At 33.8% G+C, this 72089-nt stretch overlaps 4 protein-coding genes across 4 annotated transcripts; 3 read left to right on the top strand and 1 right to left on the bottom strand.

Moving 5' to 3' along the window:
* Positions 1 to 4642: 4642 nt before the first annotated feature.
* On the bottom strand, positions 4643 to 5581 carry LOC143390458 (olfactory receptor 5AS1-like). Its single transcript, XM_076842842.2, has one exon. The coding sequence runs from the start codon at positions 5579 to 5581 to the stop codon at positions 4643 to 4645; it is 939 nt and encodes a 312-aa protein (XP_076698957.2).
* A 28243-nt stretch (positions 5582 to 33824) lies between these two features.
* Positions 33825 to 34781, top strand: LOC143391759 (olfactory receptor 10AG1-like). The gene has a single exon (XM_076844509.1). The coding sequence runs from the start codon at positions 33825 to 33827 to the stop codon at positions 34779 to 34781; it is 957 nt and encodes a 318-aa protein (XP_076700624.1).
* A 15643-nt stretch (positions 34782 to 50424) lies between these two features.
* On the top strand, positions 50425 to 51402 carry LOC143391758 (olfactory receptor 10AG1-like). The gene has a single exon (XM_076844508.1). It carries the CDS (start codon positions 50425 to 50427, stop codon positions 51400 to 51402), a length of 978 nt encoding a protein of 325 aa, XP_076700623.1.
* Positions 51403 to 63497: 12095 nt separating this feature from the next.
* On the top strand, positions 63498 to 65810 carry LOC143391757 (olfactory receptor 10AG1-like). The gene is made up of 2 exons (XM_076844507.2): positions 63498 to 63513; positions 64861 to 65810. Exons 1-2 carry the CDS (start codon positions 63498 to 63500, stop codon positions 65808 to 65810), a joined length of 966 nt encoding a protein of 321 aa, XP_076700622.2.
* Positions 65811 to 72089: the final 6279 nt, after the last annotated feature.

The raw sequence follows: 72089 nt of genomic DNA, 5'->3' as shown, positions 1-72089 counted from the left end.
TATACCTGGCTTGATATATGGAGATACCTGAATGGCTGTCCACCAGAGAGGAGAATTTCTTTGGGCCACCTGCAGGGGCTGTTGTTGCTTTCAGCCTGTAGCCAAGCTCAATGACGGAGTACTAAAAATCACAAATTCTGTTCCAACTACTTTACACTCATACATTGCTGGTGGGGCTGAGAATTGATGTACCCATTCTGGAAAGCAGTATGGAGAGTCCTCAGAAAACTTGGAATGGAAACATCATTTGACCCAGTCATCCCACTCCTCGTTTTATACCCGAAAGATTTAAAATCAGCATGCTACAATGACACAGCCACATCAATGTTTATAGCGGTGCAATTCACAATATCTAAACTATGGAACCAACCTAGATGCTCTTCAAAAGATGAATGGATAAAGAAAGTGTGGTATATACACAATGGAATATTACTCTGCCTAAAGAATAATGAAATTCTGGCATTTGCCAGTAAGTGGATGAAGCTGGAGAATATCATGTTAAGTGAAATAACCCAATCCCCCCAAACCAGAAGCCAAATGTTTTCTCTGATATGCAGTTGCCAATCCATAATGGGGGTGGTGCTAGGGTGGAATGGAGGAACATTGGATAGGGAAGATGTGAGTTAGCAGAGGGGAGGGGGTTTGAGTTGGGAAGAATGCTGGAATGAGTCAGACATTGATAACCTATTTACATGTATGAGTTCACAACTGGTATAATTCTGCATGGTGCAACAGTCAGAGAAATGAGAAGCTGTGCTCCATTTGTGTACAATATGTCAAAATGCATTCTGCTGGCATGTATAAGTAATTAGAACAAATTTTTAAAAAGAAAGAAAAATATTCCAAAAATTTGAAGAGGGTAAGGAGAGAATTCTTCCAAATTCATTCCACAAGACCCTTATAACAAAACCAAAATTACAAAAAAAAAAAAAAAAAAAAACATACAAACACACAAACAATAAACATTCCAACTGATAAAAAGAGAAAAGAAAATACTGGCAAACATCCCTGATAAACATAGATACAATAATACTCAACAATGAATACTAACCCATTATGTTTTACATACCAGGTGTCCCCCAAAAGCTCATGTGTGAAGGTTTTGAAGGTTTACAAGTGAAATGATTGAGTTATGAGAGCCTTAAACTAATCAAACCCTCTGATAGGGATTGACTGAGTGGTGACCATAGGCAGGTAGGGTGTGGCTGATGGAGGTGGGTCTTTGGGGGCATACCTGTGGTTTAAATAATTTTTGAGCTGAGCTTAATCTCTCTCTGCTTCCTGATCATGTCCTGAGCCATTCCCTCTACTACACACTCCTGCCATAATGTGCTACCTCACCTACCTTGAGCCCTGAGGAATGGAGTTGGCCATCTATGAACTGGGACCTCTGAAACTGTGAGCTCCCAAATAAATTTTTCCTTCTTAAAATTGCTTTTCTCAGGTTTTTTTTTTTTTTTGTCACGGCAGGAAAAAAAAAAAAAAAAAGCTAAAACACCAACAAAACTTATTAGTACATTGAAAAGACCAAGCACTATTGCACTATGATGAAATGGGATTCATCTCAAGGATTCAAGATGGCGCTCTCTCTCTCTCTCTCTCTCTCTCTCTCTCTTTCTCTCTCTCTCTCTCTCTCTCTCTCTCTCTCTCTCTCTCTCTCTCTCTATATATATATATATATATATATATATATATATATAAACATGATACAACACAGAATAAGAGTCCAAAGTCATAGGACTCTTTTAATAAATTAATAAAAGATGTTTGACATAATTCAACATCCCTTCATGATACATACACAACAAATTAATTATATAAGTAATGTACTGCAGCTTCCACATAGGGAGGAGGCTGAGGTGTATGTAGATTGAGGAAGGCCCCAGGTAAGGAAGCCTGGCTCCCTCTTTTAGCATGGGTATGGATTTGGGAAGAAAAGGCAGTTGGGCTTCTGTGTTATGGGGAGCCTTGTGATCAGAAGAGATAATCCTTCTCTGCTGCCTAGATAAACCAGAGTTTTGGCCAGACAATTGAGCACATACCAAAATAATGAGGAGGCAGACAAAGAGCATAGACTACGGCTCTGAAAAAAGAGTGATATGGAATTAAATTATTTGGCCCATTGACCCTCCACCCATATTCTGTAAGTCCAGCTGGGAATGATTAGTTTCATTGGCAGCCCACAAATATAATACCATGATTTCAAGCCAACACCAAGGCATTGCATGATTTTTGACACCTTCAAACCACCTAAGGTTGTATTTACAATAGGAATTTATCATCGAAGTATTTACAATAATTGTAGCATTTGTCTTGATATTCTAAGAGCACAGTTGTCATCCACTTTATTTCTGAAGTTGTCTTATGTACCTGTTCTTCATTATGTGATCCATACCCAGATGACCTCCCAGAGACTGAAAAAACACTGTGAAACAGTGTTAGAAAATGCACAACAGGATATCTCAGGATTGGACTTGGAGAAGATTCCATGCAATGTTATCTTCAAGTCAAAATAAACTGCATTATAGCTTGAATAAATTTGAAATTACTGTGACTTTTTAATTTTCTTACTTGATCACTCCACTATCTGACTTTACCCTTTTAAATTTTACTTTTTATTTTTTTTCCCTCTGTTCATTTACATGTCCGTTTGAGAAGACAGGTACTTCCAGCTGCAGATATTAACTGCTTTCAGAAACAGCACAGTAGTTAAAGGAGAAGAGTTGCCTAAGATTCAGAATTATTTTTTAAAATATTGCTTGTGTATTTTGTGGCAAATATCTTCAATATGAGACTAAAACCATTTCTCAGTGCTCCAACATGGTGGAGAAATCATCTGAGCAGGAGGGAGATGGATGCTCATTTGCCTCTTCAAAGGAAACAACATTTTTCTAGCAGTAGCTAGTTTTGTTTAAGCCTTCCTTTGTTACACATTTGAGGTTACCCAGTATAATTCATTATCATAATTATGTGACTGAAAATTAATGTTGAATTTATAGCATCAGTCAAACAGAAAATGTGAGGTATTTTATGCATATCAGTAAAAGAATAATATGTTATACTATAGAGAAGGTAAATTGGAAGTCAGTAGTTTACAATTTTCATTTAGATTGTTGGAGGTACCAGTAATATGTTTTTCAATATCCTCTTTAATATACCAACAAATAAGTGATGAAATTTGTCAAGGATGAGTGATTAGTTCATAATTATGCTATTAATTGATTTATTTTTCTTCAATACAATTGCATAAATCAGTGAGTTAGCAGCATAAGCTAAGGGAAAACAATCATTTGCAAAGCAGAGTTTTTTTTTTTTAATATACTTTTAGGATTTGCTTCACTGTTTGACATTGAATAATGATATAAAGTACATAAAAGTGAATATCTTGTATGTTTAGATTAAGAACTTTGTCTATTCTCTGACACATTGCTTGATCTCATTTGTGAATAGTTACCAAGCTACTTGAGTAGCATAGCTTTAATACTTTGCACATGATAGTGGGCACCCTGGAGCTCACTAATGGACTTGGGACCCAGAAGTGCTACAATGTGTACATGGAGTTTAGGAAATTTATTTTCCAAGTGAGTACCTCCCCTTGAGTCTAAGTAAAGTTTCTTTTCATCTCTTATACTTAAAAGCTGATAAAAACATAACATAGGAGTAATAATGGGTCAAAATTTACAAAATAAATCACTTGTTTTATTGTAGGAATTATTATGAGGCTGTATTAAATTATATGGGATATTGAATATCTACTGAAATTGATTTATTCATACATTAATACTATTGAATATTTAAATTCAGCACACATCTTTTCAGGGGAATTAGCATGAATAAATAAAAATGCTACTGGCTTAAAAAATATACTCCAACACAATACCAGCCATATATAATATAAGGCTAATATCCTAATGACTGGGAGAAGTTCAAACCCTTATCTATGAGATATGGAACAAGACTAAGATGACAACTATTTCATCTCTGTTCAATAAAGTCCTGGAAGTCCTAGCACAGCAATTATGCAAAGGAAAGAAAGACAAGGCATCTAGTTCAGAATGGCAAAATTTAAATTGTCCCTGATTGCAGATGATATGGTCTTATAACAAAAAAAGCATAAATCACACTGAAAACTTAAAAAAAAAAACTTCTAACAAACAAACAAACAAACAAACAACAACAACAACAACAACTGTTAGAATTTGTAAATGAAGCAAGTTGCAAAGTTGCCAGACACAAAGTCAGCATGGGTAAATCAGAAGCATTTTCTTATGCTACCAGTTAAGCTATTTAAACAAAATCAAGAAAAATGTCATTTATACTAGCTGCAGGAAAAAAAAAAAAATACTTAAGAGTAAATCAAACCAAACAGGTGAAAGATCTTAAAATTAAAAATCATGAAATACTGATGAAATAAAATGAAAAACATCACTAAAGGGAAAAATATTCAATTCTTATTTGTTGGAAAAAATAACACTGTTAAAATTTCTGTTCTTCCCAAGGAGACCTGAAGTGGTAAATTTATGATAATTTACCCATAATGTGTTTGTGGCATAATTTCTGATGATCTCGAACAGGAGAAGAAAGAACATGGAAGGACAGGCTCAGCCTCGCCTCAAATATTAGTAAATGATTCAAATTCCTACTAATTTGAAAATACACGTTTTCCACCCAGCTTTTTGAGAGCACTTTTCACGTCCTTATTTCTGAAACTATAGATTATTGGGTTAAACATGGGAAAGACCACAGTATAAAACACTGCAACCACCTTGTCACTTTCCGGGGAATAGCTGGTGGTGGGACGTAAGTACATAAACAGGAGTGTCCCGTAAAACAACGTGACAGCTACGAGATGGGAAGCACAGGTAGAAAAGGCTTTGCTCCTGCCTTCTGACGATTTCACGCTCAGAACAGTCAGGAGGATGCAGAAGTAAGAGATAAATATGACTACAAAAGTGCTGGTCTGGATGCCACCACACAAGATAAAGAGCAGAAGCTCATTGATGTGGGTATCTGCGCAAGACAAAGCCAGAAGAGGTGGGATGTCACAGAAAAAGTGGTTGATGACATTGGAGCCACAGAATGGCAGCTTAACTGTGAGGCACACATGCACCAGTGAAGTCATACTTCCACTGACGTAAGCCAGCACAACTAGGCTGGTACAGAGTGTTTGAGACATCAGGGTAGGATAGAGCAATGGGTGGCAAATTGCTGTATAGCGGTCATAGGCCATGGCCGCCAGGACCAGGCACTCTGCATCCGCAAAACAAGCAAAGAAAAACATCTGCAGTGCACAGCCATAGAAAGAGATACTCTTCCTAGAAGCTAAGAAATTAACCAGCATTTTTGGAGCAATTGTTGTAGAATAGCTGATGTCTAAGAAAGACAAGTTGCTAATAAAATAATACATGGGGGTTTGCAGTCTTGAGTCAACCTTAGCTAGGACTATTAAACCCACATTTCCTACCACAGTTAAGGCATACACAATGAAAAACACAAAGAACAATATGAATCTGAAGGGGAGATAGTCTGTGAATCCAACAAGTAGGAACTCAGTCGGCCTGGTCTGATTACTCCCCAACATCCTCTTTGTTTTCTTGTTTTTTCTCATTGGAGATGATCGGTATCAGATGATATGAATTGGCTTTGATTGTGGATGAGTCAACATCTTTATTCTCCCTTCCAAGGAAACAAATAGAAGGTTAATGAGAGCACATATATGCCATTTTTTTGTGACATTGTTTTGTTGTTTTGGCTTATGTCATTTGTTTAAAGAAAGCAATTGGTTATCATTTTTGATTCTGGAAAATATTGGTTAGAATATGTTTTTCATGATACAGTAACTCTTTAAAAGTTATGCATTTTGGCTAATATTAGGTGTTAATCGTGGCTCACATAAATGAGATCCAGTACAACAATGAGAGTTAACTAAATCTTTGGGAGTAAAGCTCTACTTTTACAATATTGAAACACATTCTCCCATGTAGAGGAGATTTGAGACAATTGTTGGAAAATACACTCACAATTTAACTACATTATTTACTAAATATCTGTGATCTTGGGTTGGGTGATAATATAACAGTTAAGAGCATAATAACAATTCAAGTGATGTCTGGGTTTAAAGCATAGCTTTAGCCAGTCATAATGGTATATATCTACAATCCTGGTGACTCAGGAGCCTGAGGTATAGAGTTAAAAGTCCAAGGCCAGACTCAGTAATCTAGCAACACCCTGTCTGAAATTAAAAAAGAAAAAAGTGTTAGAGCACCCTGATTCAATACCAAGTACTCAATCAATCAATAAATCTTAAGTTTGCTATCTTACTGTTTCTGTGATCTGAGTAAAGATATTTGATCACTCTGTTGTAGAATAATAAATGATTAGGTAACAGTAAATGATTCATTCATGTGACTGCTCATAAAAGATACAATATGAGCATTTATTAAATCAAATTTATGAAAAATAAATAGATCCTTTTTTATTTGACTCAATAGCTTGAAGTATGCAGATAGTTTCTAAGATTCATCCTGTCTTTGGCTTCCTGGATATATGAGCTTTGGTCTCATGTAAGAATATTTCTGAGTTGTATATAAAAGGGTGTGCAGGTGTATGGACATGTGTTTATCAGAATGCATTATTTACAATGTTTAATCTTTTACATATGATCTGTATTTATTATTTTTCATCCCCCAAGATTTATTTATTTTTCTTTTCTTTCAGGCAGACCTATAGTTGGTGTGATATGCAGAAAAATAAGTGTTTAAAGGACAGCTGTTAGGTCTGTAACTAAGAGCTTGACAGAGAAAGAAGGCCAGGTGGACCTCTGAAACTGTAGTGAAGGAATCTCAACTCTTCAATACCAGGGGAAATGTGCAAGTGTCATTTTGAAACTTTATAAAACATTTTAGTTCTCAGTCCTGATAATTCCTTCCTTCCTTCCTTCCATCCTTCTTTCCTTTCTTACTTCCTCTTTATCATTCTTTATTTCTCTCTCTCTCTTCCTCTTTCTATATTTCTTTTTCCTTTCTTTTTTCTCCTGACAAAATGGTGGTGAGTTCTGTGCTTTAAAAAAATCAATTGAGGAACAAATTAAATGTTAGAAAAACAGGAGATGTCGAATGATCTTGAATGGAAGATGGTAACAAACAGAACTATAATAAAGGCAAAAACTCTCATATAATTATCTAATAAATGGATTTGTGAAAAACATTAAAATGTTTTTATATCAAGTATGTTAAAAAAAAGATTAGTAATTTCAACATTCTACCCTAGGTGATAAATCAGAGATGTGTAGGTTTTGTAGCTTTAATATAATATCTCTTTAACAAAGCTTTAATATAATATGTCTTTAACAATCAATGAAAGTACACCCCCTTAAAGAAGCAATGACTAACCTGGAAAGGGATGATAGCAAAACAAACAAAATGGATATCAAAACAAAACACCCTAAAAAATTTAGTACCACGTAGCTAATCTATCTCTCTCTCTCTCTCTCTCTCTCTCGTGAGAGAGAGAAAGAGAGATCTTCTTTCAAGTGGAGGAAGACTCTACCTTGAGACCCCAGGCTTATCATATTTGTCTGTTCCTTTATCTTGATTTTTATGGGTGGCATAAAAGAGGTCACAATATGGAAGAATAAGAAGGTAATTAAATATTTACAGTGCTTGGCACTAATTCAGGTTGTATATTAAAAGTAATTTCATCTCTATGTCATCATTTCCTCATCTGTAAAATTATTCCAAATCTATTTATTAAAGCATACCCACTCCATTATTCAGAGTTGTAATGTAAGGCAAACATAAGAGCTCTAAAGCTGCTTAGCAAACATTTATGTTTGTTAAGAGATTATGATTTGAAATTGCTAAAATTAGTCGTGCATATCCACACATTTTCTGTACTCACTGGCAACAAAGAGGCAGGTGAATAGAAAAATAAAAATTAACAATTCCAGAAACCATCACCAAAGTATTTCCATTATACTCCTACCATCATAACACCTTAACCACTAAGGCAAAGTAAACTTTCCTTTCCTTGAATAGATCTCATTTGCATTTTCTATGAACTAGAGCTCTGAGGTTCCTCATGTATCACCTGGTAATGTGCATTAACTCAGGATGATGATGGAGACGAAAACTATCAATGATTGATAAAAGTTATGGAGACTGGCCAAGATATTTTCTGAGCACTTGACAAGAAACATTTTTGTTTTTATGATTATCCTGTGGAATGGATATAATTTCTTTTTATAGCAAATACAACTAAAGAATATAGATATAGCTTGCCTTACAGTCAGATTTCAGTTTTCTCTTTTTACTCAAGATGCTGTTATCTTGTGTGCTTTTGACACATGTTCACCTGTTGTTGGAATTTTAAGCTAGGTTATGTGATTATACAGTGTTCTTACTGGGAAGAGGCTGACAAGCGGTCCAATGCACATTCTTATTTTTCAGATGGGATATCTACATCATATTCAAACATCATTCATCAAGTAATGTGTGCATAAAGGTTATAATGGAACTATTACCTCATTGAAATTTAATGAGTATATTCACTCAAATTCATAAATAGTTTATAAGATCCATGTCAAAAATTTTTCCTTGAGTCCCATAATAACTAGTTAACTGTTCAGAGGTTCTATCCATGCCACTACAGAAGAAAAGAATAAGTATCCTATAATCATTGCACTTCTTTTTTTAGGGCTTAGCTCACTCTAGTCCGATTTGAGATCAAAAAATATAAGCTGAGCCAGCTTGCACCTGTTTTCAAAGAAATTATATTGACACACCTATTTTCAAAAGGTGTCCATAAATAATTTTTTATTTGATACTCTGAAGGAGAAAGGTTACAGAGATGCTCTAGCTAATCAAATTTAATTCAGTCTCTCTTCTTTAAGGATGATGAGCTGTAGGCAATAAGCAAGTAGAATTTGGTGTTAAGCAGATTTGCATTTAACTTCAAGTTTGACAGCTAATCTAGTAGTCATTGAACTTCTATCTGAATTTCTGTGTTTAATGAATACAATAAAATACCATGAGGATAAAATGAAGACTAAACTAGATAATTTATTACAGCACATTTCACAGGGATTTTTTACATCATAGATCCATGGAAATTTATTAACTTCTTCTTCTTATATCTATATATTAACTACTTATTATTATTAGTATTAAAATAATTCAATATCTGACTTTGAAATGTTAAATTTTCGTAGTTTTTTTTTTAAAAGGTCAAACACAAAACAAATTAATCATTCTGTGGATGAATGTGTGTCATTTGCTCATAGAATTTAAGGCTGAACTTCCAAATGTATAAAATTATTGTGGTTTTCACAAAATTCTAAAATGCACAAAGTCAACTCTCTTCTCATCATAATAATCAGGTGGTAGATGTGATTTTTGTAATCACCTGGGTAAGGTAAGCTTAGGTCTATACCCCATCAACTTCAGCCTGCTTTCTCAGATCATACACTCCCACAAACTGATAAAAACCCACTTGGAGTTTGTAAAAAAGCATTTCATCTCCAATGAGTCCATTATCTTTTTGACACTTGAAACAGGTATTTAGTTGCTGCTTTGTGGAATAAATCACTTACCTTCACACACCATCTAATAAGTTGGATTATGTAATTTATTTTGTACAGGAGGTGAAAGTATTTTTCTCTTGGTTTTATCAGTAAGTCTTATAAGAGATGTGTATTTATCTTCTAGTCTGTGTCAGGTGGGACATTATCCCAAGAGAATCCTTGACCCCATCAGAACATCATATTGGCAATTACTCTCTTCTCAGTGCTGTGGCTTACATGATACACTTTTAATTAAAAAAGAAGAAGAAGAAGAAGAAAGAAAGAAAAAAGGAAAGAGAAAGAATGGCCACACAATTTGACTAGGGGTAGACAGTTTACAAGCAAATGACCCCATCACCACAAGATTTGTATTAAACTCCATCAACAACAAAAATCTTTAATTCTAGCCATCATTAAAAAAAAAAAAAATTCCTAGAAACCCATGCTTTCTTTCAATTCCCACTATGAATTCAAACACTTAGAGAGACTTTGAAGTATGTGGTTACATGAAAAATTCTAAAGTACAAGCTCAATACTATTGAGAAGGGTCTCTGACACCCAATTATCTGAAAGAATGGAATATATCTTAAATGCTAAACTGCAGATGTAAGAGCTGATGACTTGGGCAACCAAGTTATGAATGCCTGACAATTTCACAGCTTGGAAGGCCTTGAAATGCTTTTTTTAAATATAAATTTTATAAAATTTTAAAATTATTACTAACAATTTCTTACCTTAGCAGATTCTTTAAAGAATTGAGATAATACATGTAAGGGCTTAGAATCTTGGTAATTGCTTCATGATTGTTAACTTTGTTTAGCAAATGTGAAAGTATTTGCAACAGTATTTTTTCAATAGTTTAAACTAAAGATCTAGATATTTTTATCCTGTAAGTATCAACAATAACATAGTCTGTACCTTGCTATGCTTATGGTACACAGATTGAAGAATGGATGAACAGGATTCTTACTCATTATAATCAATTGACCCCTTTATAATGCCTGGCAGAAAAATCAAAATCAGCTTCTTGCTACTAGAAATGCTTCTTATTTAAGAGATGCATTATCAATAGAGGAAAAAAACGTCCTTATTCCTCAACCAGAAGAACAGCTATATAAATGAGGAATTCAGAGCTGGAAACAATTTTAGAGTAAGAGAAGCTACTCATATTATTTTATTTCTTTTTATTCAATAAAAGAAATCATTTCCAGAAGCATTTCACTTTTATTGGCAGGAAAAGCAAAGAATGTTTAGTATCTTATGTCTAGACTTAAAAATATCAGACTTTGGAAAAAAAAATTAGTTGACCTTGCTGGATCCCATGAAATAATACAGTTCTTTGTATTATTAAAGAGAGAACATGATCTGAAAATATCTTCAGTGTATGTGATTTATTTATGTGGGTCCAGTTGCCTGGGTGTGTATGTCAGTGGTGGTGGAGGCATGTTGAGATGTCCCTAACACAGAAACACAGACTTTGTCTAGTATGGGAGACAGATGTTTAATCTTCAACACATCTGGGATAATTTTGGCTGTATTGTATCAGGAAGATTTTTTTTTTCTTTTCTAATGTTGACAGCACATCTTCCCCATATCTATTTTTATACATTCTCCATTTATCTTCAATGATATCTATGATATCTTAAAATTTCATTTATGTGAGTAATGACCAATGCCAACAAATAGCAGTTTAGTAGTATTCACTTTAAAATTATGAAAAAATAATACGTATGTTACCCAATGTCACCAGTTCTTGGAAATAAGTCTACAATTCATTTCAAGCTGCATGAGCAGAGAAAACACACAAGTAAAATGTAAGAATTTATAAGAAATACACTTATTCAAACTGTCCACATGGCAGTTGATGGAAATTAATAGAATATTTAAAAGTTGATGGAAATTAATGAAATATTTAATATTTTGGTGACATAGGGATCTGTTGCTTGGCTTCATATTATGGTCATCAGTCAGTGATAAACTGTCATTGGTGAGTCTTAATTCCAGTATGTAATTCATAGATGCTTTTTCTAAGCTTCTTCAGCTCAGGTTTGACTTTTTCTATTAGGTGTTATTCCTGAAAAACCTTACAATCAGCTTGTCACTTATATTCAAAATATTATGAAATTTTGCTTTGAATTCTCCAGGTATATACAGAACTTGCAAAACTCATATCATTAATATGAGTCATTCTAAAACATGATGTCACTGTTTATGTATATTAAGATATTTTAGTGGTTTTTTTTACACTTTTATCTATAAAACTTAGAGTATCTCTTATTACATGCACTTTCTTAAAGAACTTACAATAGATTTTTTTTTTTTGAAAAATTTGTAAGTGCTTTCTGTAACAGTGACAAATACAACTCAGTTTTTAATAATTGTCATAAATTGTGATTTTATCCTTTTTACATAAGTCAGTTTCTTACATGTTTTAAAAATTTTGTTTTTAATGTATGTATTTGTATATTTGCCACTTAAATCCTCAAGTAAATTGTTACCATGTTTCTGAAATTGGTGAGCAACATTATCTTTTATATAACTTTAAAGTGGCTATTGCTCTTTATCAGCCTGGATCAGAAGTTATAAATTCACTTGAAGTTCTAACTAAAATTGTGACTGAGTCTCTTAATGCATTTTATCTAGATTGTACTGATTCATTACTTATAATAAATGTATATAAAATATATCAGTAATCTTTTGGAACTAAAGTTCAAGCAACTAAAATCATAAGACTTTTATCATGAAATTGCACAGGAAGCATTAAAAATGATTGTCCACTGTTTATGAAATCATTGTTATTTCAATTTTCAATGTACAATTTCAAGTGCAAATGCCAACACCTTTTGAGACTGATTAAAAGCATACAAAAGTAAATGCCCAGTGAGTCTCATTAACAATAATAATCAGTGCATTTTTTAGTTTGAGCTCAAAGAATATAGACAGCAATTATTACTGTAAGGATGAGTATAATAAGCAAGGGTTGTCCTGAAAGGGAATTAATGAGCATATGGGAACGGAATTAGGACACCTCCAAAGCTTTTTGCACTTGACTGTAATGAATCCCTTTGAAAATTATGAATTATTCCTTTTGCATTGGGAAAAATGCAGGGTACAGTATCAGACTGTTTCTAATTATTTTATTTCTTATTTAATCTCAAGGGAAATGATAGCCATTACAGATTTTAATGAATCAAAATATTTTTCATTCTTTTACAGCAAAAGCAACCCATGCAAGTATTTCAACAACAGAAATGACTACAAAAGGACCAATATTTTATATTCTTAATTTGTAACTGATAAAATGTATTTGCCTTACATATTTCTTAACACAAAGAATATTATTAAAGGGAAATATCTGTGTCCTGAAGTTAATCATTACATAAATGAAGTTCACAAAAATGTTTGTAATCTAAGATGAGATATAAATCTAATCATTTATAAACCTAACAGTTATTTGCAAATATATTTTAAAACAGTAAAACCTTTTCATTCATTATTCATGTTTCTATTCCTAAATATTTAATGAATGCCTATACTTTGATAAAAAATTTTACATTGAACTAGTCAATAATTAAGTTTTGAGCTCTAAGGTAGTTTATTTAAAAAATGAAAAATATATAAACAAGTAATTGAAGATTATAAATTCTACTTGGGTAATGCTGTAAATACAATTAAGTAAGTTTTTATTATTAAGGACTTCAATGTATCTTTGATTAAATTTTCATTTTTAACCATTGAAACCATCTTGTGCAATGAAATTAAGATATGTGGAAATCTTCAACAAGAGCATGAATACATGTTTACCATGTTACTTGATGGTTTATAAAGGTATTTAATTATTTAAGAAGTGCTCATTCAAACTTTTTTATATCTTGTATCTCTGTCATCTCTCTCTCTCTCTCAATAGTTGAATAAGTGCATGAAAACATGCAACTGACTCCACTTATCATAAGTTATAATGTACCTTTGAGCAGTACTTTACACTTACACTTACTTGAAAGGCTACCCATGTCATATCTAGAGTTCAATCCCTTATGAACCTTTCTAGAAGGTTAATATCTTCATTATTTCATGAAATAATTAAATAATAATTTTTTTCCTTTCTAAAAAATTAGAAGGAAAATTTAAATATGGAAATATAAAAAACAAAGTTTTCATAAAACTTTTTTCAGATGTATTATTAAGATAAAACAGTAAAGCACATTGATTAAATTTAGTACAAAACAAGTGACTCAGAACAATGAATAAAATCAATTAAATGTGCAATGCATTCAGAGTTATTTAGAAAACAGAAAACATGTAACTATAATTCAGATTTTTGTCAAAGGAGATGGAGAAAAACCTCTTTCAAATTTTGTAGTTTTAAAATAACCTTATATAATGGGCATGGAAATATTAATTTTTTGATTACTATTATTTCCACATATGGCAAAATTATAATATTGTTAATAAAATTATAAGAAAATCATGACCATATTACTTAATTTCTGTGTGTATTAACACTTTGTATTTTTTGTATTTTGATAAAAAGTGATATAAACAGACATGAGGTGATATCTCATTCTGCTCCAGATTGAATTTCCCTGATGGTTAGTAATGTAGAACTCTTCCCACCAGGATATATAAATTGGTCATAGAAAGACTAAGAAAGGGTTAAAGCAGCCTGAGGGTTACAGCATGCTGTGCCAAGAGTGCAGGCAGACAGAGATAAACACAGTCAAAGGAGTCACTGCAGGTGGTCAGGTAACCAATTCCACAGAGTAGTCAAAGCAGAAGACTTAGACAAATGGTGGTTTCAGTTTTAGAGTGTCAGCCTGAGGTGCCATTGGAATGGGCCATGCATGGTCATCACAGGCACAAGAAACAGCACTTTGCTGAAGCTTGTTGGAGATAGGAAATTAAAGATTCATTGCTGTAGTGATTTTCCTTGTCAAAACTCCTGATGAGTGACCAGGGACAGGGTCAAGTTGGCATGCAGCTCTTCCATTTATGGGTCTCAAGTGAGCAATCTTCATTTGGTGAGGTTGATAAACTCCCATATCTGGTGCTCCTGATATGACTTGGGATGTCCATGTGTCCAGATACTTACTGATTTTGTTTGATAAGTCTGCATGTATAAATTATTTATGAATTTGTACCTATGGTTGTGCTATGCAGATAGAGTTTGTTTATCTTTACTAACAAGGAGTAGAGTCATTCTACCTTGGCATTTGTACTCAAAGTCAAATTGCTTGTGGTAAACTACTGCTTTAAAAAATACAGTCAGGTTTAGGTACAGCCTGAAAATGGCTGTTCTATACATGAAAGAGTAATTCAAAGCAAGGCATGACCTGCTCTCCACAGGTTTCTCTTATCCCATAGTTCATTGGGATTACATGCTGGGCACTACAACTAGGTTTGTTTGATGTTCAGGCCCTGTGATCAGGTGGGTGTAGAGGCTTCTTAATTGTCAGGCAGCATTGCATGCACTTAGGCTCACACTGTGAACAGTCTTGTCTTCATCTGAGTTTGGGTGGTGTTATTCTTACAATGCACTTGTCAGGCAGGGTAAGGGGTTGCTCTCTGAAGTTCATAGGTACCACTCTCTTGCATCCTGCCCTAGGTGAGGACTGAGACTGGAACCCAAAGTTGGATCAGAATGCAGGCCAGGAAATCATGTAATCCAGAATGTCAAATTGATACCACTGGTTAATGGTGATGAGTTCTTTTCACTCAAATGTTAAAGTTTGAACATTAGAGAAGCATGCCGAGGCAAGCATATAAGCAGGATTTATTTTAAAAGGGGTAACATAGACTTCTCCCAGGAGGAAGAAGGGGGCCATATAGCTGGTATCCCAAGAAGCAAGTTGTTTTGCTCTTTTTATGTCCTAGGTTTCCTTTGGTCTCCTGCCTTCTTCCCCTTATCTTTCTCCTACCTGTATACATGACTAGGCCCAGGAATGCTCCCTGGGATGACCCAAAGGTGGGATACTGGTGGGCTGAAGGGGGAAGGGCAGATGGTGCAACCCAGGACACATTAACAACCTTATAGCTCCCTGTGGGGAGGTGCACTTCTTGGGAGAGGTTACCTTGGCAACAGGTTGGAGCAGGGGCAGGTTCTTGGTAAAGGTGGAGGAAGGACTCTGAAGGAATTAACATTTCAATCCTTCAGGGAACAGTCTCCAACTTCCTGGGACTCACTCAAAATTGGCCTGACACATCTGACCTGAGTTGATTTACCTATCTATACTGACTGCCTGTCTAATTCTGACTTCAAAATCACAATTCATAGCCAAATAGAGCCACTGGATAGGCTTCCTTTGAGTGCAAACCACTGGCTGGCCTCACAGTTTGGGTGCTACTGCTAGGAGGAATGTGATGCCCCAGCCAAAATTCACTAGCTGGTCACTATGAGCCCCCCTTATTTTCTAACTAACCCCACATTGTGTATCCTTGCAATTCATCAGTGTTTCTCTTGAGGTGAGGCAGACGTAGATCTTCTGGAAATTGCCTCGATCACTGAGGAAGGTGTCTGTCTTCCTCAGGATCTTTTTCCTCTGGAGACACCTAAGCTCAGGAGAACCTCTCTGCATGGTGCTGGGCCAGCCTTGAGGAAAGCCAATATGGGACAAGGCGAAACCTTTCCTCTTGCCTTCTAATGCAGCTTTAATTTTTTTCTCTCCCTTTCCCTTACTCTCTCCCCAACTCTCTCACAATGGTCCAAAAGGAAGTGTCTTAAGCCTCATTCCTACATTTTTACATTTTCACCAATATGGTTTGGTCCATGGGTAGTTGCTATTGGATTTTCTGAAGGCAAGTAGCTGGAATTACATTTATGATAATATAGATGAAGCCATATATGTTGCCAGGGATCTGTTAATCTGTCACCTTGCTGACATCACCTCTAGGAGGTAATGCTTAATAGCATGATGGTGGGAACTTCAGAGGTTAGAATCTTTGTCTTCATGATATTTCAGATCTTCCATAGGATGAAAAAACAGATGTTTTCTACTGCATTGAAGATTGTAGGAATGGATTCACTAGAAGATAAAAACACACAGAAATGAAAATATACTCATCTATGTATTTTTATGTAATATATATGATTAGTCTTCTAAGTGACTAAAACTAAAAATGGAACAGAATAAGAATTAAGTAGCTGAGTATTAATTATGTGGGTCATCATGTTTAAGTTGATTACTTCACTTCTTTCACTTTCTAATATTTTGTCTGTTGGTTAATCATTAAACAATTTCAAGTCTTACATTTCTCATTTTAAAAAAGTGAAGAGTGAATATTAATGTCAACCTTAAAGATTTATATATAGAATAATTGAGGATTTACATGTAAAAGTCTAATACAGTACTTGATGCCATGAGTTCCTTGTGCAAATAAGGTATTGCCCATCGACATTGAATGTAGTTGATTTCAACTTGTTTTATTGGGAAATTTGGTCTAGAAAATCTGTTGTTTCATAGTACTATGGAATTAAGATTATAAATGATAATGGCAAAAAGCCAATACAGTTTTGAAATCAGAAAATATAAATTAGGTTTTCTTTTCTACTGTCCTATTTTCTTAGGATATAGTATTTCTTCAACCATTGTACAATGGATATTAGTTAGCTGACTTCCTCTTCTCATTAATTTCAATCAGGAATAGAGCTAGATTGGAAGTTAAACTTTCACAGGGAAAGGTAGGGACACACAAACTCTCAGACCCTAATATCTCTCTCTCTCTCTCTCTCTCTCTCTCTCTCTCTCTCTCTCACACACACACACACACACACACTATCTCTTTCTCTCTATCTATCTATCTATCTATCATCTATCTATCTATCTCACATAATGACTAAGTGAATATTATAGTTTGTGAGAGGCCATATTCTGGACAAGCTTGCCTTTTGACTCCCAGGGGAAAATTCCAAACCAGAATTGAGTCACTCTTGCCAATTTCAATGTCATCATACTGATCTTTGAAACAAGCTACTTTTTCAAATAAGTAGGAGATTCTATTCAACTCCAAGCAGCTTAATAATAAAGTTCTCCCTGTTTTAATCCTACAAGGGAAGTGATTTTGTAGTGAACAATCTGTTTGTTTTTTTTCCTTATTTATACTTTCTTCCGCCTTTTCTGTTTATGCTCAGAGTTGTCTTTCACCCAACAGTCAAAATTATTATTATTATTATTATTATTATTATTATTATTATTATTATGGGCCAGTTTAATCTACCTTATCTGAAACTTAATTCCAGCTACTTCCTGGATAAGAATAAAATGGCTTAACTTTTCTCATAATTATGACACTAATGTTAAATTTTCCTATATAGAGCCTCAGGAAAAATGAAGTATATAAGGATTATGGAAAATAATTAACAGCAAAAATGTCTTCATTTTTTGTGATTAATTTCTAAAAATCTGAATTAAATCAATTATTCAATTTAATCTCAAAGTTTATGTGAAGCCTAAGGATTTTTATTTATTTATCTATTTTTTTTTTTTTTAGTTATAAATGACATCATGATACACCTTGACTTGATCACAAAAATACAGAACACAATCTACACCAATTCAATCCCCAGCGTGCCCCCTACTCCCTCCCCAATTCCACCAATTCCTCTTCAATCCATTTACAATTCACATTTTTTTACAATTAATGTCCTGTTAGACACACCTGATGCAGGGACCTGCTATGTCACATTCATGAATGCACATACAAAATTTCAGTTTTATTCATTCCCCTGCTCTTCTCTTTTCCTGTCCCTTCTTCTTCCTCTTCAATACCCTTCATCTGCTCCACTGATATTTCCTCTATTTTGATGAAATTCCCTCTCCCTTTCTCTCTCTTTCTCTTTTTTAATTTTATCCCACACCCCTCATTCCTGTTTATTTTGGGTTATCTTCTACATGTCAAAGAGAGCATTTACCTTTTGTTGTTTTGGGAGTGGCTTATTTCCCTTAGCATGATAGTCTCTAGTTCCATCAATTTACCAGCAAATGCCGTAATGTCATTCTTCTTAATGGCTGAGTAATATTATACTATTTATATATGCCATATTTTCTTTATCCATTCACCTGTTGAATGTCACCTAGTTTGGCCCCATAGCTTAGCTATTGTGAATAAAGCTTCTATAATCATTGATGTGACTGTGTCACTGTAGAATGCTATTTTTATATCCTTTGGCTATATACCAAAAAGTGAGATAACTGGGTCAAATGGTGATTCCATTCCAAAGCCTAAGGATTTTTACTGGAATAATTTCTAAGTAAACACACTTTTTAATTATTTGAGTATCCATGTCTTAACTACAAATAAGTTACCAACTTAATAAAAGACTATGGAAACTTTATAATAATTTTCTATCTTCACTGTGTCTTCACAAATAGAGTTTATTCATAATAAATCTTGGCTAGGGAACAAAAAGGTATTTTCAGAGTCTATAAATCACAGGCATAATGTCACATTAAATTAGCCACATATAATGTTCTATCTATTTATTTTTTCCCAGGTTTCATTTTCACCATTTATTATTTGTGGGAAACTCTTAAATACTTTATATAACAGAACATACATTAAACTTAAATTATATATCCTCACCCAGCAAATGGAGGCCACTAGGTAAGGCAGTGGCCATAAGAGAATAAAGAAAAAAATGTCATCACCTAAATGATGACAACAGTGAGTACCATGATCAGAATGAAGAATTGACACATGGAAAGGTGGTGAGAAGGTAAAAGTGAAATGGAGGACACTGGCATGCCCTAGAGTTCCTAGAGATATGATCAAAATGTCAACTACAAGGCCACCTTTGCTTCTGTGGAACAATTCTGGAGATGTTATAGACACAAGATAAGTTCTAGGCTCCTGACATAACACAGTGACTTCCATCTTTTCCAAGGAATTAAACCCACGTGGGGAGGAGATCCAAACTAAAACAATGGCAACTGTACAAGTTACCTGAAAAAGTGCTTGACCTTTTGCTGAAGGACTCACCCTGTTCAAGCTAGGGGAACTGTTCAGCTTGGGGAGGAGATCTGTGGGATGTGACCTCTGTCCACTTTGGGGAAAACATTATTTCAGTATGGAATGAGATTGCCAATGATGAAACAACCACAGTCCAAATCTGGGGTATGATTTAATGGGTGCCTAGTGCAAGATCCCCTGATACCATCATGAGAAACGCTTTTATGGTGCTTAACCATCATCTCCCAACCATCATGGGATACAAAACTTACGAAATACAAAATGTGTCAAGATGCCAGGCAATCTGAGGTCCCCAGGTGCCTTGATATTTTCTATAGATGACACATCATCACTGGTGACATTGTAATAGTTTCTTGTTTTGCCAGCATGCTCCCTAGAAGACCCTTCTGTCTGGACAAGGAGAATTAGAAGAACATTTTATGTCTCAAGAAGAAGCGGGCATGCAGCAGGCAGAACAGTTGGAATCACTTAATAAATGTTGCTAAACTCTGTACCATACTATAATTTAATTTACAAAACTTGGAAGGATACTTACATTAAATTTCTGTAGTTTAATAAATACTGAATTGTCTACCTTTTAATGTATCTTTCCCTGTAAACACATATATATATTCATCAAAGAAATGGTATGACTTTGTTCAAAAGCAAATTACCATCCAATTACAGTGCATCAATTATAATTTGCCATTCATTCTTTTCCACTCTCCTCAGAAATTTCCAGCCTCCTTGCTATTGTCTGTGTTATGGGTTATATATGATATGTCCCCCAAAGCTCATGTGTGAGACAATACAAGAAGGTGTAGAGGGGCTGGGGATGTGGCTCAAGCGGTAGCATGCGTGCAGCCCGGTTTTGATCCTCAGCACCACATACAAAGATGTTGTGTCCACCAAATACTAAAAAATAAATATTAAAATTCTCTCTCTCTCTCTTTAAAAAAATTAAGAAGGTGTAGAGGTGAAATGATTGGATTATGAGTGCTTTAACTGAATCAATGAATTAATCCTCTGATAAGGATTAACTGGGTGGTGACTATAGGTAATTACAGTGTGGCTGGAGGAGGTGGGATCCTAGGGGTATACCCATGTGGCACATATTTTCTATCTGGCAAGGAGAGTCTCTTTCTCAACTTTCTGATGCCATGTCCCCAGCTGCTTTTGTCCACACCTTTCACCATGATGTTCTGCCTCACCTCAAGCACAAAGGAATGGAGCTGGCTGTCTATGGATTGAGACCTCTGAAATGAAAGGATGAGCCCTTAAATAAACTTTGTTCTTCTGAAATTGTTCACCAGGTCTTTTGTTCATAGCAGTGAAAAAGTCGACTGAAACAATCAGAATATTTCTCTAAAGTTCATACGTTAAATTTAGTAGCCAATGTAATACTTTTAAGAGTTGAGACATTTAGCAGGTGGTTAACTCATGTGGAGACAGAATGAGTGACCTTATTAAACAGGTATGGGGGAGCCACCATTTGGGCACACAGAAAGAAGCCATCATCCTTGAAACAGAGAACAAGACCTCTCTCAAAAAGAATCTGCTGATGTCTTGATTTTGGATTTTCAAAGCTCCCAAACTGTAATCATGAAAATTTCAATTATTTATAAGTTACCCAGTCAAACTTATTATGTTATAGAAGGCTGAAGGGATTGATTCACACCCTCTTTTCCAAATTGACATATATACAGTCATATGCACACACATTCAGTTGATATAAGGAGTTCAGTTTTTATTTTCAAAGGAGTGTAAGAAAATGTTCAATGAATATATCTGACATTTTTTAAAGTAGGTTAGTGTATTTCACAGAATTGCTGTTTTGATTAGTAATATATATCAATTATGATCAATTTTAATATGAAAGCTAAGCATTACTAGTATACAGGCAGGTAGGAATAGTTTTAGTAGAACTCTGAAGGAAAGTGAGGTGCAGCAGAAACAGCCACAGTTACAGTTTTTGAAGAGAAATTTCCCACAACCCCTGCCCTTCCTGCTGACATTTACCACATAAAATTAGTGATGTTTGTGTTTTCTTTCAGATGGATACAAGATCCATTACATACTGTCACAAAGAGGTCATTCTGCTTCCTTTTGTCTTGCTTGTTATTCAGTACATTTATGTGAAAAATATTCTAAGAATTTTTATTTTCTTTTATTTAAAATTTAACCGAAAAATTCTTGAATTTTTTTTAGAAGTTGATAATATTCACTGAATCCTTTATTATGGATCTATAATTTTCTCTTTTTCTATACTATATTGCTTTCTGACTTTCAAAGTTTCAATCCATGTTCACTTAATGGTTTTTGAGTAACTTATTTATTAAAATGAATGAGAGAAATTGAAATTTATTGATTAGGGGACACTATTTTGGCCTATATCTTCACCAGTGATCATTAGGTAAAGCCAAGCAGAAACTTATTTACCAAACATGTAAATGTCCATGAAAATAAGAAAAGGAAGCAAATAATTTGGAAATAATGAAATAATTAAAATGTTAGAATCATATTAGTCAAAATAAATTTTGAAAAGACAAAAAGATAATATTAGTATCTAGATTTCTACAATAAACAGAAAATGCATAGAAAATGTGTGATAACAATATATAAATGATTTTGAATTTAGCATGTTAAATATATGGTAACATATACATTCGTATTCATTGGTATATAAAACAAATGAAATCAAACATTTTTTTAGCAGTAATAAATGCTAGTGTCCAGATTAGGTAAAGCAATAATCCCATTTGACTTCACAATGGACAAATAAAATTGAACATAGCATATTAATGCATTGTCAACATGATTGACATAGGATTAAAACATATTATATCAAGAAGATAATTCACAAATAGTCAAATGTACGGGAGGAAAAACAACAGATAAAAGGTAAATGAGTTTATGCAAAAATATGTAATCTGTCAAAGGGTAAGACAAAATAAATAAACTGCTTTTTAAAAGCTAAAATGTGAAGTTAGAAAAGAGCAATACAGTTTTAAAACAGACAAAATTTACATTTTTGGCTGGAAAATTGGCATGTGCTACTATTAAAATTCTTGTTATTTTTTTAATGATGTTTTAAATATACTGTCTAAATCCATGCACCATCTACAAACTTTATAAGTGTCCTTGGGCTATTTCAACTTCATAAAAAAATGATTACATCGATATTTGTTACTAAAGTATGGGGAGATGAGTATTAATTAAGGAATTCCAAGATTTTTCAAAAGAAAGTCATTCTGATAATCTATATTACAGCATGATTTAGTAAAATAATGCAACATACTTATGTAAAAGTACCATGTGAATTTCTCCTTTATGTATATTTGTAGAAACTACCAATCAAAAATAAATACATAAAGGAGTGAAAGAGAGATCAGCAGAGTACAGCAGTGGAGGAAGGCGACTGGGACTGTAGCTCAGTGGTAGATCACTTGCCTAGCATGTGTGAGGCATTGGGTTCCATCCATAGAACAATATAAAATAAACAAATAAAATAAAGACACATTGTATAAACACACACACACACACACACACACACACACACAAGAGGGTGAGGAGAAAGTGAGGAAAAGGGGATAATGTGGATTGAAATCAAATTCCTTGTGTGTACAATTCTGTCAAAATCTACCCCAATACTATGTATAATTATAATTCTCTAATAAAAATTTTTAAAGAATGAGTTTCTGGATTGGGTTCCAAACTATAAATCCTCTGCACTTGTAAAATCATTTTAACTAAACTTGATAAAACATTCGTAGCTCACTTAATGACCAAGACACATTTTAAGAAATGCATTATTTTGTGATTGTGCAAACATCACAGTGTGCATTTACACAAACCTAGATTTGTGTAGTCCACTGTACACATATGCTACACCATATAGCCTATTGATCCTGTGCAGGTGTGCTCCTGTACTGACATCGTTGATTGTTACACAATGAATTGTGTGCATGTAGCAATACCAAAGTATACAAAAGGTATAGTAACCACACATTATGAAAGATGTATATATAAATACAGTATGCAAATACAGTAAACAATTGCCTATATGAATAATGCCCTTTCCAAAAACTGAATTTTCAGCACAGTGTTTTTCTGGGCAAGTCAGTGAGTGTCGAGTAAATGTGAATGATGTGGGTTCCATCACCCAATATTGTATGCTTTATAAATAAACACTGTACCTTAGGCTTCTCAATGCATAGAAGTTTTTAATTTAATATTAAACTGACCTTACATTTATGTAACTTTGTTACTGTATTTTTTAAGATTTTTGATTTTGTAATAACACAACTTAAAACACCAATACATTGCAGACTGTACAAAATATTTTTTCATTTTTATTCTATAATCATTTTTATATTTAAAATATTATATTTTATTTATTTTATAATTTTTGTTAAAAATGAAGTCATAAACACATGGTCACACAGACCTCCACTGTCTCCCACCTCCACTACCCACCTCAGTGGAAGATCTTCAGGGGTGAGCACACATGAGAAGATCACCACTCATGATAATAATGCCCTCTTAAGAATCCTTCCTGAGGACCTATCTGACCCTCTTCTTGAGGAGGTACCATTCTTCATAAATATGTCCATAGTGGCTTTTCTCAAGTTCACTCATTTTTTTGTATCATTTACTTATAAGCAAATAATGCATACAAAAGTTCCTGTCAATAAATATCACTTGGTGTTGGCGCACATGCCTTCCAACTTTTTAAGGAGCTTCTGGAGGTCAGCAAAACTTCTCAACCTTTCACTGTGGGCTTCCCTGTAAATTTGGGTTTTTTTGTTTGTTTGTTTTTTGTTTTTCTGCTGTTTCCTTTTCTCTTGTCTCTTCTTCAGCTGTGTACTCACCTCATAGTAATTTTTCACTTCCATTCTAGTCTTACAGTTCCATCATCATATACATGATGTCTAATATTGACCAAAATGTCTTATGAAAAATTTCACTTACAAATTTTAAAAATGCAATTTATTAGTTAAATTGTGTTTAAGGTATAACAAATTTATTAATATACTGCTAAGACAAGGTGAAATAATAAAAAAAAATAGATATAGACTTAAAGAAGACATGGGAATAGATTTATTTAGTTGTGAAGCAAAAAAGGTATAAGCAACATAAAAATATAAAATAAGGATTTGTATTTCATTTCACAAGCCACTGTGGCTGACTCATATATTACAGAAGAGGACTGCCGCAGACCGGCTGGCTGGGCAAAATAACCACGGGGGTGACAAACAACTTGTGTAGATTGATACAGCAGGAGTGGAAGCCCTTTATTGTAGGACAACAGAGGTATTTATACATTCCACACAGCTTATCTTAATTAACATAAAATAGATACAGCAGTCAACCAATAAGGAATCTCCACACTTAATGGCTCACTGGAGTTACTTCACAAACCACTCCCTCTGGCATTTTGCCAGGCGCCATCCAGACTTGTTTACAGACTCTAACAGAGGACTGTGTCAAAATCATCTAAAATTATAGATATGAAGAGTGCTAGTCAAAAGGAACAAGTAACACTTTTACAGAAGAAATAAAAAGGATAGATCTATGGTTAATTTCAATAGCATGGTTTTATAGTAATGGAACCAACTAACATGGACTCACACTATGTGGCTGTGAAGGTTAATTGTCCATGCCAATTTGACTGCTGAAGCACAATTTCTGAGTGTTTCTGTGAGGATATATCTGGAATTAATTGGAAATGAGTCAATTGACTGATGAGAAATATTTAACTTCAACGTGGCCCTCATTTAATCCACTGGAGACTAAGATAAAACAAAAAGGCACAGGGAAGCCAATCCTTCCTTTCCCCTTATTTTGCCCTTGGACATCAGCACTCTGGGTTCTCAGGCCTTTGGACACTGGCTCTTCTCTAATGCTGTCTCCTTCCTACCCTTCTTCTCCTGCTCCTGTTCCTCACACCTTTGACCTTAGTCTGAAAACTAAACCATTGGTATCTCTGGTTCTGTAAACTTCAGACTTGGACTGAGCCACACTGTCAGCTTCCCTGGTTTTGAAGTTTGCAGAGCACCAGCATGGGATTTTTCAGTCTCCATAATCATGTGATACACTCACTTTAATAAATCTCCTCTCATGACTCTCTCTAGCTGTATATCCTGTTGATTCTGTCACTCTGGAAAACCCTGACTAATACAGATTTGGGTACCAGTAGTGGCTCTAGAGGAAACAAATTTATTTATTTATTTATTTATTTATTTATTAGAGAGAGAGAGAGAGGGAGAGCATTTTTAATATATATATATTTTTTTTTTTTTTTTTTTTTTTTTTTAGTTTTCCGTGGACAACATCTTTGTTTGTATGTGGTGCTGAGGATCGAACCCAGGCCGCACGCATGCCAGGCGAGCGCACTACCACTTGAGCCACATCCCCAGCCCGGAAATAAGTTTAAATGATAATTTTTTAAAATTGATTTTGAAGTTCCTGGAATTATGTCTATCATCTGATTAGATATAAAACTGCTAAGAACTGTTACATACTGAGAGTGTATGGCATGAATTGCTTGTAGAGTTATACAACATATCTGCATTGGATAGTCACTTATAGGCAGCAAAAGACTTGATGACCCTACATATACTTTTGAACATTTTTGGAAAACTAAGGAATATAATGTCACTGGACAAAGTGATAACAAAAGAGAAAAAGAGTGTTACAATTGTTGAGAATAAAGCACAAGACCTCATTATGTGATTGCCTGAGTTATAATATACATTGAACTCTCACCCTTAAAAGATTCTTACTATAAAGAGAGAGAGAGAGAGAGAGAGAGAGAGAGAGAGAGAGAGAGAGAGAGAGAGAATTATTATCTGGGACAAATAGGATCTTTTACATTGGTATGGGTTTCATGGGTTAACCCTAATGAAACTGGGGATATTGAGCTCTAAATCTGATAAACACTTTTACCAGTGAAAGAGGTCCCCCCCCACCCCAGTAATGTACTTGTCCTCCTTGTGCCCATCAGAATTGACCCCGCTACCCCCAAGAGAAGCCATATCAAAGGAAGTGACCTTCATACCCCTAGTGTCAATGGCATCCAAACTCACACTGTTATAAGGGTCTCTATCCTTTCTGATATCTGCTGTTCCACCTTTTTTCTGAGTGTATTAATCATGCACTAACTGAGAAAATGGTAACTGTTTCTCCCAAGACAGTGGCCAGAAAAGAAAATAATAGGCTTCAAGGTCCATGCCTTTCAGAACTATAAGTAGACTGGAGTCTCAACTGGCTCCTAACCTGTGGTACAAAGTGTTACCCAAGAGAAGGTGCACTAAGCTCCAAGAGATCTCTTTGAGGTTTCCATTTTATAAAAAGGTCAGCATGATTTGGTGACTAATAAAATGCTTCAAAAGAGATGCACAGTGATAAATAAGTCAGCTTTTCTAAATGACTAATTTCATATGGAAAAAGAAAATAAAAGAGGACTAAATATTTTCTTGGTCAGTAGGTAAACCTTGAAACAACTTTTAATGTAATATATATTATTCAACCGGATTTTGGCCACTGTCTTCTGCACAGATTATTGCAGTAACTAAGTGTCTCTCTGCTTCTTCTCCTGTTCACAGTAAAGTTTATTCTGTTCTTACTTTATACATTCTTTCAGTGACATTTTACTGCTAACACAAGAAAACACAATACAAATGGGGAGTGATTTGGAGAGATTAAACAATAGTGTTATAGCTACTAAGGAAAGCAGAGTGTTCTGTGAATGTGGCTTGGTGCTTGGAACAAGATGTGCATCAGAAAGGAAGACAAATGGGTAGGACTCCAGGAGCTCATGAAATAAAGAAAGAAGTTGATGTATGAAATAAAAATTTAAAATAGTATATTTAAGGTCAAATCGAAGTTATATTGAAGGGAGATGTGAACTTCTATCAGAATATTTAAAGTTGTCTTCAGGAATAATGTCACTTTTCATAAGTTGAAATAGAAACTGAGTCTAAAAGATTTGATATTCTCACTATTATCAATGAAACTTTTAGATAGCAAACCACTCACAACTGCAAGGTAATTTTATGACCATTGTAGATCTTCAATACTATTATGAAAATGAAAGACTAACTACTTTATGAATATTTATTGTCATAAGATGACACATCAAGTAAATCAAAATGAGAAAAAGCTTAGTGGGCAAGTGTCGTAACAAACTACCCACACAGGTATCTTGTCTTTTCTGAATTCTATAGCACAATACCTTATATAGTTAGTCATGTACTGGCTGTTTAAATAAATAAATGGAGAATACTAGACTCACTGATTGCATAATTCCTTTTTATATAAACTGACCAAATATTCATAACAAGAAAAACTCATTCCACTTTCTCTCTTACATTAGTTTTAATATATCATGTCCTTTCTCTGCACTCATCCATAGAAAATGCAGACTCAATGTACTATGTCCTCTTTTTTAAACTATATTTTTCCTCTTATGTAGATACCTGTATATAAAGATGAATTCTCTCCATAGCATGAAGGAAGGGGTCTTGAGCTCATAAACAGGCTAGGTTGGGCTGGGGATATGGCTCAAGTGGTAGCGCGCTCGCCTGGAATGCGTGAGACACTGGGTTCTATCCTCAGCACCACATAAAAATAAAGATATTATGTCCACGTAAAGCTAAGAAATAAATATCAAAAAATATAAATAAACAGGCTAGGTTATGATAAACTCATGATTTCCAAGTTGCATTCTTTGAAGTTGAGAAATGATGTTCTAGAATGATGATTACAGTGACTGAGAGGGGTGGAAGTTAGGGAGATGTATGAAAAATGAGCAAAATTTTAGACAAAAATTTTAGATTAGAGTAATAAATCCATCATACAACATGGTGACCATAGTTAACAGCAAGGAATTTTATTTTTATAATTGATTGTAGAGCATATTTTAAGTATTCTCATCACAAATATTGAAAAGCATGTAAAGGTATGCATATGTTTTTTTTATTAGCCATATTCATTTATTATAAAGGGTCATTGGTATAAGGGAAATCAAGAATTCACATTCTTAGGCAGAAAATGAGAACTGAATAGCAATTTCTTCACTGTAAAGTGAACTGTTATTTAGCATATCCTCATGCTAATATGTGGCTGAACCCTAGCCATAAAGTGCACTCTGGGATTTAAAGGATGTAAGTGTAGCTCAAGTACTTTCATAAAAATCACATCCTTCCTATCATATTATCTTTGAAAACAAACACTTGAAATTATAGTACATGTCACAAAACCTGTTTGAACATTCTATTCCATTTATGGAATGGCTTTAAATATTATGCATGATAAATAAAGTACAGAAGAAAAAAAAGTTAAATCTCACTTCAAGCAAAGAGCAGTCTAATCACATCAGTAAAAATGGTACTCTTTTAGTATGGCATGACATACACATAAAATTTGAGGCTATTTTATAATTATTCTTTGATTACTTTCAATCTGAATATAATATGAAGTACACAATGATTTTAGGTTTACTCAGCAAGTTCTTTGGACATTGTTTAAATAAGTGATAAAGCAGCACAACACTGGGACTCAATCTTAAATGATAGTACCCACCCCCCCCCCCAAAAAAAAAAAAACCTGTAAAACTCATTTGTCTAGAATTTGTAAAATTGTTTTTTTCCCAGCATAATTAAATTGTGATTATTTTCTCAAAGTCTTCCAGTTTGTCAACATACTTGCTTTCTTGGCTACATATTGGCCAGAAATTAACAAGAAAAGTCTTATTTCCTTTCACCTGGCAAAGATGTAGAACCGGATTAACCAAACCCTTTTTATCAGCTGGACTGCCCTCTAATGGACTATGTAAGGTATTCAGCTAAGAGGTCAATGAGACTTGGTTTGACAAGGTAATTCAACAGAAAAAATATAAACCTCTTCTTATACCCCTAACTGACGTTTCCTGAATGAGTTAAAAAGAAATAGAAAAACCTATTAGTAAATTAATTTTTACCATGAAAGAAATCAGCAGAGTGCCAGTTCTATAAATAAACAATTTCAATCATTTTGAGTGTTTTGGCAGTGATGGTAAACTGGTCCTACATTACTGCAAATCTCAGGCCTGGGGATGAGCCACAGAGAAAAACAGCTTGCTACTCAAGATGATGTTTTCACAGAGGAAACGGCTCCATAAAATTCTTATGCTGTGACGAGATTTAACAGATATCAACTACTCAGCATGTGTCTACTGTAACTCATATTTATACATAAGAAAACATCTGTAGAGTGAATAGACTAACAAAAATATGATTTGTGTTAATACACAAGTCTTCATAAAAGATTGACATCACAGTATGCCTGTTACTCCTGCCTATTACTACCATTGTTTCAGATCTGCCTCCAAGATTGAAGAGATTGAAACTACATGAACTTTCATTACCAGTTTTCAAAATGATTGAAATTGTTTATTTATAGAACTGGCACTCTGCATATGTTAATTAGATAATTTTAACCATTTCACAATGTGCACATATTTCAATTATTATGTGCAGGACATATGTATGAGATTTGTTAAAAATATTTTAAAAATTTGTTTATTTTTAATTTAATATTTTCAGATTTTATGTATAGATGCAGGCCTATGTGAAAACTGTGAGTGTCTTATAAAATCTTTGCCAGTAGGGTAATGGCTCTATTCTCCAAAGGCAGAGGGTATGGGGAGAAAGGCAAGAGGAATGGTCAGGAGGCTGGTCCCCTCAGACCATATTCCAGAGAGACAGAGATGATGATGAAGGACTAATCCAATCAAAGGCAGTGTGTGGATTATTTACTACTTCTCACTTGATAAATTACTGAGGTTTAAAAATGCATCATGTCTTAGAGACAAAATGACCTCACAATGAATAAGGAACTATTTCCTATCTAAAATGTACTATAGCTTACTTATAATTAAGGAATACATTTCAATAGGAAATAAAAAGTTTGATTTGTTACTCTAATAATGTCAATGAAAAAAACATACCGTACATAAAATTATATTCTTATTAAGAGAGGCACCCTAAACAATTTCTTCACTATATAGGTGATAGGTAAGCATTATTGATTTTATTATAGAGTATTGTTTTTAATCTTATGGATCAAAACTCATCAAAGAAAATACTTTCAACCAGATTTCTTTGTGAATGTCATATGCTTATCATCAGTCATGATCAGAACACATAAAATCCACTCTGTAAGCAATTACCAAGAATACAGTTCCATGTTTTTAACTTGTTGCCATGCCATACAATAGATCTCTTGATCTGAAGTTCTGCATCACTTTTTGAACATCTTTCTAACTTTTGCATCTGTTTGGTCATTTCTCGACCTCAAAGAATGCAACTTGGAAGTTATGAGTTCATATACAATCTGGGTTGTTTAAGTACTGAAACCTTCTCTGATCATGAGATGGAAGGAATTTATCTTTATTTACAGGGACTTATGAAAGAGGGAAAAATATTTTAGAAGACAGATGAAAATGCCTTGAGTCTCAATTTTGTACAGGTGAGTATGGGAAAATGACATTGTGACATATTAGTATTTTTTGAAAAAAAAAAGTAGAGTGAATTATTCTGGTTACTGTGAATCTTTCACCAACTAATTTGAAAAGTATTCATGCATTTCATGCATCTAGGATTTTCCCATTGTTTTATTTAAACATTCAATAAATATCCAACCATATAAGGTGTTAGGCTATAGTATTCAAAAAAGGCAAATTGTTTGTAGTAGTATATACTGGTTATGACAATTGGTCACCAAACTGCTTCTCATCTTTTGGATTTACTCTGTGTGTCATCATATGAGACTATATAAACTATCTATGAAGTAATTAGTCTCTCATTTTGTAATAGTAATTGAGATCTACAAAATTACTCTGCAGTTCTGAATGGGTTACTATTTCTCAAAGTTTATTAATATTATAGAGATTAGCAGAATTTTCTATGAATCTCTTTGCATTTATATATATTTATATATATATATATATAAATATTTATAATCATTTTATATACACATACATATATGATCCCTTTGCAAGTATGTGTGTGTGTGTGTGTATATATATATATATATATATATATATATATATATATATAAATGAATATATATATAAATATATATATATAAAACTGAGTTTGAGTTCAGTTAGGATGCATGCTAACTTAATCACACTGGGCAAGCTACTTAACCTCTCTGTGCCTCTGGCTTTTCATGAAATAACACAAATATAATAACAACACCTACTTCTCTCAGAGTATGATAAATTAGATAATGCAACTCATGAAAATGTTGTTTAGCACATAATGAATGTTAAAAATTGTCAGCATCAACAAAATAATAGTGCAACTAATGAGGGCTCTCTATATCCCTCCTTTAGCTATGCTAATTTCCTATTAAAATAGAAAATAAAATTTGTAAAGTATAATAAAGAAGAAATGTTTTCAATAAACGTGGTGGAGCTACTAAAGTTTCCACATTAGAACTTCCAAAGTATTACTAATTGCCAATGGAGAATATAGTGCCAGTTGAGAAAAGAAACACCATCAAAGAAGGTTATTTCTGAGAATGTTTTTTATGTATTAAATAGGCTTTGATTTAGATTTTTAAATTTCAGTTTGCCAATTGTATATTTCTTGTGAGCTCTCTTGAGTTCAAAATACAACTATACAATTGTAAAAGTCTTTATAATTTACAATTTTCAAAAAGAGACCAGTAAGTTAAAGTGATTTTTTTCCAGGTACTTTTGCTGTTTTTCTCCATCAGCATAGAATTATTCTATTAATTTCAGCTCAGCATTCTTGCTAAAACACTGCCCTATACATTCTCTCTTGTCCTAGATTGAGCAAAATCCATTACAGGGCAGAAAAAATGGTGAGCAGACTTTAAGAGGATAGAAAAATAGCATATTCTAAAATGATAATTATAAACACAATAAGGATAACAATGATCATAAAAGCAACACTTACACAGACTACAATTGCTTAATTTAAATATATCCACTATCATAGCTTATGTCACTCATTGCTCAAAACATCTTCCTTAGTAACCTATTTTTATTACTACAAATGTTTTAAAACAAGAGAAATAAGGTTCCTATAATCTCAATAAGGGCATTTATAACATCATAAAGTGTGGAGAATGTGACCATCTGTGGAAAAGGTCAGAGTTTAGCATTATTGGAGGACACAGGCTGGATGGCAACTGAAAAAAACAAAATCAAATGTATTAGGATCCAGTGAGGAAAGGAGAGTTTGAACATCGCTGGTCAAAAATGCTTAATTCCTGAAGGAGCTGATGAGGCTCAGTCTGCACTGCATTTAGCACTGTGCCATGTACATCACAAACCAGAAACTCATGTTTAATGTTAGAAGTATGCAGTAGAAGGTGTTATGTACTGACTGGTGAAAGATGTGATCCATACTTCAAATTCTTTTGCACATTTAATTTTCCCTTTTGGCATCTAATTAGCTGTTTAAAGTCCTAAACTTCCCCAATGATGTCTCTTTGTGGCGTATAATTTACAATATAAATGAAATTATTATGATTATCAGGGGTTTAAAGCATATGACAACAAAAGTTTATTTAGTTCATTTCACATTTTGAACTTCCAGTGCACCTATGATTTACTACAGTGCATTATTTCAAATATATATTTGCATGATTAATTAAATAGAATTTTTTGGTGTGTGATAGAGACAAAGTGACATTTTTAATTTTTTTCAGATCAATATCTAAGTCTTTTTCCAAGATAGTCAGTGGTCTGGTTATTCTGATTCAGGACTGATTGAACTTGGCAGGGCAGTGGAATCTTAGGGAATGACTACCTTGCCATTTGACAATCTGGGATTCAGCTCACAGAGAAAACCATCAAATCAAATGTGAAAGAAGCACATAAATAAAGTGCAAATTAGAAGTTGTTGGGAAGAAAAAAAATACAAAAGAAAGGCAAATAGAGACTATATTGATTGGGAAGGAAAAACTTTTCTCATTAGGTAATGTTAAATACTGATGGGAACAGTTCAGATCCTAACATAGACTACTGATATATTTTTCTTTTATTTTATTGCTGTCTTGTTTTAGTTTGTTTTGTTAGTCACATGATCATGACCTTTATTACAAGCAGAAACAGAATTTACAATCATTCTTTTTACATTGTGGAAATTTAGGATATTGAGTTTGAAATGTATCACTGAACATACAAGGCACTTAAACACAATTGGATGTCTCTTCCATGTCAGTAGACTGGCCATGATTACTATGGCCACTGAACCTGGTGGATTGAAGTGACTTCTACATCTTGGAATCATTGTGTTCATAAATGGAGTCTACAGGACAAAATCCTCCACAAAGGAATCACACTACACTGGTGGAATTTATCTTCCTTGGTTTTTCTGATATTCCTAATATACAAGAGTTTCTTTTTTGGTTGTTTCTGATAATCTATATAATTATTCTGATGGGAAATAGCCTCATTATCATAATAACCAATGTTGAGCCTTCTCTCCAGACCCCCATGTATTTTTTTCTTGGGAATTTTTCCTTTTTGGAAATATGTTATGTGTCAGTCACTGTCCCAAGATTATTAACAGACCTCTGTAGACAAAGCAGAAATATTTCCTTTGTCGCTTGTGCTACACAAATGTACTTCTTTCTGGTCTTTGGAGCTACTGAGTGCTTTATCCTGACTGCAATGGCTTATGACAGGTATGTAGCCATTTGTAGCCCCCTGCTCTATCCCATCATCATGAACCACAGGCTGTGTATCCAACTGGCCACAGGCTGTTGGGTCAGTGGAATCCCAGTACACATGGGGTTCACCTACTTGATCTTCTCCCTACCTTTCTGTGGCCCTAACCAGCTGAATCACTTTTTCTGTGACATACCTCCTGTGCTTACACTGGCCTGTGGGGACACTCTTGTGATTGAGACGTTGATTTATGTGATTGCTCTTCTAGTTGTCACTATTCCTTTTATATTGATACTTGGATCTTACATAAGAATAATCTCCACCATCCTGAAGCTACCATCAGCAACTGGACGAAGAAAGGCCTTCTCCACCTGTTCTTCCCACCTCATGGTTGTGGCTTTATTCTTCGGATCAGGCATCATTACGTATTTGAGACCAAAGTCTAGTCATTCAGCAGGAACGGACAAATTCCTTTCTCTTTTTTATACTATTGTGACTCCCATGTTTAATCCCATGATATATTGTTTGAGAAACAAAGATTTTATGGCGGCACTGAAAAAATTGCATCTTAAATGGATTGTGTTATGATTCATAAAACATAAATCCATAAAATGTGTTCTTATTCATCACAGTCTGTATAAATTAATTTCACTTAGAACTTTGATTTACTTGAATTAGTATTATTGTATTTTCATCCTATGTGAACTCATCTCTTATTTTCAAATAGTAGTTTAATCCCAAAACTAATATTTTCTTATGAGTAACAAGCAGCCACCTACAAAACTTGATCCAATATAATGAAGTATCTGTAATAACATATTGGATTCATCAAAGATTATTCCTACTACTTCTATTGTTATTTGTAAGAGTCCAGAATAATGTCTCCATTTTATTTTTCACAAAAAAGATTATTCATCTTTATATAGAGCCCAGTGTATTGTCTGGGATATAATATTATTTAATTAAATTTGTTAGATTGAAAGATTACTCGTATAATAACCAAATTTTTAACTATTAATGCTTTATATACTCATGGTCAATGTTTGCTTCATAATTAGTGAAGGAGGTTTATATAAAGAAAGAACCATCAGAATCCAATGGCAGTATGTCTAGTAAAAGAAAATTGGTAAAGAAAAATCAAAATCTCAATCATAAAAATGTCCCCACAGGCCATTGTAAGCACTGTAGATATGTCATAGAAAAAGCAATTGAATTAGTTAGGGCCACAGAAAAGCAGAGAGAAGATCAAGTAGATGAACCCCATGTGTACTGGAATTCCAATGACCCAATTCAATTTTAAAGAAAATTGATATCTGACCTGCTTTTCTTAGTGATTTATCAAGAATATTTGGTAAATTGGAAAAGAGGATGTTTAATATGTAGCTAGATGGGTTCAATGTGTTTCACTCCTGAGGAGAAACACTTACCTATCAGCTAGTGGTGGTTTCTGGACAAATATGAACCTTCCTCACAGAAGCAGGCTTCTTAAACACATAGAAGACACAAACTAAAAAAAACAACTTTACAGGTAGCCCTAATGAGAAGGAGCAGTCTGAATGGAGAAGAATGATATATTCTCATTGATTAAGAAAAAAAGATTCACCACTGTGTAAGCACAGGAGCCAGTATTTATTGCAGGACTTGGGGAAGGTTGCTTCTGTGGTAAAGCATGAGTTTGTCTGAATTATGTCAAGACCAAGTCTGCACCATGTAAGTGCATTCTCTTGAGACACTGAAGGAATCAGGCTACTTCTAATAGTGCTCTGCCTCCTTTCACTAAAGCTGGAAAACTGTCCCAGAACAAGTGAACACATCTGTTTCCTCAATGGAAAGTATCAGGGATACAAAAGCCTTAGAAGATACCAGGAAGACTAGTTGAAATAGATCCAGCAGTTCCTCCACCAGACCCCTGATGTAAATATGTCCCTTCATCTTGATTCCTGCTTGACTTACTAAGTCCTTTATGGATGTACAATGGCGACACACACAGTGTGAAACAACATAGAGAAAATGATTTTGGCAGACCTCCAGGAAAATCAAATCTTTGTTTATTAATATTCAAAATGCAACCACAGCTCTGACAATTTAGGCATAGGTCCTTTTTTACCCCCCTTTAACTTATTTTTTTTTTTTTCTTATTCAGTAGCTACCACCTTTAATGGTGTTTTACTTTGGTGGTAGTCTACAGTTCACATGTTTGTTGGCCTTTTTCTTTACATCCTACTTCTAATTCTGGAATTTTCCCTCTTACCATCTGTTTGCATTGCCTTTTCGGCATTGTATTCAGAGGTTAAAGACCCAAGAGAGAACATAGTAGAGTCCAGCAATCACTAAGGCACCTCAATTTTGAAAAAAAAAAAAATTTTTTTTCACACCAGACCAACCTATAGACTGCTTCCTAACTCTGAGGCGATTGCTTTGAGATCAATTTCAGTCACATGAAAGTCCAGGGACAAATCATAGTAACTAATGTGGGTGCATACATATATACACACAATATCCTCAGAAGTGAACAGTGTCATATATTGATGAAAATGGAAGGAAAGAAAGAGAGAAAGAAATAGTGGGAGGGAGAAAGAGAGAGAGAGAAAAAAAATTGGCTTCCTAGTCTCTAAACTGTGAAAAAAAAAATAGATTACTGCCATTTATAAGAGACCAGATCTAAGATATTTCATTGTAGCAGCTTGAATAGACTAGGACAATGGTGACAATGAGTATTTAAATTTTGAAACATTTGTTTTGAAAACTAAACTATGTTTTAGGGAAAGGGATTTTTTTCTTCAAGAAATGAAAATAATCTAATATTTCATTGTTTTTCATTTAAATATCCTTAGTCATATCTTTTGCAGCCATCCTGGCCTCCTGAGGCTGGAGCCTCTTAGGCCCCCTCTACATCCTCTCTGCCTACCCCTTTCTTCCCATAGACAGTCACACATCTTATCATCTCACATTTCTACGTTTCATTCAGGTGTCATTTAATCAGTGAGATCTTTCCCAAACTTCCAGTGGTTCACATGGCATCTTAAATATTATCACTAAATATAACATGTTATGTAATTCTTATATTGCTTATTATCAGTTGTCTTCACTAGAATTCAAATAAACACTATGAGGAAAGGAACCTTTGCTTATATTTTCAGGGCTCTGCATTCCCATTTAAAATATGCCTGTTATATAGTAAAGGCTAAAAGATATTTATTGAACACAAGAAAAAGTAAACAAAGTATACATCTATTCCTAGAGAGAAAAAACATGTTCTTTTTATCTTAAATAGAGAGGCAGTTTGCATTATTAGATTTAAAAAGTAATAAAAATCACAGAAACTAGGTTACATGTTTAAAAAGTACTTTCTCTTTTGGATATCCATGTATAAATTTCTAATTTTACTAATCAGAGAAAATGTGATGCAACCAACACATGGATATAAATTCTTATATACCACACATGCATTTTCTTTAATAAAGATATTAATGACAATATTTTCTTAAAAAAAAAGACTTTATGTTGTAGAATAGTTTACACCAACAGTAAATTTGGTAAAATTGAGGAAAAGGAGCAGAGATTTCCTATAGAGTACATTCTTCTATGCAGTACAGCATGCCCCAGTTTCAACAGCATCACCAGAGCAGTATATTTATTAACAATTGTGAGCTTCAATGGACATATCATTAACACCAACAGTATATCATTCACAGTGTCATTCATTCTTGGTGTTATGCATATTTATGGGGGATGTGGTTGAAAAAAATGTATAGTGACCTGTATTCACCTTTATATCATCTTCTGAAGTAATTTCACCACCTTTAGAATCCTCTATACTCTGCCTGTTCATCCCTTCTTCCCCTTATCCAGTGGAAACCATTAATCATTTTAGTGTCTCTATCATTTGCTCTTTTATATGATGCCATATATTTGGAATCATACAACATGTAGTTTTACCACATTGTTTTATTTCACTCAATGATAACATTTTCCCCCATGTCTTTTTATAACTTGATCGCTGATTTATTCTTATTACTGTAACAATATTAAATTTTCTCCATGTACCACAATTTATTTATTCCTTTGTTTGTAAAAGAGTTTCTTGATCAAGTTCACATTTTAAATATTGTGAATAAATATGCTAGATATGCTGTAAATGTCCATGTGTAGGATTCTTTATGGACAAACGTTTTCAGTTACTGTGGGTAAATAACAAGGAAAATGATTGATGGACTCTATGGTAAGTGCATGGTAAGGTATTTTGCATACCCACAGTCAGTGCATGAGCAGGCTATTGGTTTACATTCTCGTCAGCACTTGGTGCTATCAGTGTTCTGTATTTTGACCATTATTAGAGATGCATAATGGTATCTCTTTGTTGTTCTAACTTAGATTTCACTAATGACCTTTTGATATGGAATATCTTTCATATGTTTACCTAACATCTTTATGACTTCACTTTTTAGGGGCTTGATATAGTTTTTGTCAGTTTTTAATCCGTTTTATTTCTTATTGTTGAGTGTAAACGGTACCTTATGCATTTTGAAAAACAGTTTATCAAGTGTATCTTTGAAAATATCATCCATAAGTAACATGGGTTCTTAGGTTCTTGATATATCTTATTCAGAGACAAAATTTAGTATTGATAATGTACAGGGTTTTTAAAAAATTTTTATTTGTTATATATGACAACAGGATGCATTACAATTCATATTACACATATAAAGCACATTTTTTCTTATTTCTGGTTGTACATAAAAAAGAGTCACATCCTTCATGTCTTTATACATGCACTTAGGATAATGAAGACCATTGCATGTCACCATCTTTCCTACCTCTGTGCCCCTCCCAGTTTGCCCTTTTCTTTCATGGATATTCCATTTAGCTTTTATGTACCTAAAAACTAAATGACAAACCCTATTTCATCCTGATTTATTCTTTGCGCTTCTAAGGCTTTGATAGTTTTGCTTTACATTTTGTTACAAGACGCATTTGAGCTAATGTTTGTGAAGGATATGAAAAGTGTATACATTCTTTTTCATTTTGTTTTGTTTTGAAACTGGAAATGGCCAGTTCTTGTAGTAAGATTCTGTGAGAAGATAGTCTTTGCTCCATTTCACTGTCTTTTCAAGATCACACTACATTATCAACTATATTTTGTTGGTTCTATTCCTGGGTTTTCAAATCTATCCTATTGATGAATCTGTCAATCTCATCACTAATACCACACACCACTGAGATAATGTATCTCCACAGTAAGTTTTGACATACCTGCCTTCCATTCTCTTTGACTGTCTCAAAATTATTGTTCAAAAATAATATTGATAAGGAAAGTCATGAGCAACTACATCATTTCCACAAAAAATGTAACTTGAAATCTGAAAGAAAAATTTGTATTGTTGCTTGCCATTTGTATATCAATGACAGTTTTCTTCTAGATATCTAATTGTGAGCTCATTTTTTTTCTTCAAACAGGGAACTATGTTGTTCAGTTTTGGAATATGTGCTCAGCATACATGAGGCCTTTAGTTCAATTCCCATCACTGAAAAACAAAATTGGGTTGTATTTTGCTTAAATTGGAGTTTCATTTCTCTTTGCATTTTTGAGAATTTTATTTTTGAGGATATATCTTCCTTAAATAAATTTTGTTAGCATTAATTCAGCATCTTATTAGCACTTAATTTATGTGGGGAATTATGATGGTCAAGGAGAAGGACCAACCAATGTTTGTGGACTAAATTATGCATACTCACATATTTGCCTGATGCTGCATGCACACAAATAATCCTTGGTGATAAGCAATGTTTAGATGACAAGTATCAACAAACTGACAAGAAATTATTTAGATTGCCAAAATACTTGACACAGACTTTATCCAGCAAAGAGTTCACAAAACTTTTCTTAAATTACACAAGTAGTAAATACATTTGCCTTTTTTCCCCAATATTATGTAAGTACTTATATTTCTAGTTAGGATATAACCATTTCAAAATGAAAAAGGCAATGTTATCTGACTGAGGCTTAGCCAAAACAAACAAACAAACAAACAAACAAACACAAAAAAAGGAAAAGCAGATATTCCAATAAATAGCAACAACAAGAGAGATAATTTATTGTACTAAAATAACTATAGTATGCTTTAAAATACAATGTTTTAGCTTTTTCATTGCAGTTACAAAAAGTTCTGACATGAATAATGTAGAGGGAAAAAAGTTTATTTTGACTCATAGTTTCAGAGTTTAAGACCAAGATCTACTGACTCCATAGCTTTGGGCCTAATAAGAGGCAGAATATCATGGTGGAAGAAAACATTTCAAAACATAAGTCAGGAAGTAGAGTGAGATTTAAGCTTACCAGAGACAATAAACAAAATAACCTACAGGCATGGCCCCAGTGACCTACCTCCTCCAGCCACAATCCGTCTACAGATATCACCCAGTTAATCTATACCAGGAAATCAGTCCACTGATTCGATCACAACTCTCATAATCAAATTGTTTTTATCTCTGAATGTTCTTACAAATATATCTTACAAATATGTTTTTGGGAGACCAAATATCCAAATCATAACATCCTGTCCCTGGCTTCCCAAAATTTTATGCCCATCTTAAAATACAAAATACATTTAGTCCATTTTCAGGAGTCTTTATAGTCTGAACACTTCAAGTGTTTCCCAAAAGTTCTAACCATAATTTAATCTGAGCCTCAAAGCTAACTCTCAGAAGTGAAAGTAAAAGATCAAAAGCAATTACAGGTATTCAAAATATAATGGTGCACAGTAAATGCTTCTATTCCACAAGGAAGAACTAGGGGTAAAGAAAGAAGCAAGAAGGTATGGGCACAAGCAATGGGAACAAGCAAAATTGAAACACACCTGGGCAAAACTGTCTTGTGGTTCCTCTTCCAACATTTAGGGCTCAAGGCATCATAATGTTCTCTCCAAAGGGCTATGTAGCTCCATCCTGTGGTTTTGGTGGTTGCAGATCTCCTGGCCTCTCTTCACTTGTTTCTGCTCAATTCCTGTAGCTGTCCTCGGCACATCCCAAGCTGCTCATGTCTCTTACTCTCAGGTTCTCTGCTGCAGCTGCAGCTTTCTTTTCACATTTTCACATATCACCCTCTCAGGGGAAACCCTCTGAATCTATGACCCTGCTACACTTTGCCTGACCTCGAAGCCCTTTTTTTTTTTTTTTTCATATCTCAATGGAAGCTTCTAGGACCACCTAATGTATCTTGCATTCCTATAGATCCAGCCCCACATGGTAAATGCACAAGGTCATTTTGAGCAATATCCAAGTCTTCTGGGACCATAGCTGCAAGATTAGCTGAACACAGTGGAATAACATTGTTGGTCCCTTGTGCATGCAGAGAGTCCCCATGATCTCTTTTAAAAGGAATTTTTACTTTTATATCCTTGAGCCTGTGATGAATACGGTCTTGCTAATCCCTGAGATGCTCTCAAGCCATCTTCCCTATTATTTCTGGGTTACAACTTGCATAATCCAATTATCTCAGACACCACATATCCAAACAACATATAATATAATGAGAAATCATTGTATTTGATTAAATGTTAATAATACAAACTCACTCTTTAAAAGGAATATATGAAAGTAGAAACATGGGAGAAGGGTATCTTCTTTCATTCATGAAAAAATACTACCGCCAGAATAAGACTTCCACAATGAACAAAGATAAAAAAGGACAAATTACATGAGAAAACTAGTTCAAGCACTGGATGTGAGTTATAAAATATTGTGATTCTGAGAGATTTTTTTTTCCATTGCTACATTACAAATTACCACAATCTTATTAGCCAAAAATGTGCTCCACCCCCTTGCAATAATCTAACATGTCAATTTCTGATAGACCATAGTCTAAACATTGTTTAGCTAGGTCCTGTGCTTCAGGTCACACAGACTGCACAGTCAAGGTGTTGGCCAGGGCTGCATACTCATCCCAGTTCTTCTAGGGGAAGATTCAATTGGGTGGTGAGAATTCAACTTCTTTCAGTTGCATGCCTCAAGTTTTCAAATTCTTCCTAGCTGTTGACTGGAAGCATTTCTCAGTTTCCAGGGGCTGCATTCTGATCCTTGCAACATGGGTTTCTCAGTGAAGGCAATCTCTTCTAGAGTTTGCTTCTTCAAGCCAACATGGACAATGGAGTTATGGAGTTTTCTAACAAGATGGTTTTTGCAGTGTTATGTAATGGAATCTTTAAACATAATCACACATATCCTACTGCCATTATCATATGGTTGGAATAGATTCAAGTTATATTGCCTCTAATTTTCAAATGAATTTGAGTGAACAAAACTTTGAGTACCAGGATGCAAGAATCACAGGGCCCAACTTAGGAGTCTGCCCACCTTCCTGAGAAGGAACACTCACAAAACTAATCTTCTGATCATGCTAACTTCTACCTAAGAAGATTTTCACAGCCAGCCAAGCAGCCATCTGTTTAAATTATTAATAACCTTCCATTGAACCATCAAATGAGTAGCTAGAGTCAATTAAGTAATTTGTTTATGTTGCTTCTCGTTAAGCTTTGAAGTCTCATTGTCATGGTACCAGCGGGGAGCTCTGAGAACTGCTTTTGGTTTTGAATTGTTTGATTCATGAATCACTCTTCTCATTCAAACTCCATAAATTTATTTTGACTTCAGTTTTTCTTTAACAGTGGAAAATATCAATGTACATATTCCTCTTAACTTCATTAAAATGAACATAAAGAAAACTTCATCTGCACACATCAATATGAAAAAAAAATGACTACTTAAATAATAGCATGAGTTGAAGTTTATAACATTAAGATGTATGATATGATGCCACCACCTAAAGGCTAAAGTATGAGCACAGGTAAATATACTGTTATGAGATCATTACCTTTTTGAAGTGTGAGATGTAAGATATTGAGGATGAAAAGGAAAAGCAGAAGGAAAGCCTCACTTGTCAAGGATGTAGACTAAATAGGTCTAATTTTATTGCTATTCAAACTTTGAAAACTTAAGGATATATACATATTGATAATTTTTCAGATCTGACATAATCACTGAATGATGAATAAAGTGCTGTATATAAAATGACAGAAAAATAAAATAGAAGAGCAATGAATTAGCTTAAAAATTGACAGAAAAGAGAAGAAAAACAAAAAAGAGGAAATAAATAGAAAATAATATTATATATTAATGACCTTAATTATCATAGACAAAGCATTCAAATTAAAAGGTAGACAATAAAACATAAAAATATTATGACTACACTATATGTGGTGACATTGAACTAAACTTTAATAGACAATATGGACATAAAATATGTGCCACTAGAGGAATAAAAATGCTACATACTTTCCAAATAGGTTTAAAATATTTTTTTGGTTGTGTGATATTGGAAGATAATAGATGGTCACAACATTAACAAAATTACCTATATATTTAGTACAGCAAATAAAGTCCCTTCTGTTTCTCCTACTGATATTTTTTTCCCACTTTCTTTACCACAGGAGTGCTCAATACTTTATACCACTGGTTTTGAGACACTGTAACAATCAGAGTGTGTTTGGTTGATTTCAGTGTGTTTGGTTGAGTATTCTGGGAAAATTGTCCCAGTGATTACATTCCTGAAAATCCACTCCAGAAACAGGTTTACATGCCAGAGATTTGTGGTGAAACATCTGTGGTTACTGATTACTAGTGAATTCAGGACTGGGGGGCATTTACTGCTGGCCATGAGACCCCAAGAAAAGTGAGCTTAAAGATGGCCACCAAGACTTAGAAGATTTTAGACATTTTTCACGTTGCCACCAACAACATCAAAGCTTCCAGTAACTACTGCATGAAAATATTAAATTTATCACGCTATTATGGGAAAAACAAAGCAAAAACTAGAAAAAAAGAAGAAATATGAAATTTATATATTCAGTAGATTGAGAATATGAAGCAGATAATCATCAAAAATAAAATCAATCTCACAAATTTCAAAGGAAACTGCTGGAAGCAAGAATTAATGCAAAAATAGCACCTAAAAAATTCTCCAGTGGTATCATGTAATATTGACAGTGTACCTTGTTTCCTTACTCTCTCCAGAAATAAACATATTTTCATTTGGTCATAACAATGTTTTCCAGCTTTTTATATATAGCACTTAATTTATAATTCAGTGATTGTGTTGGAGCTGAAAAATTATCAATATGAAAACTTAAGTTTTCAAAGTTTGTGTAGCATTAAAATTAGACCTCCTTAGTCTATATCTTTGACAAGGGATGCTTTCCTTCTGCTTCTTCCTTTTCATTCTTTTTGTGGAATCTCTCCAACTGAAGGAATGTTATCATATGTGTGGAAAAGAAAATATGGTATGTCTTTTTTTTCCTCACTAGAAGTCTGATGTCAGAAATATCCTGGTTCTCACTATATGTATGTTGTACATTTTGATATAATTTTCCTATGAACATCATGCAGTTTTATCACAATGATAGAGGCCAAAATTCAGTCACAAAGTTCCCATTGGTACCTGCTGTCTTGCTAAATATTATCTTTGAAATCAGTAGGGAAGACAGGGGAAGTTATATAGAGTTAGAAAACACTAATCATCTTTTGTCAACTGATGTCCAGTTCTAGCTCCCTTGGTATGGAGATTGGGGGTGCTTTGTCTATGCTATTAGGATTTTAAAAGCACCTATCATTTCCAAATTCCAGTGTAGTGAAAGAGCTGAAAGGGAGCAGTATTCTATGGCTAAGCAAAGGAAGTGAGGATGAAACTTGGAGAAGCCTTCTCCTGACATAGCATAGGTAACAGGAAGGGGCATAACCTTCATAAAATAACCCCATCACAGAAACAATAACCTACTGACATGGAAACAAAACTTAATACAGAGAAAAGAAGTCAAAAGAGGTTAGAAATTCTAACTTCATGCTTGGAATGGTTTTCTCTACAAAGAAGAAGAGTGAAATTAAAAATTCCTAAATGATTGAAGTTTGAAATGAGAGAGAAGCATTTTAAAATTTCATAGATAATATTTGGTTTTAGTTATTTTTATAAGGTTCATTAATGAACTTGTTTTTTTTTCTTTTAGGGTCTCCCATGGTTCCTGAGAGAATATAATAATTTGAATATAGCATTTTAGTTTCTTTAAGAATTGCAGAGCTGGGGCTGTAACTCAGTGGCAGAGCATTTGCCTAGCAAATCTGAGGCACTGGGTTCGGTCCTCAGCAGCACGTAAAAAAATTAATAAATAAAATAAAGGTAATGTGTTCATCTATAACTAAAAAAAAATTAAAAAGATACAACTGCTTTTGTCTACAATTAGTCCAAAACCATAAATTTCCACTGCTACAAAAAAAAAAAATGAGTATCCCTCAAAGATGAGAAAATAAGCTGAGCATGTTCAGATGATGTCATCAAGAGCCATCATTTGCTAAAAATTTCTACCCACAAATATTAGGTCATAGACAATTAGGATAATCTCTTCTAGGACATGTGTGCTGACTACATTTGAGAAAAACAATAGTGTGTGAAATTTTATTCCATGGAGAGCCATCAGTAAAGTCTAATCTGCTATGGAGCAAATGTTTTGAAAACCCACCAAATTAATTATAAACATGGGCAGTCAGCTAACAAATTATATGTAGCAAGGGAGATGAGATATCCCCATTGGAAAGAAGTGACTATTTCTAATAGAAAGAGCACTAACCATTTCGAAGGCAAGTGGAGCTCTTCTTTAAAAATGATATGGCTCTCAATCTATTTAAATATTTACAAAATATAAGAAATTCAATGAAAAGGAGGCTACTTTGGCAAAACTGAAAAGGTAAACTGCTTATATGTTGATATTCTATCTTTTAGGACTATTAATTTGAAGATAACAATTCAATAAATAATATCAAGCAATTAGATTATAAATAATATCTTGGTATTAAAATGAATCCACTATTTGTTTGTCCCTGTAGTTATTTTATTTTCTGAGGTAAAGAGTTAAATTACTATTTTCCAAGAATATGAAATATTTTAATCCATAATTTATTTGTTCTTAATAATTATAATATTAATTTTTATTTTAAAAATATGAAAACTAAAATTAAAGAATGTTGCATTGAATATAATGATTAAGTATGTTATTTAATGTTGATAATAAAGAATTATTGCTATTAAAAATAAAATCATTCCTATTTCTTTGAAAATTTCTGTCTGTTATGGAAAATATAAAACAAATATTTCTTTTAAAATGTAAATTCATGCAACTCATAAGCAACAATTTAATGGATTTGACCCATGTCCTATCATTGTTTTTGTGATTCCAATCAAATAATACCATAAATATTTCAAGAGTTGGACACAATATATAAGTGCATTTGCTAAACTTTCTATATATTGTTTGATGTGGTTCATGGGAAGATTTAATTTGGGCTTAAGAGAAATGAAGACAGTAAAATATCATAGGATTAAAAATGAGTAAAATTCCAAAAGGTTTGTGGTTTTTAGCAAAAAACATCTGTATGTACCTGGCAAAGAAGAATGTAATTTTTCTCATTGAAAATTCAAGTTTATGCTTCTATAGTCTCACTGTATTTTTAATTACCTCTCTTATTTTATGGAAAACAACTGATTCTCATGGAAAATAACTGATTCTCATGGTAATTTCTACTTTTAACTTAATTAAAAATCATATATAGGGTAACATAGTAGAGCAGAGTCTTGCCTATATTCTCCCCGACCCCACCCCCCACAAATGGATCATACAAGGTAATGTCAAGGGCAGAAAATATTTGTGAATTTGTGGAAGAGAACTCCAAGGGCCAATACATGAATGCATTGTCAAATGTCATAGGACAGACTGCTGTGTGGGCTAGACTGATTGGAAGAGGTTTTAAGAAAGCTAATTAGTCTAATAGTTAATTGAGTTGAGAATTGCAATTGGCTCTGTATACACTTGATGTTTTTGTCCTCACAGTAGTGTGTATGTAGAGTACATTTCTGCTTCATAAACATTCCCATGTACCTATGCAATAATTATTTTTCTCCATGAGGTAAAGAAAAGGGATGAGTTATGATACATATAGGTAATTTGGATTGTCTTAGGTAAGCAAAATGGCAGATATTAATTTTTACATTATAGATCCGAAGCCTTTGATAAATATAAGAGATAATTAAGACTTTTTTTTAGGAAGCAATATGAAACTAAAACAGGAAGAAGAAAATGTTTCAAGCTGGCAAAAAACATAGAAAATATCCTAAAGTCAATGTTATTTTAAAACAACAAGATTCCGGATTAAGACGATGTTTTATTTTCAGGAGTATCAGAAAATAATCAATACAAACTATAACAGAGCCAGATGCACTGATGCATGCAGGAGGCCAAGTAGGAGGATCACAAGTTCAATGTCAGTCTCACCAACTTAGTGAGGCTGTTTCAAAATTTTAAAAAATGGAAAGGACTTGAGCTGTAGCTCAGTGGTATTGTGTGTGGCATACAATCAACTTGATAAGTGGTGTCATGGTTTGGGATGTGGTGTCCCCACAAGCTTCTGTGTTAATGCAGGGATGTTAGGAGGTAAAATGATTGGATTGTCAGAGCTATAACATGATCAATCCATGCCAGTATGAATTGACTAAGTGGATGGTAACTCTAGGTAGGTGGGGCATGGATGGAGGAGATGGGTCACAGGGTCATGCCTTGGAAGGGTGCAACTTCCCTTGGACTCTCACCCCTCCCTCTCTCTGCTTGCTGGGTGCCATGAATGGAGCAGCTTTCTTCACCCAGGACCTTCCACCATAATGTTTTGCCTCACTTTAAGCCCAAAGCAATGAACTGTGCCCACCCTGGACTAAACCTCTAGAACAAAGAGCCAAAATTAACTTTTCCTTCTATAAGTTGTTATGTTGGGAATTTTGATAACAGTGACACAAACCTGGCTAATACAAATGGTAATAGAGATCTTGAAGAATTATCGTATCTGTTTCTTCTGAAGAACCAGTAAAGTACATTAAAAAAATCACCTAGTTAAAAAAAAAGTAAGAATGATTTCTATACAGGAGTTATTTTTTGAAATATCAAACCAAGGGTATATAGAAGAAAAAAATAGATTTGGTATCCAAAATATGTGAAAACCTAGGAAAATTATGTGAACTTAAAAAATCTCATTTTCCTCAGGTATAATGAAAAGTAGGGGTATAAATAAGTTGTTTTAAATTAGAAGACAATAGTATATGATTAACAATTCACTTACTGGTATTAATCCAATTCAGTAGTAATAATATAATCTTGACAATATATTTGGGGTGATCTTTTATGAAGTGACATTTGAGATAAATCCTAAATACTTAGAAGTAATAATCATACAATGAACCTTATGGTCATAAGAAATAAAAGGAGACAACACTTAAATTTCCATTCTTAGGAGATAGAACTCAATATTGAAATGCAAATGAGGAGAGAAATTTAGCTGATGAAGTTAAAAAGATTTCCAAGTACCGAATTATACAACAGTTTTTAATCAATGGAAAGGAGTTTAAATCTTATTCCATGTACAAGGAGAATCTACTTCTAACAGAGATGTCTAATGATGGATTTACATCTTTTAAATATTCACCTGCTGTTCTGTGAAGAATGAATTGCTGTGGGGTCAGGCTGCTAGGGTTATTCCAGAAGAGAGAAAGTAGATTTATGTAAGAACCAGGAATGGAGTTAAGGAGAAGCAACATATTTGAAAATTGTCAAGCACTGATGGGTATGTTCTAGGTAGCTCATGTTTATCCAGCACTGAAGAGCTCAAAACACAGTCCCAAAAGGAGTCACCTGCTACAGATTAAAGCCACTATGTCTCCACTCCTCAAAACTTTGGTGCTGGTACAGTAGAAGCAATGACAGACTGACAGAATTCATGTAGGTATGACAGGAATAGATACCCTGTCAATGTTCCTCTGGGAAAGGCTGGTCTGTGGTTAATGATCTGATGAGGATCTTTCAGAGGAAACTCCAATAGAGATCTTCATCTCAATGAATCTGAAACACAATAAAAATCAGAAAGCTTATTTAATTAAATGTAGGAAGGAGGATTGACTAATAGAATAATCTGAATTTTTATCAATTCTTACCTTCATATTCAAGAAAATATGCTAGAAGAAACAGTTAATAGGGATGACAGATAGTGGGCTTTGAGTGAGGTAGATCTTAGGATAGAAAATACTACTTACCCCAATTGCAATATAATACTAATATATTTTTTTTTCTCTTTAGAGTCACCCAAAATTAGCTGTGAGAACAAAGAGATATACCTTTCCCTTGAGTAAGTTTATCTCAGATGGCCCAGCCCATGGTCAGAAGAAGGAAAATGTGGTTTTGCTTTTTTTTTTTTTTTTAAATTAGGAATCAGCTTTTGTGATTGAGGAAATGTGAGGGGAAAATGGTTGGGATGTATTAGAAATCTAGAAGTGGTTGTAAAGAGACATTTGAATGTTGAAAACTGAATTCTATCTAACCTGGTAAAGTAATAATTATGAATGTACTTGGGTAACATAAAAATATGTTGAGTTAAATGAATGTTATGTCTTGAAATTGTTGATTAATAGCAATGAGACATAGTTATTAATATATGAGAGATGGTGATTAGAAAGGTCCTGCAAAAGATTGCCCGATCTCATGACCTTGCTATATATTCAGTCAAGGAGTCGGTACAGTCTCAAAAGTGTCGGGAGAAATACAGAACTTACTCCATCTATGACAAATAATGGGAAAATGAAGTTTTATTTGAATATAATAGTTTGAGATATCGAGATTATGTGTGTGAATGCAAGAATAAAAAAAAAAAACAAGCAAACGAAAAACAAAGATTCCCTAGATAAATTTGAGACTAAGGGGATAAACAGTATTTAGAAAGAGAAATAAATTTTTCTAAATATAAAAATTGGACAAAAACTTGGGTTAAAAATGAAAAGATAAGAAAAGGAAACAGAAGAAGAATTTTACAATTTGGAAAAAACCCATGAGAATTATCATTTCTGGTATTATAAATGGAATAAAAGCATTCATCTCTATGGATCTTATTTATGCTATAATTAGAAAGTCAATCTAACATTATCAGTTCATATTTAAAAACATTTTATTCACCACATTAACTTTATTTTTATTTGATGTATGTTTCACTTTGCATTTCATATCAGATCTCCTGGAATTACAGAATGCAGGCTTCAGAAAGAAACTAAGAAATTATAAGGATCCAAACTCACATACTAATCCAATTTGAAATGAAGAAAATGCAGTCAAAAACTGTAAATCCACAGAAAGAAAACGTGAAAATCACAGAAACCAACCTTACTTCAGTGGAGGGCTTTGTTCTCTTGGGCTTTTCTGATATTCCCACATTGCACTGGTTTCTCTTCGGAATATTCTTAGTCATCTACCTGATTATCCTGCTGGGGAATGGCATCATCATTCTAATAACGAGAATAGATCCCACTCTGAAGACTCCCATGTACTTTTTTATCAGTAATTTTTCTTTCCTGGAAATCTGTTATGTGTCCGTCACACTTCCCAGAATGCTTATAGATCTTTGGACCCAGAAGGGAAATATTTCTTTTTTTGCCTGTGCTACACAAATGTGCTTTTTCCTCATACTGGGAGCCACAGAATGTTTCCTTCTGGCGGTGATGGCCTATGACCGCTATGTGGCCATTTGTAACCCTCTGCACTACCCTCTAGTCATGAGCCACAAAGTCTGTGTCTGGCTGGTAGTTGGTTCCTGGGTCATTGGAATTCCACTTCAGGTAGGGCAGACCTGTCAGATTTTCTCTCTGCCCTTCTGTGATTCTAACCAAATTCACCACTTCTTCTGTGACATTCCCCCAATGCTCAAGCTGGCCTGTGGGGACATCTTTGTGAATGAGATGGTGGTTTCTGTATTTGCTGTACTATTTGTCACTGTTCCCTTTATGTTGATTCTTGGGTCCTACAGCAGAATTATCTCAACCATCCTGAAGTTGCCATCAAACACTGGGAGGGCCAAAGCCTTTTCCACTTGCTCATCCCACCTTATAGTTGTATTTTTATTCTATGGATCAGCCAGTATTACCTATTTAAACAGCAAATCCAATCAGTATGAAGGAACAGACAAGCTGCTCTCTCTTTTCTACACCATTTTGACCCCGATGTTCAATCCAGTGATATACAGTCTGCGCAACAAAGACGTTACAGAGGCATTAAGAAAATTTCTTCTCAAATTGTTAGCATTGTGAGAAAATTAACGTAACAAATATTAATGCCTTACATGACTAAATTTATACATACTTAATTTGAAACTAATTGAATATTGCCCTAATTTATAGAAAACTAATAATGTAATTCCTCTTTAATGAACCTTATTTTCTCAGAGTTATGACATTTGTATTAATTAATTAACAATTCTATACTTTTAAAATAAGGTTTTTCTCCTCACTGTAAACTAGTAAATAGAAGAGTATGACTAAATAGGATGATATGACATATAGGATTTTCTAAGATGATGGCTTCCACACTCTACATTAACATCCACCACTAAAGAAAATACAATAGATTCTACAGATATTACTAAACAATTATCTCATATGAATAGATGTGTGTGTAAAGATACAAACAAGAATGACTAGCACTTATAAGTTTATAATATAATGTTTATTGCAATACTATTTTCTTAAAAATGTCAAAAAATGGATGTTTATATTGAGAAATATTTTAATAAACATGATACATATATGTCATACATTTATGTAATTGTGCAATGAAGTGATCATATTACACACATATAGTAATGGCCTCAAAAATTGTTACTCCTTGTACCCCTGTCTTTTTTCTTTTTCTTTCACACACTGACTGTTGGTTAGAGTGTGTGATTTAGCCTTGGCCAAAGTGACTAGCAAACATGAATAGCATTTGATCATTTGGGATTATTTTCTTAAACAATGGAAACCTTTTCACTTCTATGTCAAGAAGCCCAGACAAGTTGGGAATGGTGGTGCATGCCTGTAATCCCAGTAGCTCCAGAGGCTAAGGTAGAAGGACTGCGAGTTCAAAGCCAGCCTCAGCAAAATGAGGCACTAAGCAAATCAATGAGACCCTGTCTCTAAGTAAAATACAAAACAGGGATAAAGATGTGGCTCCATGGTCCAGTTCAAACCTGAGTTCAAAATCTGAACCAAAAGAAAAAAAAAAAAAAAAAAAGCCCAGACAATACTGCACGACAATAAGAAATCACATAAAAGAGGTTGCATTTAGGGGCTAGAGTTGTGGCTCAGTGGCCTTGGGTTCTATACTCAACGCTACATGAAAATAAATAAATAAAGGTATTGTGTCCAACTACAATAAACATTAAAAAAAAAAAAAAAGAAAATAGGTATTAAACAGGTTGTTATCAAATAAAAAACAAAAATTATTGGGGAAATTTTTTTTTCTTTTGTACCAGGGATTGAACTCAGGGGTACTCAATCACTGAGCTACATCTCCAAAGCTATTTTGTATTTTATTCAGAGACAGGGTCTCACGGAGTTGCTTAGCACCTTGCTGTTGCTGAGGCTGGCTTTGAACTTGTGATTCTCCTGTCTCAACCTCCTAAGCAGCTGGGATTACAGGGGTGTGCCACAATTCAATGGTGCATCTATATCCTCTACAATAAACAGTACAATTAAAATGATGAGATTTACATCTTTAAAGATTTTCCCTGAGTTCTATGTATACAATTACTTACAGTGAGACAAAGTTACTAGAATAATCCTGGAAATGAAAGGATTGATTTAAATAAGGAGTTAGATTAAATTTAACTCAGAATGTAGGCATAGAGATGAGAAGGAACAACATATTAAGAAGGCTTGGGAGAAGTGATAGATGTGCTTCATGGAGTCTGGATTTGTGCAAGCCCTAGAGATCTTGTCCCAGAAGCAAGCAACACTGTAAACAAACTCTACTCTGAACCTAACTCACCCGCACAAAAACAATATTACCAAGAAGTTAGGAGTGGTTCATAAAATTCATGTAAGTGTTTCAGAGAGCATTTGGTAGTAAGGAATTGTTACAGAATAGCTAGGTATGATTCCTTTGGGATAAGCTTCCATGAGAAACTTCATCCCAGTGAATTATGAATACACACAAAATAAATCTTATTTAAAAGATGTAGAAAAGAAGACTAGTTAATAATAAGATAATAGAAATTTGTGGCAACTTGCTGCAGTCTCTGGCTGGGCACAAATCACGAGTCTCCACACAGCTTGTAGATTCAAACAGCAATTCTTTATTCCCAAACTCACACCGGCAGTCTACAAACACGTTCTGGGGGAATCCACGTTCTCTGCCCAAATCCACACTCTGCCCAAATCCACCCACATGGGCTTCTGTCTCCCAAAATACACTGTCTTACCCTAAGAACTCAAGAGGAACTCAGCAGCAGGATACGCCCTATTCTAAAGGGGGAACACCCTAATCTCCTATTATGCGAAACCGCCCTATTCTAAAGGGGGAACACCCTAAACACGGATCCGCCCTGGTCCCTGAGCAAGGTCACCTTACATGCAATGTCCTGTTTCCATGAGTCCTTCCACTAAAGAAACATGGGGGTATGCTGGCAAGGAAATTGTCATACCTACTTGGCTGATGGCTCCCACCATCTCCCCCCTTCTGATTAATTAAACAACAAGTAATGTGGCTTAAGGACCGTGCCTGGTAGGTTGTCCAGTTCAACATATGGTTCTTACCCGTCATTGGAAAACTGACCTTTAGGCATCAGCCTCCTGTCTTAGGTTGATACCACTGCAACTGGATCATACCCGTCACTGACTACCGGTCCAACATACAGCCATACTTGTGGATAGGTCTATGCACCAGTGGGGGGGTGAGGTTCTTTGCCTCACCTCTGTTGGCCCCCAAATTTGGCCTTGGTGCCAGTGGGGGAGTGAGGTTAATGTGGCTTAAGGACCGTGCCTGGTAGGTTGTCCAATTCAACATATGGTTCTTACCTGTCATCAGAAAACTGACCTTTAGGCAACTGACCTTTAGGCGTCAGCCTCCTGTCTTAGGTTGATACCACTGCAATTGGATCATACCCGTCACTGACTACTGGTCCAGCATATAGCCATTGGCCCCCAAATTTAGACCATCACTAGCAGAAGGGAGGAGGATACAGAAATGCCACGACACCAAGCCAATTGACAGTTCCTTTGGAAAAATCGCATCACTGGTGACACCTTCAGCAAAGATATGCCAGCATTACCACAATTAACATGTGGTGCGTTGGCAAGGAAATAAAAATTGCATCACTGGTGACACCATCAGCAAATATATGCCAGCATCACCACAATTCGCTGTACCAAACGATAGTTACATAGTCTAGGCAAGTTCTGTAAGCGGTTCAAAGTGGAGGAATCTCCCAAAGTCCGTTTCCTCCCAAAGTCCGTTGACTCCTTGATTGAGCATACTTGTTGAGTTATATTCATTGGGATGAAGATAGGAATTCTGGCAATGATGCTAAAAAGACATTATCCTGAAAAGAATTATTAAATATAATGAAAAGGAAAGGTGAAAGTAAACAAACAGATCTGTTAACCTACTTAAAAAACAATCCTTAACAGCTGTTTACCTGATTTAAATTAGTAAACAAGCAGATCTGTTAACCACCTTTAAAAACAATCCTTAACAGCTGTTTACCTAATTTAAATTAAGCCATTTAAATCACATGAATAAAAAAAATAATTCGGATCCATTTTCTCATGAGCGCTCCTCATATATGAAATACGCACACACAGACATACAACACAAAACACAAATGTGCAAACAAACATACAACACATAAGATAATAATAAAGGCCTTGTAGCTTTACCTAGGTGAAATCTCCATTGCAATGTTTAAAAACTCCAGTCAAAAAATAAAACTGATCAGAAAAACATTAACCTAGGTTTGTATGAGCTCAAAAAATAAAAATAGAACCTTATGATGTGGAAAAATGCAATAATAAAATAGATATTGAAAAAGCATCCTGGTTAATCACAGTTGCAGATGTAAGAATGGCCAAGCTGGAGTTGTGGATATCAGCTGTTATGGATTTGAGTCAAATCATCTTCTTTTTGATCTGTAGAAATCGTTTTAGTTAGTCTTTCTGGAATCCAAATCGGTTGCTGTTCTCCTGTGGAAAAACAAACAGAACCCCAACTCCAGAAAATCACTGGGTCAGGATCTTTCCATTGTCCTGTTAGAATATCTTTCCAAAGTACTTTAGTCTTATGTACATTTTTTGGATACATATGTCTTCCTGTAGCACTAAGTCCTGATGAATCCAAATTTAAAAAGTTTAGAGTAAAAAGGGTTATTTTAAGTTTATCTTTGGGGGATATATACCCCTTTCCAATTTATAAGATTAACTAGGCTTCGAATGACGCAGTCTTTCCTCCGTCATGAAGGCATCTTAACCACCTTCAAATTGACCTTTTAAAGTCTTACAATTATCATCTATACTGTACTTTTAAATGTACTTTTTCACCACCTACAGCTTCACTCTTTTAAACGAGGCTTAGATTCTGTTTAAATCGCTTTCATGTTAGTTTACATGGCTGCCCTTCAACCAAAGGCCTTTTTTACTCCATTAAGAAGCTTTGTCTCAATCTGCCATGTACAAATGCCTTTTTTTTTTCTTTCTTCCTTTCTTAAGCTTTTAAAATAAGTCTAGTTTCCTCAAATTTTTTTTAAATGGCATTTTACAACTTTTTACTTTACCACAGAGATTATCTCATCTAGAAACATTTCTTTTTCTTTTAACCTTCCATATTAAAATATATTTTCACATCTTCAATCTTAGTATCTCTTTTCTAGCCGTTAACCCTTTTTATAAATTCACATTCTGAAATAACCCTTATAAAATTTTTGATTTAGACAAATTACTCCACTTTAAGAAGATGAAAGACTTTCATGTTTTTTATGATACTATAATAATGTAATTGAAACCCAACTGAAGCTTCTTATACTCTTTGTATATAAATTACACCTGATAGACTCTTAACACTTAGTAACCTTGTTTTAGCAAAGACACAGACCAAAGCAATATTAAACTTTTTTCCATTCACCAATTTATGAAGACACACATAATGTTTAAATATATTACCTTATGGAACTTAATAAGTAAAGAGTACTTGATTTTATATTTAGTGGTTGATATTTTAACACTTTAGTTTTGTAAATTAATTAGACCTCCTGATTAAAATAAGATAATAAACAAATAGAAATGACAGGTGGTGTAAAATGGTTGACACAAACTAAATTAATGAGAAGGGATGGATGATCTCTAATTTCTTTACCACTTTTATAGAAATATCACATTATAGTCTGTGGATCAAAGATTTCAATTAACATTGAGGAAAGTGCTAAATTATTTACATGAGTAAAAAAGTTGAAAACATAAATAACTGGCTATTTTGATTGTCATATAGACATAACAGCTCCAAATAGATTTTTTCCTAAATTCCTAAATAATGATAATTTTGTGTATGATAACCACATAGTATTTCAAGAGACACTTGTTAAGATAGTGGCTTCTCTATAATCAAAGTTCAGCTTAGCTCAATTAAAGTAATCTAATTTTGAAGATCAATCTTTCATGGAGAAAAATGAAAGACAAATGAGGGAGTTGTAGAACCATTTATTAAGGTCACACTCTCTCATTATCATTCTTTTTAGTCATTCAGAAGTGTTTTCTGGTATTTTGAGACAATGTGGTAGGATTTAGACAGTTGAAAAACTGACAGTAGCTGAGGTAGTAGATGTAGAGAAATCTAGAGGATTTCTTTGAGTTTTTTTTTTGGGGGGGAGTAGGGGGGGCGCTTTTCTCTCTTGTTGCTAATCCATGTCCCTCTAAGACTAAATTAAGACTAAATATATTCATGAAATTCTCTATTTTCCCAGATCTCACCATTATCTGATAACACTATTTTCCCTCCTTATAGCCTCTGGTATTACTGTAGTAATTTCTACATACCATTTCAAATATCTGGTGTTTTACCTACTCTCTTCATGTCAATGTACTGTCATTTTGATGGTTTCCACTCAGTAGATATGTCCAACCAGGACGTATATATATGGCTTACTTTGAAAAGTGTGTGCAGATGTAATTAAAGTATGAATTTTTAAAAGAGGTTATCCTGAATTATGGTTGGCCCTAAACACTTTGACAAGAGTCCTTAGAAGAGAAGTTTAGATATAAAACCTGCAGACAAAAGATAAAATTATGGCAAATGGTAACAGAGATTGAAGCTACAGAGACACAAGTCAAAGAACACCAGTGGCCACCAAGAGCAAAAGGAGGCCTGAAATTATTCTTCCCAAATAGTCTTTTGTGTTAGGTGGTACAATGTGGTAATGTGTCACCATAGCTCTAAAATCTCATACACATGAACTAGTCATTTCATTAAAGTGATTTTGTTGGAACTTGAATCATCAAGGATGACTTCTATATTCTTCCAGTGCCCAGTATATATGCTATTCCCCATCTCTGGTGTATATCTTTTGGGAAAATAACTAAGCTTTTTAATTTTTTTTAAAGAAAAATCAAAACAGTTTACAAACAGTGACTAGGACACTTCATCTTATAGAAATACAAATGTTTGTACAATTTCAAATATTGTTTGTAGAAGAATGTCTATTATACATTTGCATAGTACAAAAAAAAAAAATAAAAGCAAAGAGTTCTCTCAGTTCAAACAGATTAACTCACTGGAGTTCGTTGCCTCATGCATATGGCATGGCTATTCTAGTCAATATTTTAAAGAAATTCTAAGCTTGTGTTGAAATGTAAAAAAAAAAAAAAGTAGGAATAAAATATAATTAAAAAAAACAAAGTAAGGTAAAAATGTATACTTTCAGGTAATATTTTATACATGCTGTAATTACTGGAAGTGCATGCATGTTAGCAGTCTCTGAGAGAATGTGGATTAGAAGGACATAGTGACTTTCCTGAATGAAAATAATTTAAGTCTTTTCTAATTTAGTTTTTATATTTTTATGCATAGTTAACATTTACTAAAATGGCCATATAATAGGCATACCCTCAAAATAATGCATGTTTGTTTAAAAAGAATAAAATAATAAAACAAAATACTTTTGTACATTTATTATAATTGCAACTAAAATGCCTTTAAAATAGTATTTATTATCTATCAGAGAAATAGCAATATTAGCCAAACCATCTTTGAGTCATCAAACATTATTTATGACATGAAAAAATATACAAACTAACAGTAATTTCTCTATTTCTTTCTCTTTTTCTATCTCTTCTTTTCTTTCTTTGTACTGAGATTTAACCTAGAGGTACTTTACCACTGAGCTATATCCCCAGTCCTTTTTATCTTTTATTCTGAGACTGTGTCTTGCTCAGTTGATGAGGATCCCCCTATATTTACCAGGCTGTTCTGGAATTTACAATCCTCTTGCCTTAGCATCTAGAGTCACTGAGATTACAGCCCTGTGATACTGCATCTGGTTATATTGTTTTTTTTTATCATTTCTTAAAAAAATGAGGTGAAAGGCAACAATAGTAATCAAGAGATATACAAATTTAAGACGATAAAAGTAGGCATAAAGAGTGAAATCATTTTATTCAGGCTCACTAGCACATATGTTCAAATCCATCTTGCTCAAGAATGGACTTATCCATTCTCGCAACATGATTTAATTTTTCATTTAGAATGTTAATGGAAATGGAAATTGTGGGAATAAAAGCACAATTTGATTATCTTCTACATTTTCCTGCTTGAAAAGTTGCTTAGCAGAGTCTACATAGATATTTACACTGTGCGAATGAACAAAAGCTAAAATTCAGGAACAAAAAGACCTGAATTTCCACTGAAATCTGAACATTTGGATGATTCATCAATTAAAAAGAAATGAAGAATATGTAACCTGAGTGACTTTTTTGTTTGCTAGGATTTTAAAATTTCTTTTGTTTTTAAATTTACTTCTCCTTTATGTTATATTACCTAGTCACTCTTTGCTACATAGTCATATGGAATGCATCCTTCAGGTGCTTCTCTTGTTCTCTACATAAGCTTCATCTCATTGTCAAAATTCTCTAAAAATTCACAAATTTAGGTGATAATTTAAGAGGAGAGAATGTTTAGAACACTGACAGATGGCAATTGTGGTTATAACATAGTGGACATGCCGTGGAACAATAGAAGAAAGGTTCGACATTTGGCTTTTTAAGAATTTTCAAGTCGGCTGGGGATGTGGCTCAAGCGGTACCATGCTCACCTGGCATGCATGCGGCCCGGGTTCAATCCTCAGCACCACATACAAACAAAGATGTTGTGTCCGCTGAAAAACTAAAAAATAAATATTAAAAAAATTCTCTCTTTTCTCTTCTCTTCTCTTCTCCTCTCTCTCTCTCTCTCTCTCTCTCTCTTTAAAATTTTTTTTTTCAAGTGCTTCTTCCCATTTTTTATTGCTACCTAGCAAATCAAATGCAAAGGTGTAATTTAAAACAACATCACTCTGTTGTGTCTCAAAAATGTCAGAATTTCAATAACTGCTATAAAAAGTAGCTCTCAAATTTACTTGGACAAATAAGAGACATGGAATATACAGTGATCCTTTCCAAAATAGAGAATCAGGAGGACTCTCAATATCAGACTTTTATATACTATAAACTATAGTAATAAGAATAGCATGGTATTGGCACCAAAACAGTCAAGAAGGCCAATGGAAAAGAATAGAAGACACAGAGACAAATCCACATAAATAAAATTATCTGATACCTTTTTTTTTTTGGCCCAAAAGATGCCAAAATGGAGAAAAAAAATAACCTATTTAATAAGAAATGCTGGGGAAAAAAATGAAAATCTGGAAATCCACACATAGAAGAATAAATTTAATGCCTATCTCTCACTTTGCACAAAACTCAGGATGGAACAAAGACCTAGCTAGATATTAGAGTGGAGAACCTGCATCTGCCAGAAAAAAAAGTCAGCCCAACTCTCCAACATGTCAGCATAGGAATGAACTTCCTTAATGAGATTCCTAAAGCACAAGACATAAAATTATGTATCAATAAGTGGGATGGCATCAAATTAAAAACTTCTGCACAGCAAAGGAAACAATCAAAAGCATGAAGAGAGAGCCTACAGAATGGGAGAAGATATTTCTCACTTGTTCCCCAGATTGGGCATTGATATCCAGAATATGGGGAAAAAAACCACAAAATTGAACACCAAAAAAAAAAAAAAAAAAAAAAGAACAATTCACCTAATCAATGAATAGCAAAAGAACTAAACAGGGACTTCTCAAAAAAGAAGAAATGCAATGGCTAACAAAAGTATGAAAAATATTCAACATCCTTAACAATCAGGCAAATGCAAATCAAAACTACAATGAGACTTCATCTCACTCCACTCAGAATGGTAATCATCAAGAATAAAATACTATTAAATATTGGTGAGAATATGAGGAAAACGTACATTGATACATTTTTGTTGGGAATGCTAATTAGTTTCCACTTCTGGAAAGAAGTGTGGAGATTCCTTCAAAAACTATGAATGGGAACACGATAACTCAGCTATCCCATTCCTTGAAATATATCCCTAAAAGATTTAAACTCAGCATACTACAATGATGCAACCACATCAATGTTCAAAGCAGCACAATTCACAATAGCAATGGAACCAACCTTAAATAGATTAATAGATAAAGAAAATGTGGCAAATAAACACAATGGAGTTTACTCAGTTTAATGTCATTTTTAAAGAATGACATTATGGCATTTGCTGGTAAATAGATGGAACTGAAGACTATTATGATAAGTGAAATAAATCAGTTCCCGACAATCATAGGTTGAATATTTTCTCTGATATGGGGAATGTAACCCAAAATAAGGCTTGGGGGGTGTTAAAAATCAAAAAATGAGAGAAAAATAAAAAAAAAATAGGGAACAGGATCTTTATCAAAATAGAGAAAAGATCAGTAGACAAAGGTATTAAGGATAAGAAAGAAGGAACAGGAAAAGTGAAGAACAATGGAATGAATTTGATTGAACTTCCATATGTGTATGCATACATATATCTCGGTTGTCCAGGCATGTGTGTCTCCACAGGGCACTAATTAAAAAATAAAATAAGCACAGTAAGGTGTAAATGGATTGAGAACTGATTTGTAGAATGGAGGGCAGTGAGTTTAAAAGAGAGGAAGTGTTGGAGACTGAATTGGACCAGGTTGTGTTGCATGCTTTTGTGATAATGTGTGGTCTGGAGTTGAATATAAATAAATAGAAAAAATTAAAAATATTTTTAAATGTCAGGATTTTCTCTCCATCACTCCCTTCTGCATGGCTCAACTGGGTGATTATTGTGTTCCATGTGACATTGAATATATTCATTTGTGAATATACAGATGGTTCTTTGTCTGATCTGGGAAGTCTAAAATGATTTAAAATTTATGTTATGCAATTACACTGTGCAGTAAAGAAACTAAAAATTCCATTGTTGTAATCTATATGCTGATAGGGAGAAAGTTTAAACAATTATATAAATACATTAACACAATTATTTCATGAAAAGGTTTTTGAGTTAATCAAATAAAGTAACAGGGTTGAGCTTCATGTAATATCTGAGTTTGTGTAATAGAAGGGTAAACAACACGTACCCATCATGATGGCACTAAAATGCAATCTTTGTCTCACCACGAAGAGTTTAAGAATCTTACATATTATTAAATGAATAGAAAGAAAAATAAATAATAAAGTGCAATCCGAGAAGAGAGACAGGTACTCAGGAGAGGATCGATTCTACATTCATTAATCCATGTAGGTACCACACATATTGATGAAAATAAAGAGGTGATTTTGTTTTATTTCATGGGCTGGCAAATACTACAATTAAGAACAAAACTTTGAAATATATATTTCTCTAATGGGAATCAAGAAAATGTACTTAGATATGGGGGAAAAAAAGCATTTGTAGATAGTGTAGAAAACATTGTATTTAAATAGTTTTTTTTTTTTTTTTTTTCCAAAGGAGAAATTTACTCCATAATCTACACAAGGCTTTCCAGGGAGTTTATTTACCTAAATACAAAATGCAACAAACTATGCATTTTCAAAGGTAATGCGTATTATCCTTAAGACACTAGTATGTAAAAAATAATTTTAGCAAATGTGTGACACATTGTAATTTGGTTGGATAAAGAGATGCCCAGATTTAAGAGGCAGCACCGTCCTATAGAAGGATGGCTTGGATGAATTAAGAGTTGGAAGAACTAGGAAGCAGCAGCAGATGTAAGCTCAATTGTTCCTGAACAAGTTCTTGATTGCTATTTCGAACTTCTGAGAATATTAGATTCTCTCTTCTTCACTCTTCCAAAATGGACTCTGGCAGTGATTGTCCAGATGACAACAGTCTTGGACTAGGGTGGCATACTGCAAAAGCAAGCCTTTGCAGTTAAGAATATAATATAGAAACTTAAAATTTCAACTGTGTGAGATTAGCAGAAAGCTTGATTCTGCATGGGAAATTTTATTACACTTGATGATGATATAGAAATAAATTCTATTACTACAGAACATTCTCACCAACATATAGATAATATTAGATGTAGAAATGATCAAATTCATTACAATTATGTATGCATAGAAATTCACACCACGGCTAAGTAGGATTTATCCCTGGTGTATTAACATTTGAGAATCAACTAATATAATTCATCATATAAACTAACTACAAAAGAAAAAAAATACACAATTATATGAATAGATGGAGATATAGTGTCAATTCAGAATAAATACATATTTGAGGGAGACAGAAATAGGTTTGATAAGATGAGCAAGCTTGAAAACCATAATGGAACTAGCTATAAGATTTCCCAAATATATTAATGTCTCAGGAGAAAATGTATGAGGCAGATAAGTATTCAATATTATAAAGTTCATATTTTAAAAATAAGAAAAGAATATACTGCAAAATTTAATATGTTCAACAAACTGTAAATAAATAAAAATTTAAAAGTACCAATAATACATATTATAAACAAAATTTAAAAACAGTGATTAACAACACAAAATCAGTGGAGACAATAATTCATAATGGCCAAAAGGCATAGGCACACAAATTTGATTAACTCAGGGTTCTCATGAGAAACTCATTAGGAAAAGAAGTAGAATACTAGCAACCAAATTGATAGACGAGAGAAGCTGATCCCCAGTGTGAGCATGGCTATCTATATTTAAGACCAGATGGTGCTTGAAACAAATAAAAATATTGCAGGATTAGGAAACGTTAGAAAGAGAAGACCTCAAAGAGTGATAGATTAAAAGTCACACATCATCAGACAGATTACTTCATGCAAATCTGTAAAGGTGAGCTGCAATTGCTATTGGAATACTTTATTTAAGGATAGCTTCAAATTTGATGATCAAGATTCAATTGATAAAGTAGAAAAACATGAATATCTGAGATATTTATTTGTAAATGAAATAAATCCCTAACATAAGCTTCATATCTTTTAACTTTTAGTAATTCTAAATAAAATAAAATAATGAATATTAAAAAATGTTAATGATGTAATAAACTAATTTATTTCGGACAAATTTAAAACAGATACTAACAGAATTATGAAACTTGAGAGTCTGAGAACTTTTATCATCTATATACAATTTCTAAAGCATGAACTGATGGGATTAAATGGAGTATAGAGTTCACACGTTAAAGTTAGAAACATGTAAATATTTGTTTTTGGGAAGCTGAAGAACATGAACTAAAAATTCACAGAGAATTGGCAAGCAATGCTGACTTCTTCATAGTAAAGGTATTAATATGCAGAGTTTATTTTCACTTATTTTTGTTTCTATTCCCATTCATAGTTTCTGACCACTTGTAAGACCTGTCTAAATCATAGTTGTGTTCATTCAAGTTGTACTTTTACAACATGATGAAGGAAAAATCGGAGAAAAGAGCTTCATTTGATTACAAGGGCATTCCATGAAGAAGGAGAAACTTACATAGATAAGGAAAGGCATAGTGTGAAGAATTGTTCGTGTTTATTAAGTTAAAGTTTAATTCATTTATTTGAAACACTGCATAGTAAGTGTTAATGGGGCAAACCAATGAACATCAAGGTGGGTTAATGTTTTCAAATTAGCATAAGTGATGAGAGAATAAGTTAGTAGAGAATGTTAATTTATCTCTGTATTTCCTCATTAAAAAAGAGTTGATTTAGGAAAATTGTTTCTCCTCAATAAAAAGAGAGGAGTTATAACTCATTATGAATAAGATTCAATGGAAAGCTTCAAGAGAAAAGCTTTGACTTGAAAGAAGATAGAATATTACCACTGATAAAGAGAAAAAAATGTATGTGTTTGAAATTATAGAAATGTCCTGTAACATAAATTGTCTTAAGAATGAACTAATAAGATACTTTTTCCCCATGTACTTCTACATAAAAATGTACATTTTTCAGTACCCTTGGTGTCATTGCAATAAAGTTTAATCAAATACATTAGATTTTATTTTTGTATTGATTTTAATTACACATCAAGTCATTCTGAAGTTGAAAATCTCATCTCAGGTAAAAAGCAAGGTAGTGGTGGAAATATTTTAAGAGATTAATACTATGTCTCTTTAAGAATCTAAGTAAGATAACAAAGAATATTAATGCAGTTCAAAATGTGAACAAATTACTCACACTGAATTTACTATGTCTGCAGATGGAGAACAAAATATAACACAAATATCAAACACAACTATGATTATGGAATTTATTCTCTTGGGATTTTCTGATATTCCCCATCTTCAGTGGATGCTTTTTGGAATATTCTTATTCCTATATTTGACTATTGTGATGTGCAATGGCATTATTATTCTGATAACACAAACTGACTCTTCTCTTCAAACTCCTATGTATTTCTTTCTTAGCAATTTTTCCTTTGTGGAAATCTGCTATGTAACTGTCACTATCCCAAGAATGCTCATGGACCTATGTACCCAGAATGGAAATATTTCTTTGTGTGCCTGTGCTATGCAAATGTGTTTTGTCCTCTTGTTTGGAGGCACAGAGAGCCTCCTCCTGACAGTCATGGCCTATGACCGCTGTGTGGCCATTTGTAACCCTCTGCACTACCCTGTAGTCATGAGCAACAAGGTCTGCATGCAGCTGTTGGCCACCTCCTGGGTCGCTGCAGTTCAAGCTGCAACTGGACTAACGTATCTAATTTTCTCTCTACCCTTTTGTGGGTCTAACAGAATTAACCACTTCTTCTGTGACATCCCCCCACTGCTCCAGCTTACTTATGGTGACACATCTATGAATAACATAGCAATCTACGTTTTGTCCATGGTGTTTTCCATGGTTCCATTTCTGCTGATCTCTGCCTCCTATGGCAAAATCATCTCCAACATTCTGAAGTTGTCTTCAGCCAGAGGAAGGGCTAAAGCCTTCTCCACCTGCTCTTCTCACCTGACAGTTGTAGTCTTGTTCTATGGAACAGCTTCTATCACTTACCTACAACCCAGGTCAAATCAATCTGAGGAAACGGGAAAACTGTTGTCTCTTTTCTACACCATTTTGATCCCAACTTTAAATCCCATCATATACACTCTGAGGAACAAGGATATCACCATGGCACTGAGGAAACTACTAACTAAGTTATTAACATAGGCAGACTTGAAAACTCAGAAAGGTTCTTTCTAACATTTTTTCATAGAGCTACAACAAAAATCATTCAGGTTTATGGATATGGCCTTAAATAAATACAGTTATATTGCTTTGTCTTGCTTGATTATTTGAGATTATTTATCAGACTTTTCATTCATAAGGTATTTATTTGAAAGAAATTAATATGGTTCCAAAGAGAAATAATGCATGCAAGCCATGGAGATTTTATGGAAGGAAGGAAGGAAGGAAGGAAGGAAGGAAGGAAGGAAGGAAGGAAGGAAGGGAGGGAGGGAGGGAGGGAGGGAGGAAGGGAGGAAGAGGAGGAGGGAGGGAGGGAAAGAAAACAAACCTCATAAGGGATCTTGTCTCCTAGAGACAACCATAAACAATGTACAGCCATAAATAATGATAGTTAATATTGTGATAAAACACACATTGCTTCAAGAATCTTTGCATATATTTACCTAAGGTCCTCTGTGTGATCAGAGTATACATTAACTCAATTGCAAGGATTTGTTTGGAAGACCAGTCTTACTTTTTTGAATTTCCCCATATTTATCTATGCCTTTGTCCATGTTCTTTTAAAACTGAAAATCCTTGGTGTCTTTGATCCTGTATTGTCCAAATCTTACTGTATTCTTATAACCTCAGTCTGTCCCATATAACTCTGCTTTTGCCTTGGTAGTATCTATATAGTATAGAAGTTTCTAGAATTTTCACCACAATTATCCATGCCCACGTATAGTGGATTGATATCTCTCAATCTGGAACCTGTAACTGGGACCTTATTTGAAAAACAAACAAACAAAATTAATTTAGCAAGGATTTTGAAATGAGATCTTTGTGGTTTAGGATGGGCATCAAATACAGAGATCTATGTCCTCATATGACATAGAAGGCAGAAAGAGTTTAGAAAACAGACACACAATAACAGAGAAGAACAGGGTGTGATGGTGTATACAAAATATGGAGTAAGACAGCTAACCACCATGGGAGAGAAGGGCCGCCAGAAGCTGGAAGATATGACAGGAAAATCAAGTTTTTTCTGAAGTTCCTAAATAATGGTAATTATATGGATAATAACCACACATTATTTCAAGAGACACTTGTTCCTTACAGTTAAGCTAATTGATTCTCTATAGTCAACATCGAAACTCATTACTTGAACTGATCTATGGCTGAAGATCAATCTTCAAAATGAAAGATCACAGGAGTTATTGTGGAAACAAGTATTTGGGTTGTGCTCTGTAATTAGTTCATTCTTCCCAATCTTTCAGGTGCATTGTCTACCCTTCTCAGACACCGGTTGAAATTAGCCATTGGAAAACTAAGTTAAGGTGGAAGAAGTAGGGAAACCTTGAGGATTTCTTTGGGTTTTCCTAGACTTCTCTCTCTTGTCTCTAATCCATGTCCCTTTAAGACTACAAAATCTCATGGATTAATCCAGGCTCTCATTATTACTTGATAACACTTTTTTTTTTATCCCCTTATAATCTCAGGTCTTGCTACAGTTTTGTCAAATATGTGGTGTTTCACCTTACCCTATCCATAGCAATGTACTGTGGGTTTAATGGTTTCCATGCAATGGATACCCTTATAGATGCGACTGAGTAAAAAGAATGTTGGCAAATGCAATTAAAATAAGGACTTTGATAAGAAGTTTTCTTGAATTATGGTTGATGAGTATTATTATCCATTGATGAGTGTCCTTATGATAGAGATATGCAGAGAAGTTTAGACAACAGATTTGAAGACACAGAGAAGAGACAAAGTCATCCTAAAAGGGAACTGAGATTGGAGATGTGGAAGCACAAACCATGGAACACCAGCAGCCACCAAAAGCTAAAAGAGGCCTGAAATTATTCTCCCCAACCAGAGTCAGATGTGATGGTTTGGGAATATAGCCTCCAGAATTTCTCTTGCACTAACTCATGCAATTTATGGTCATATGTTACTGTAGCTCAAGAAATAATATCCAAGAACTAGCCCTCTTAAGAAAATGGTTTTATTGGAGATTGACTCCCCTTGGGTAAGTTCTTTTCTAGTCCCCAGTCTGCATACTCTTTCCCATATCTGGTATTATATCCTATTGGAGCAGTAGTCTGGAATTTTCTGCTGTCTTTCCTTTCAAAGAAAAATAAAAATACATTTACTTTACCAGTACTAGCAAGAGCACCACAACTTATACAAATTCAAATGTTTGTATGGGAATAGTTGTTTCAAATATATTTGTTCAAGAATGTCTATTATATTTTACAGTACAAAATTAAAATGAGAAGCAAACTGTGCTCTCAGTTTAAATTTATTAAGTCACTGGAATACATTTATCTCATGCACAATGTGGGACTAATAAGAAAAACTCTAACATGCTGAAAATGTCATAACAAAAAGAGGGAGTGCACAAGTCAATATCTTAAGACAGTTACTCTAAAGAAATTCCAACCACTTTCAGACACATAAAGAAAAATACAAATGTATACATAAAATATGAAATTATTTTTGAAAAATAAAGAAAGGCAATAATCTATAATTTCATGAAATATTTTACAGAGGTATAACATAGTGGGAGAGTGTGCATATTATCAGTTTCTGGGAGGATATAGATTGAAAGGAGATATTGACTTTCTTAAATCGATAAATGTCAAGGCATTTCTGATTTATCATTTATGTTTTTATGCAAAGTTTGCATTTACTAAATTAAGAATATAATCATTATTTTCCTAGTAAAAAACATATTTGCTTAAAAAGTATAAAATAATATAACAAAGAAAATATATTCATTTTATCCATTTCTTAATATTGCAATAAAAATTCTTAAAAATATGTAGTCCTATACAACATGACTAGTTTCATTATTTAGGATCTTAAAGTCAGAAATCACAAAATCTATGCTAGGTACCCATTAAATGAAGACAAATTGAATCTCTAATTTCCTATCTGACTGCTAGAGAGAAATTTGGAGGGCACATGTGATTGGTGGAAAATATTAAGAATTCAGAGTGGATCGATTAGGTAACTTAATTAAATTTATAAAATGCTTCCATAGCAACTTCTAGATTGCAGTTTGACTGAATAACTGGAAGAAAGTATGTGTATACCAGGAAGCGTATACCCTAGGGTCATTTTATAATTCTCTGTACCACAGTGACAAAATTAAAATGCAAACTCAGGAGAAAATATTTAAAAAATAATGAAAACAAAAACTGAGTAACATATTAACAGAATCAATAAAATTTTATGGAACAATCTTATGAAAACAGAACTGAGTAACCTGTGGCAGGTATTATTGAAAGAGGACAAAATGTGTATAACTAGTAGAAAGAAGAGAGGAAAATATGATTTCAGAGACTGAAGTGATTCATTTACATTATAGTATTTTGCATAATACTGTTAAAACTATAAACAATGGAAAAATCATAGTATTCTAAGAAAACATAAATTCTATAAGTACATAAATACACTCATACAAGCACTCATGATTATTAGGAAGGATTCAACAAGAATATCCCTGACCAATGCTTATTTATAGTCTTCAAATTTTGAAATCTACTCATAGATTTAAGAAAATACCACTCAGTACTCATATTGAGCTCAAGGTTATTTAAGCAAAATAATACGATTTATTACAATAGTAATTCAAAATCAAAGGCAAAATTTTTGAAAAATGTTAAATGTAACTGTAAAAATATGTTTTATATTCATTCAAAATCATAGAAACTGGGGCAAGCATAAGAAGTTTGAGGTAGAACCAGATAAAATCAGAGAGAGAAAGAGGGAAAGAGAGAGAGAGAGAACCAGGATCCAACAGTCATTCGTTTTAATAGAGAATGTAACATAGGCAAGTGTAAAGAAATCTCATTCATATTGATAAACTATTTTGTAAAAATGAAGGAAGTATGTTGGAAATCAGCAGTCTCTGCAGAGTTGTTATTGTTCTTCATAGATTCAATTTTAAAGTGTTTATATTTAGCTCAGACCAATGATATAATTTGAAGTAGCACTTATGTTGTTGATTAACAATATCAATTATTAACCTAGGATAATGTTAGCAAATAATAAATGCATCACACTAAACAAAGAATGCATATTTAGTGATGATACATGGGAGGAATATCCAGAAAGGCCTAGACCCTCCAGTGCACAACTTGGAGTTTGAATACTCTACAGTGAACAGTAGGGAGAGAGCTAGTGGTTGTGCTCTCCAATAAGACCTAGTGGGGTTCAAGAGAGGAGTGCCCAGGGGACCTGAATTCCATGGAGTGACTGTTGGGAAAGATACCTTTGGCCAGAGACTCTGGAAGAACAAATGAGGATATTTTATGCTTAGAAGTTTCAGTTTACATAGAAAGATGACACATGTGAAAGTTGTAAAAGCAATTGAAAAGGTGAAATATTCGTATGTATTTGGAATTTTGAAGAGAAATATGTAGTGTTATGTACCCATGTACTTAAACTTTTCTGGTTGGGAGAAAGAAAAGGAAATATATTCAAATACAGGAGAGTAAGTATGAATCTTACAAACCTACATAAGCATAACATTTTTAGTGTTGAGAATCCATCATGTAATTAACCAAAATTTCCATTTGTATTAAATCCTTTCAATGATCAAAATACTATTCTGTATTTATTTATGTTAGCGTCTGTGACTCAGTACAGAAAATGATATAGTTTATGTTTAGGGATGCTAAATCTGTGATTATTTCAAATATATAATTTTATAGGGTATATTTTCATTTTAAGAAAGATAAAGTTATAATAATTACAATTTCAAACATGGAGAGTCTCATTTACTACATATCTTCTTGTTTGTTTCTCTTACAGGATGCTTAATTAATTCAAAAGAAAGAAACATAAAAAAAAATTAAGTACTTGCTATAGAGAAAATAATTTGAAGCCATAACAATCTGCTTATTTTATTTTTGGATTAAAGTTACTATTATTAATTCCAGAATACTGCTATTATTCCCTTTTAAGAAATATTATACTTTGTTTTTTATATGCGTTCTGTGAAATATTCATACAATTGCAGCTTGTAGACCACAATCATGCATTTAAAAATACCTGATTGGCTGCCTCTCCTTCTGGAGATGGCCTGCATTCTTCCTTGAATTCATGTTCCTTTTCTTTACCCCAGTGGCATCCTCTCTTGAAATTGTCCCCTTGAAAATGTACCTATTTTCCTAAATACATCTCTGTCTATGCCTTTGAATAAAACACGATCAAACTCTTCTTTTTAACTGTTCAAAATTATATATAGTTCTTTTCTTTTAAAATCATAATGCTGTTTCATATATAAGATTTTGTACTAAAGAAGTCTATTTGTGAAAGTGTGTTTATTTCTCTCCATTTTTCTTCCTTCCTTCTTTTTTCTTTCTTTCTCCCTCTGCCTGCATGCCTCTCTCTCTCTCTCTCTCTCTCTCTCTCTCCCTCCCTCCCTCCTTCCCCCCTTCCCTCCCTCCCCCCTTCCCTCCCTCCCTCCCTCTCTATTGTTGTTTGGCAGTACTAGTAATAGAACTCAGGGTTTGTCTATGACTGAGCTATATGAATTACATATGTAGCCTTCCTGTTTTATGATTTTTATGAATTTTTATGAATTTCAAGAGTGTGTCCCATCAAGCTGCCATGGCTGGTCTTCACTTAGTCTCCCAAATAGCTGGGTTTTTAGGTGTTGCTCCCTAGTCCAACTGCTTGTCTTTCATTAAATGATCTTATTATATTTCCAAATATGTTAAATACAAAAAAAAATATATCATTTAAGATTTTTAAGAGAGTAAAAACAAAACTTTAAGCCAAGGTTTTGGAATTTTTTCTCAAGAAGTACTAGGAAACTGAAAATTGTCTAATCTTTGTACTTTAAAATAAGTCACACTTTTCTGTTTTGGCTTGCAGCTTTTACTTCTCTGACACATTAATTAAGATGTGATTGTTAAATGAAAACAATGCAGATAATGCAGATAGTGAGGCACTTGATGACATTTTATTGAGCAGACTTATAGTAAACATCATCAGTGCAAATCTTTCCACATTCTCATTGATTTTGATTTAGTGATCTCCTTTCTATTTTTTAATTGATCCATTATAATTATATATAGTAGTGGGATTCATTGTGACAACACACACACACACACACAGCAGCATAATTTGCTTGATTTCATTCTCCAGAACATCGTGTTTACCTGCTTCTTCCCTTGCCCTCAATCCCATTCCTCTCCACTCTTTTCCAGTCTATATTCATTAGATCCTTTTTTTCCCTCCTAGGATCAACATATTAGAGAAAATATT

The sequence above is a fragment of the Callospermophilus lateralis genome, chromosome 2 (assembly GCF_048772815.1).
Source record: "Callospermophilus lateralis isolate mCalLat2 chromosome 2, mCalLat2.hap1, whole genome shotgun sequence".
NCBI lineage: Eukaryota > Metazoa > Chordata > Mammalia > Rodentia > Sciuridae > Callospermophilus > Callospermophilus lateralis.
This window is presented reverse-complemented; position numbering and strand designations above follow the sequence as displayed.

Excerpts from the sequence above, each read along its gene's own strand:
- LOC143390458 (XM_076842842.2), bottom strand. The coding sequence starts at position 5,581 with ATGTTGGGGAGTAATCAGACCAGGCCGACTGAGTTCCTACTTGTTGGA.
- LOC143391759 (XM_076844509.1), top strand. The coding sequence starts at position 33,825 with ATGGAGTCTACAGGACAAAATCCTCCACAAAGGAATCACACTACACTG.
- LOC143391758 (XM_076844508.1), top strand. The coding sequence starts at position 50,425 with ATGCAGTCAAAAACTGTAAATCCACAGAAAGAAAACGTGAAAATCACA.